The 72,089-nt window shown below is 35.6% G+C and overlaps 1 protein-coding gene across 1 annotated transcript; it reads right to left on the bottom strand.

Annotated features, from left to right (window-relative positions):
• Window positions 1–40,806: 40,806 nt before the first annotated feature.
• Window positions 40,807–54,707, bottom strand: LOC149579591 (KH domain-containing protein At5g56140-like). Its single transcript, XM_089786072.1, has 7 exons — window positions 54,459–54,707; window positions 51,876–51,961; window positions 43,498–43,640; window positions 42,043–42,162; window positions 41,817–41,933; window positions 41,572–41,715; window positions 40,807–41,438 (listed from the first exon to the last, which is right to left on the bottom strand). Exons 1-7 carry the CDS (start codon window positions 54,554–54,556, stop codon window positions 41,286–41,288), a joined length of 861 nt encoding a protein of 286 aa, XP_089642198.1. The 5' UTR covers window positions 54,557–54,707; the 3' UTR covers window positions 40,807–41,285.
• Window positions 54,708–72,089: the final 17,382 nt, after the last annotated feature.

Below are 72,089 nucleotides of genomic sequence, written 5' to 3'. Positions count from 1 at the left end.
TCCCCTCCCCCCCCCCCCCCCCCCAACATCACTCTAAATTCTCCATTAACATTTAATAACATTCATTCATTCATCCATTTTTGAAATATAACATTCAATCATTATAATCACATGATAACATTCATTAACACATAAAATTCATTAGCACACAACATTCATGAATAATTTATTAACACAAAATTCATTAACACACAACATTCAAGAGTAAGTCATTCATGAATAATTCACTAACACAATATTCATTAACACCCAACATTAATGAATAATATTCATTAACAATATTCAAGAGTAAGTCATTCATGAATAATCATTTATTTTTGGCTTTCTTGCTTTTTTTTTTCATAAAATTTGTAAGAGGAATATCAATGTCCTCATCATCCCCCTCCTCTACTGGTTCTAATGCATGTCTCCTCCTCATCCATTCAGGAACATCATGAGGCCGCTGCAATAACAAGTACTTCATGAGTTAAATCTGCACCATTTTATATTAGTGAATTATGAGTTTTTATTTAAGTAAAAGAACTATAAATCAAAAAATTAATTTAAAAGAACAAAACATAGATTTTCTTTACTTGAATGTGCGACATGATCTACCTGCTGATTAGACTGAACATCCTCCGACACTTGTTCAACATGACATGATTCTATATCCTCAGCACAAAAAGGTTACACCAGGTTCAATTAAAGATGTTAAATTGTATTAATAATTACATAATTAGTTTTAAATAATAAATGAGCACCTCCATTGATAGTACAATGCACATCAGGGGCTTCATGATGCTGCGTATGATCTATGTCATGATTAACAACCTGCATTGCAATGTCATGCACATTATTATCAAATAAATTGTTGCTCAAGTATTCAATTTGTAATATATATTTTGGCATATTTATCTGTGCACACGATGCAGGAGACTATTTGGTTGGGGCAATGGAAGCTTGTCGTAGGCATTCAACCATGGCTACATAGCCTTGCTTGAAGGCAATTTTTTTGTGTTCTTACGTGGCCTCAAGATTAAAATCAGCGCCTTGCATTTTTTTATTAATTAACAAAATTATTTACATTTTATAAATAATTTTTCTTTGCAATTTATTTACTGCTACTTACAACGCGTGCTTTGATTCTTTAATATCCCCTAGAGCCAAGTTTGTGTTGCCCAACCTTTTCCAAATTGGCCTTTGTTGCCTTTGATGTGTCCTACAACCTATGAAAAGTTTGAAATATGTTAGATGATATAGATATAAAGATTAGTACTAATTAGTGGATTATTATATATTGGTATGAAGGTTTTAGCATAAAGTAGCATGTTCCACCAAAAATATGAAAAAAGGGAAGAAATTATAGCATCATACCTTTAATTATAAAATAGCTTCTAAAACTAAACATTATCACATATATGTCTTTTAAATTGATCTTTAATTACCCATTATTCACAATAGATTTAGAAATTTAAAATAACAAATTCAAATATTTCCTCATGTCATCATGTTGAGCTTGCAGGGACCAGTGCACATAATTCAATAAGAGAGAGCACACGACTGTCAAAGTATGGTGGAAGACATTAGTTGAAAAAATAATTATTTTTCACTGACTATACGAGTTGGGATATATAATACAAGAAATGTATATTGTGAACAATTCAAGATTAAATTTATAGGGAAATCTAGGTATGTTAGTAGTTTTCAAGTTAAAGATATCAGCCACATTGATGAGCTAGTCTCAATTCTTTCAATTTTTCTGTCCTTCTTTCAGGATATGTATTTCTTGAATTATCATTATTTTCTTTTTTTTTTCAAAAATCAAGATTTATTGGTATGCAAATCAAGATTTTTGGCATGTAAATCCATATTTTTTGGTGTGTAAATCATATATTTTGGCATGCAAATCGAGATTTTTTGTGCATCTTAAGATTTTGCATGCAAATTGATGTACTTTGGTACATACATTAATGTAGTTTGGAAAAAACATCAAGGTAAATTTTGGTAGTGATTGGCACACTTCTCGAGGCACCCTGGCATGGATCTTGAGACAATGATTTTTGCATTTCTAGTTTTTTTTTTACCTACATGCAATTTTTTGGTCGTAACTTGCTCATGCAGACTCCATTTTTTGCAAACAAGGTATCATCAATAAGCTGGTTTCGAGCCCATCGTGATGGTGCAGTTTATTTTTACTTTTGATGTTGTTTGGATGTCATTTTTTGTAGTCAAACTCAGAGGTTCTATTTTTAGGCATATCTCAAGATATTCTATTTTTCAAATTCTACTCCAGGCATATCCCATTTAGTTTTTTTCTTTTTTGCATTCTGGTGGATTTCTTGGTTGTTTCAAGTCTGCAGATCATTTTTTTTGCTTCAAATAATTTGTCACGAGTTGTACTATCTCTTGTATCAGCCTTATGTCTCTTTTGACCATTGTTTACATCTTGTTGTAGTATTTTTGCAAACGCACTGAGATAAAGTGTCACTCTATTGCATTTCAAGATCTTGCATGTCTTTGTGTTTTATTATACTCGCACTACATTATAAAGTGCCTTGGGGGGTTTCATGTTGGCCAAATTTGCCATCTTCTTTTTTCAAGTCAGTGTTTCTTCCACGACATTAGCCTCATGATGTGTCAATGACACGTGCCATTATAGGTGTTTGTACTTATTTTGAACTCTCAATGTTCCTGATTCTTCTTTCTATAAGAGATATTGCGTTCAACTTCAGTATTCATGTCTTACCTCTCAGTATTATAAGGGGTATGTTGGTTCTATTTATTTCTTGGTTTGATGGAGTGAGAGCTATGTATTCATTATTTGATCCTATGTACTAGGCGATTGCAGTGGTTGGATACCTATGCATTTCGATGAAATAGATCATTTACCATATAGATATTCTTTCACTCCTATTTTCGGAGGCCATGAAGATACCTTCCATCTTCGATTGATCATCTCTTCAGACTTAAGTCTTCTTTACCTGGTCATGTTCTATATAATGGAGGTTCTTTAGATCAACATTTTGGCAGTGTTTGCAACTTCATGCTTCAGTGGTGTTCTTCACAGTCATCTCTTTTGTTCCTATCTTTTGGGATATTCCCTAGTTTGGAGGCTTCTTCAATCCTTCACTAGTTCTTTTTAGCATTATTTCCATCTCTTTTTGGAGTAGGGTTTTTCCCATGTGGTTTTCTCTATTTCTCTTCTTTTCAGAGATTTGATTATGCTTGGGTACCTCATTGGGCCTTGTTATTGGGTCCCAAATTTACCTTTCAGTAGTAGTTTCTAGGTTTTTAGCTACTTCATAAGTTTATCTTAAGGGGGGATGTTAGAGTAATAAATTTTTTTCTTATTAATTAAATCATATGTATTTAATTACTAAGCCATTTATTATCTCTAGTTTACTTAAGCTAAACTTTGGGCATATAATAATTAATTCTTTTATTAATTACTATAATGCAACCTAGGCTAGATTCCTATTAGGGTTTAGATTCCAGAGGGTTAGGAAGCATGATTTGAAGAAGTTCTTAAGGGTTATTAGAAATAAATTAGTATCTAAATATTAATTAGTATATTTAAATTTTATAATTTTTACAAACAAATATTTTTAGGTCCATCCCATTGAGAAATAACTTAAGGAGGATGGATATTACAGTGGTATCAAAGCATGATCCTATCATACTATAGGGTAAAAGAGGATATAGAAAAATAATTCATAGGAAATACAAATGTGGAAATTCAATAAAGATTAAAATATGTTTAGTCATATCCATGATAAAAACCTAAATATTTTCACAATCCATGATAATTAGATTCATGTTCTTGGGTAAGATTGTGTGAGAATTTTTGCATCAACGTTTCAGATCATACTCAATGATCCATCATTAGGATGAGAGTGCTAAGAATGTGATGGATCATTGAGTATGATCCAAAATGTTGATGCAAAAGTTCTCGCACAATCTTACCCAAGAGCATGAATCTAATTATGATGGATTGTGAAAATATGTTATCTTTAATCTACATCCTTCATGGGAGGGAATTATTTATGAAATGCAAGAAATTCGAGTGTTTAAGGATTAAACCTAAATATTTAGACTAAAATATGTACATCTTTCAAATCAATACAATAAATTATCTACCTTTTTGAGGACATGCAATTTGAGCAAGGGAAAACTGTAGAACAAGAATTAGTATGCAAAGAACATTAACAAATAAAGTAAACATTCACAAACCAAAAACTAAATTCACATATATGCTTAGACAAAGAAAGCAAACAAGAAGTGCAAACCTCACAAGAGAAAACACTCCATGCTTTCTGGATTCTGTAGATGTGTCCTTTTGCTGTGGATGTATGCTCAAGATGCTCAAAAGTTGCTTCAATGGGGATGGGTAATGGCAAATTGGTAGCTTTGTGAGCTCTCAATTTGGCATTATAAGGGTAAGATTGATGGCTTTGGTTCTCAAAATAGCATGGTAACTTTAGCTCAAAGATTGTTGATGAAATGGCTTGGGATGGGATTCAATTTATAAGCTAAGGGCTTGAGGGATGGAGGGCTTAGATGCAAGGATGGGGAGATGGTTAAGGAGGGCTAAGATGCACTCAAAGGGGAGCACATGGATTGTGCTTGTTTAGCACCAATGGGAAAGTGACACTTGTCACAAGGAGGATGAGTGTGAGAGGGTAGGGTAAAGGGTTGGTTAAGGGCATGATGAGTGGGGTTGAGTATGTAAGAGGGATGTAAGAGGAATGAGTGTGGAAGAGGGAAGAGTGTGGAAGATGGGTGTAAGAGTCATGAGTGGGCTTGTAAGAGTCTTTATGTTTTGTAAGAGCACTCATGACTTAGTGGTTGGGTTTTTTGAGGGGAGACTTTGGTTTGGATTAGGAAAGTCTTAAACTTGTTTAAGGAATGTGACAACATTAGGGGGTGGATTAGTCTTGGGTTTAAGATTAGATTAGGGATGTTAGAGATGTGCAAGTGGATGGCATTAATGAGGTGGGTGAGTTAGTGGCTAAGCTTGGTTAGTATGGGTGGATGGGGTGGATTAGGCTAAATGGAGGATTAGAGATAGGTTAGGGGTTTTTGAATTTGAGGATTTCATTTATCAAATAGATTTATTTAATAAATGGGGATTTTTGGAATTAGATAGGAGAAAAGGATTTAATTGATAAATAATAGATTATTTGATTTATCAATTAGGACTATAGATGATTAATTAAATTAATCAACTAGGGATGGCAAAGGATTAATTAAATAAAAATTTAATTAAGGATGCCTTTAGAGATGGCTAAATTAGATTACCAAAGCAGTGTAATCAAATTTAGGTGTCTACATTTTTCCCCTCTTTGACATAGTGTTGAAACAACACTATTTCAAAGAAGTTCGAATGAAGATGACACAAGGAAGATGTTTTAGCAACAAGGTTGCCCCAGTCTCGGATAAGAAGAGGAGAGACTAGACTTAGATGATGACCCCTCAAGAAGGCGGCGGGGAGAGAAATGAGGCTCGATGACTTCTTGAAAAGTACAAGAAATTGAGATGAGTTGAGATGCAGGTTGGCGAAGAGAAGGGGCTGAATTAGCTCAAACTCTCACTACGGGAGAATGATAAAGGGAAATCAGAGGCACAATAGTAAAGCAAGCTTAAGACTTTCCAGGATTGGGGGGGGGGGAGCGTTATAAAAGGAATCCATGGTAGGGAGATGGATGATAGAATGATAAAGCTGATGCAACAGGATTTCAAAGAGTCAGACTGGCAGAAGATGGGTTTCGGAGATCCCTAGGACTAGGATTGTGGATCTCGAAGGATGAGGCTTGGTGGATTGATTTGATTGGTGGATCCCTAAGACTAGGATTGTGGATCCCTAAAGCTAAGCATGAGGAGTGATTCAAAGAGATACTAATGCATAAGCTGGGGTAGGAGCGACAAATGTAGGATATGGATGGGGGATAATGGAGATGAAGGGAATCCATTGAAGCTTTTTGAGTGAGGGGATACTTCAAAGAGAAGTACCACCATGTAGTTGAGCACTAGATTTTCTATAGGACTGTTAGTTAATTGCCAAGGTTACCAAGAACATCAAGGCTTTTTTACCAACAGTCCAGAGGACTGACGAACTGACTCAAAACAAACACACAAGGATTGCCCCAGTATCACACATGAATCCCAGAGGAAGCAGCGTGGAAACGACACTAGGTAACCCACAAGCAAAAAAAGAAAACAAGCAAAAGACCTGATCAAGACCTTACGCTCTAATTGCCCCATTCGCAGCATACCATGATATGGAAGATCGTGGCAACCTTGAGGAGGGAACAAGGAGATTGCTTGGAAAAGATATTTCAAGACCCAAAAGGGAAGATCCCAAATCAAAAGAAAGTGAAAATCCAAAAGAGAACTGTTTGCCAACGAGACGGGTAGGACGAGGTACTAACGGACCAAGATCAGACATGAGGAAAGCTATATCCTGCAAGAATCTATTAGAGAGCACCTAAGCTGATGGATCTGGATGAGTGATGCGTCTGGCAAGCTGAACTAAGAAGGATAACACTTTGGTGACAAGAGATCTAGCTAAAGGATGCATTGGAATATCTAACCAAGGTGTACGATGTGTGCAAGATGTTTGACCAAGGATGAACTAACACGAAAGCCGGATAGATACAATGATACTAAGCTAAAGAGGATGTACAAGCTGACAGACCAAGATATGTTACAAATGTACAAGTTTGTTCATGTTTTGGTTTTTTGTGAGATGGAAATGTTTGTGAAGGATGGGATGTCTATAATAGTTGTTAGGTGGATAGATAGATGGTTTGTGAAAAGCTTAAGGAAAATGAGATTCTGTGTGTGCATGTGATAGGATACAGGCTAGGATACAAGATTATTTACAAGTTGGAATATGGTACAAGCTTTGGACAAGATTCGGATATATACAAGGTATGGTACAAGATTTACAAGGTATAATACAAGCTTTGGTACAAGATTTACAAGCTATACAGGAGGTATTTGACAAGCTCCGTCAGATTTTGGATATTTGATTGGAACACCAAGGGAACAAGTAGGTGTTTTATGGGATGGTGGGTGGATGGATGAAGGATAGGATAGTGATAGATAATGGATTAGTCTTTAGCACACAAGGTGCCTGAATTACCAGGTTTTCACCAAGGTACCTATCCAAGGCGCTTGAATTGCCAAGTTTTCACCATTGGACGCTTATTTCTCTTTACTATTTTTTTTTTGTATTTTTCAAAAGCTGGGTATACCAAGGATCTTCAAGCATAGAACTTCTTGAGATGAATGATGTTAGTGGGATCATTCAAGAGTTCTCCTTCTGGTGTAGATAATTGATAGGCTCCGGAGCCAAAGGAGGCAGTAACCACATAGGGACCAAGCCATGTAGGTTCAAACTTGCCTTTCTTTTTTCGATCTGCTTGTACTTTCATATTTTCTTTGAGGACCATATCATCTGGCTGAAAGTGTCGTGGGAGCACCTTCTTGTTGAAATTCCTTTTGAGACGAGTTTGATAGACTGTGAGATGGTCATAGGCTTGTTGTCTCTTCTCATCTAAGAGATCTAGCTGGGTGATTCGAGCTACTCTGTATTCTTCATCTGAGATTTGCCCTCGCAAAGATATGCGTAGTGAGGGAAGTTCAACTTCTATAGGTAATACCGCTTCGGCACCATAGACTAGGGAGTATGGAGTTGTGCCTGTGGATGTACGAAAGGAAGTTCGATAGGCCCATAGAGCCGAATTTATTTGAAGGTGCCAATCACGGTCGGAATCATTGACAACTTTCTTTAGGATTTTGAGGAGGGTTTTATTAGTTGCCTCTGCCTGGCCGTTACCTTGTGGGAAATATGGGCTAGAAAAGCGGTGATGAATGCGGAGGGAAGTGCATAATTCTTCTATGTTGAGATTTTCAAAGTTACCTCTGTGGTCAGTGAAGATGGTGGATGGGATGTCGAAGCGGCAAACAATGTGGTATAAGATGAACTTGGAGACTTGAACTCCTGTAGCTGAGACTAGGGGGACTGCTTCCACCCACTTAGTGAAATAGTTTGTAGTTGTTATTATCCATTTATGTCCATCAGATGAGAGAGGTGTGATAGTTCCAACTAGATCAAGGCCCCAACAAGCAAAAGGCTAAGGTGGTGCAATAGGCTGTAGATCCTGTGCTGGAGCGTGCACAAGATTTGCATGCTGCTAACATGGGAGACACTTTCTGACAAAGTCACAAGAGTCTTCTTCAATGGTAGGCCAATAGTAGCCTGCTCTAAGGATTTGTCGTGCTAGGACAATACCACTAGTGTGGGCACCGCAAAGTTCAGAATGTACTTCTTTTAATGCCATCACGGCCTCATTTTCATTTAAACATCGAGAGAGGGTATCATGATAACCCCGACGATATAGGGTATTGGCTATGATAACATAGCGGGATGATTTTCGAATAAGGTTCTGGCGTTGGGTGCGTGTGCGGTGAGGGGATATGATACCATCGTTAAGGTAAGCGTGAATTTCATGGTACCAAGGGGATTGGGGACCAACCAAGATACAAACACAGTTTGAATCCTCATTCGCATAAGCGGGTGTGAGGAGCTGCTCAACTAAAAATTCATACTGCGTAGCTTCTTGGGGAATTTCCAAGAGCGAGCCGATAGTGGCCATGGCATCTGCTGCCTTGTTCTGCATTCGAGGCACTTGTGTAAACTGAAGCTTTGTAAAATGTTGGGTCAGCTGATCAACTAGCTCTTTCTAGGGTAATAGCTTTTCATCTTTGGTTTGATATTCATTTAAGACTTGTTTGATGATGAGTTGGGAATCACCAAAGACTTGTAACTCAGTGATATTCCATTCTGCAGCTATCTTTAATCCTGCTACAAGAGCTTCATATTCTGCTATATTGTTGGTGCTAGGGAATTGTAGCTTGAAGGCTTTTGGAATGTAATCTCCTTGAGGTGTAACTAATAATATTCCTGCCCCCGATCCATGAGAGGTGTATGAGCCATCAAAATAAAGCTTCCATGGGGGCTGTTCTTCAATTAGGCAGATATGCTCATCTGAAAATTCTGTGAGCAAAGGATCTGCATCTACTAGAGGTGCATCAGCTAGGTGATCTGCTATAGCTTGCCCTTTGATTGCCTTTCTGTCCACATATTGGATGTCAAACTCACTTAGTAGCATAACCCATTTGGCCAAACGGCCTGTAAGTGCTGTTCTGGAGAGCATATACTTGAGAGGGTCAATCTTGGAGACTAGTTGGATGGTATGACTTAGCATGTAGTGGCGAAGCTTTTGAGTTGAGAAAACAACTGCCAAACAAGCTTTTTCCATAGGAGTGTAATTGAGTTCATAACCAACTAGGGTTCTACTGATATAGTAGATGGCTCTCTATCTGCTATAATCATCATGTTGTGCTAGAAGTGCCCCTAGAGCAGTAGGTGTTGCTGATATATACAAGATCAAGGGACGACCAGGAATTGGTGGAACCAAGATAGGGGGATTGGTGAGATACTTCTTGAGCTTATCGAAGCTGCGCTGACATAAAAGATACCACTTGAAGTTCTCATTTTTCTTTAGCAAGTGTGAAAACGGTGTACACTTATCTGCAAGTTGGGAGATGAAGCGCCGGACAGATTGAAGTTTTCCCTGAAGAGAGCAAAGTTGTCGTAGTGTCTGGGGAGGAGGCATCTCTAAGATAGCTTTGACCTTTTTGGGGTCGATCTCTATACCTCGTTTAGAAACTATGAAGCCTAGAAGCTTGCCAGATGTGACCCCAAAGACACACTTCTTGGGATTTAGCATGAGATGATATTGGGCCAACCTATCAAATACTTTTTCCAGGTCAGCAAGATGATCCATGAAGGTGTGAGATTTGAATAGGATATCGTCCACATAATTTTCCAAAATGCTATGGATAAGATCATGGAAAATGGCTGTCATAGCTCTTTGATAGGTAGCGCCAGCATTCTTTAGGCCAAAAGGCATCATGGTGTAGCAAAAGGTTCCCCAAGGGATAGTGAATGTTGTCTTATGCTGGTCCTCTTCTGCAATCTTGATCTGATTATACCCAGAAAATCCATCCATAAGGGACAGGATTTCATGTCCAGCTGTAAGATCTACAATCATATCTATGTTGGGCAAGGGAAAATCATCCTTTGGACAAGCTTTGTTAAGATCTCTAAAATCAATACAGATTCTGATGTCACCAAAAGGCTTAGTGACAGGGACCATGTTGGAGATCCATTCTGAGTAGTTGATAGGTCGGATAACCTTAGCAGCTAACATTCTTTCTAGTTCAGCTTTGACTAGTAATGCCACCTTAGGGTGCATTTTTCTAAGCTTTTGTCTGACGGGCTTGATCTTTGGATCGACTGCAAGATGATGAACTATAAGCTTTGGATCAAGTCCTGGCATGTCCTGATATGACCATGCAAATCGGCCAATGTTCTCTCATAAAACCTCAAAGAGGTCAGCTTGGTCTTGTAATAGGGATGCAGCAATGTGAACAATTCTAGGGATCTCTGAAGAACCAATGTTGACTTCTCTAGTATCCTCTATTAGAATAGAAGACACCTCTGGTCGATTATCTTGAGGAGGCAATACTAAATCCTCATGTTCTGCTTGTGGCTCTGGATTTTCTTGCTGAGGGGTTCTCTTCGCTGCCTTAGCTAGTCTCGGATTTACCTTAGTTCCAGTTTTGGGTGTATCGAAACTAGGTTGGGGATTTTCTCCAAAATACCCCTTGGGATCTAGCTTGTAGATGTAGACAGAATCTGGCTTTGTCTTCTTATGAGGAGTTTCAGCTCCCATGAATCTTAGAAGCGCTTCCTTTGATGCGAACTCATTAATATGTATGACACTTGGTTGGTCCCAATCTATGAGTTGTGGATGAGCAAGTGGTAGGTCAATGAGATGGATGGATAGTTCTCGGAGAACAGAGTCTCCTAGGAAGATTTGGTCTGGGATATCGTCGTAGGCTCTCTTTTCAACTTCCTCAGGAATGTCTTCGATTTTGACAAGGTCGTAGTGGATGTTTGAAAAAGCGTGACCGTTCTCGTTGGTGCCCCCAGTTGTGGGTATGCCAAAGCCAAGACCTGACTTTATTTCCCAATTATGTGCTTCGATGGGACATTGCATGCCCCTTTCTTCTGGTCCTAGTCCACCTCCTTGATAGTTCCATTTTTCAGTGATGAGCTAATGTTTTTGGGGATACTTCTGGCTGAAGTGATCAAGGCGTGCTTGATTCCTTGGAGGTACATCCTTATGTAACCAATTGTTGATATCTGGAGTGAGCTCCTCATGAAGAGGGGTTTTTGACGACACAAAGGTGGTTGGGCCAAACTGTTTGTATCGAGGAGGTGGAATCTCCTTAGCTTTGTGATATGTTGGTCGTCCATGGGTATGTGGATCAAGTGGGATTGCTCCGACAGCAAATGCATCTAATAGACTATATTCTCCACAGCCTTTGTTGTTGATCTTTACAGTAGATAGGGTGGAGGCGAGGATGGTTTCTGCGTCATTACAATTGTGGGATGAGCTGGCGATGGCTGTGTCGATGTCTATTCCAGGGCAATGGTTTGTATATGAGGCTTCAACTGCATTGCAGTAAGCAAAGGGTTTTGGATCGGCGTGGATGGTTACCTCAGTGCCCTGATGCGGAAATTTGATGCACTAATGGTAGGTGGATGGAACGGCCTTCATAGCATGAATCCATGGGCGACCGAGGAGGATGTTAAATGGTAGGTTTAGATCAACAACATGGAAAAATGTCTCTTGGATGACTGGCCCAACCTTGATTGGTAGCAAAATAGTCCCTTCTGTGGTCCTTTCCAAGTTTTCATAAGCTTTGATGGTGATAACCTCACTAATCATATCTGCCTCAGTATACCCAGCTTGTTTTATAAATTTTAGGGTGCAAATGTTCAAGGCTGATCCATTATCTATCATTACTCTTTTCACGGCAAAATTGGATACCATGATGGCTATACAAAGTGGAAGGGTGTGATCTGGCTCAACCGCGGGTATGTCGGTGGGTTTGAAAGATAGGGCACATGAGGATGAAAGGTGTCCAACAAGATTACGAAAATTAGTAGCATTGATATCAGAAGGGACATGGGATTCTATGAGAGCACTGTCAAGGATGTCTTTGTACACAGGACTAGTGCGGAGAAGGTCTAAAATGGATATTTGGGCTGGCATGTTCCCAAGGTGTTCCAAGATATTGTACCGGCTTTTTGATGGAGCTGATGGTGTTGATGAAACTGGTGGGCCTACGATGTTAAATCACGCTCTTCAAGTGGTGATCGCACACTCATTGTCTGGTCCTCGGATATTGATAACATTGACAGAAGGCTCTTTCTCAGATATACAACCTATAAGGCTACCATAGTCTATATAGGATGAAGTGTGGTCATTGTTCTTCCCATGCTGTTGGTTTGGCTGGCGTTTGTTGGTGTTGTTTTGGATAGGTACTTTTCCAGTATTTTGGTTGTTGTGTGGAGGAAAAGCATTTTGATAAATCTGTAAGCCTGCATTGGGAGAGGTTTGGGCACCAACAGTGATTTCCTTCCGATCAATGAGGTCCTGCACATAGTCTTTCAGTTTCATGCATCTGAGGGTGGTGTGACCGTTTACCCTATGGAACTTTCAATACTCATTGTCCTTGTACCATACAGCTTTGGATTGGCTTGGATCAATTTGCTGGGTAGGTGGAAATTTGATGAGGTTTTCCTTAGCCAATTTCTCAAAACATCCAATGGCTCACCAAGGGGTGTATAGTTTCTAGGTGCAGGTTGGAATCTGGGCTTTTGCCCTGCAGCTACATTGATGGCATTAGCTTGATTGTTAGACCCTTGAAAGCTGGGTCTTGTATTGTGGTTTTGATAGCTTTGGTTATTTCGTTGTTGGTAATTGATAGCTTGTTGGTTGTTTGTTTGATATGGTGGGTTAGACTGGTTTTGAGAAGGACCAACGATATTCACATGTCTGGTATCAGTAACCCCATCTGTTGCAACATGCTTGTTTTTGTTCCAATACCTAGACTTTTCATTAGAATGTGATTGATTTTGGTTGGCCTTTTTGTAAATCTTTACCACACCATCTTTGATGAGTCCTTGCTCAAGAATCATTCATTTCTCTTTGATATCCTTATAGGTCTGTAAACAGTTCATGGTCATGTGGTGAGCCAAGCTGGGATGTGCATTATCAATAAAAATTTTCACCACATGGCATTCTGGCAAGGTGCAGGATATGCGGGTGGTAAGGGTTTTCCATCTTTGCAGGTATTCGGCAAGGCTTTCTCCACCTTTTTGCTTGGTGTGGACAAGATCAACTATTGATAGCTCTGTTTCAACAAGATGGGCATATTGGGCTACAAATGCCTCAGATAATTCAACAAAGTTTTTAATTGTGCCATAGGGGATTCTATAAAACCATTCAAGAGCTGGTCCAGCCAAGCTTTTGGTAAAAAGGTGCAAGAGGAAGACATCATTGTATGCCACGTCCTGGCAATGCATGTAAAATTCTTTGATATGTGTGACAGGGTCTCCTTTTCCTCTGAATTTGTCAAATTTAGGTACCTCAAAGTGTTTGGGAAATGGTGTCGTGGTAATGGCTCTGTCAAATGGGTAAGGACACACATTCTCAAACTTGAATGTCTTTGGATCATTCCCTTCTTGGATGGCCTTCAGAGTTGTCTTCATTTGCTCCCACTCTGAATTGATAGGTGATGGTTGGGGTGCCCCCAATGTAGGAGTGCCTTGAGGTAGGTATGTGTTGGATGGGGCCACTAAATATAGATGGCTGTGAGGGATTTGCTGATAGGGATTGTACATTGTTTGGGCAGCTGCATGGTGGATGACGGGTTGTTGAGGGGGAGGTGGCGCATATTGTTGCATGTGCTGCGAGGCTTGTTGTTGATATGGGATTTGAGGTTGGGATTGAGGAACATAAGCTGGCTGTGGGATAAATGGATTGCTTTGTGGAGGTAAGGTATAAGATGGTTGTGATTCTTGGGGAAAGGATCGGAGGGCTTGTGGGGTTTGACCAATATATGTGGGTTGTGACCCCATTTGGGATGGTATCTGCAAATAATTGGTGGTTGGCTGGGGTGGTGGATTACCTCCTAGAAGTGGCATTGAAAAGTAGTTGGTAATTGGAGGTAATGGATTAGTTGGTGGTGGAGGTGGTGGGAATTGAAAGCTTGGGAATGGAACTGATGGGGTTTGATAGCTTTGTGGCTGGATTTGGAAGCTTGGTAGAGTGGTGGTGGGAGCTGGGGTCACTTGGGAGCTTGGTAGAAGATTGGCAGTAGCTTGTGGGTTTTGATAGCTTTGTGGAGTGAAGGTAGTAGCTTGTGGATTTGTGGCTGGTGGTATTGAGCTCCCAAGACTTAATGGAAATGATGGGATTGTACTTTGGGCTGTGGTGAACAAGCTGGGGGCGATGAAAGGTTGATTACTTGGCCCCATGGGTGGCATCCCTGTTGTATATTGCTGAGGTTGGCCAAAGATGCTAGCACTGATTTGGGAGATGGGTGGATTTGGAAGGCTGGGTTGGGGAGCAGCAGCAATAGTGAAGGGGGTGAACGGTGAGGTGTTTTGGGTAAAGGGGGTTTGGAGCGGAGAGGTATGAACCAAGGATGGAGTGGTGGTGGTTGGGTTGGCTTGCGGCATGGAGATTTCAACTTGGGTGGATGATGGTATGTTTGGGTCTGTTGGGTCATATGGATTGGCTGGAGGCTCTTCTTTTGGAATATATTGAGGATAATTTGGATTATAAGAGCCTATGGGTGGTGGAAGCTGCCCAAAAAATGGGTGAGATGGATCTGATAATGGAGGGGGTCTTCCAAAGTCAAAGGTTCCTACATTGTCCCTTCGAAAATTAGCCATGATTGTCTCTTTGTTTTTGTCTATAATGGCGTTTACCAATACTGCATTTCCTGGTTGGTTCATGAAAGCTTCAATGTCAGTAGGTGATGGCATAGCTTGCTCTGGGCTGAAGGATGGTTGAGTGCTCAAGGGGGGTGAGGCTGTTCGATCCAAATGATAGGGCTCCATTATTTCTTTCTTCTTGGCTAAGCGAGTGACGGATGGCATGAAAAATGCTCCTAGGGATGAGATGCAATAATGCTGATGGATGCAAAAGGGGGAAGGCTTTTCTATGCAAATGATTTTCTAGGTTGAGGCAAAGCTATATGACAAAACCTAAGGAGGATTGGGTTGGGGATTCTAACTTCAAAGATATGTTGTCAAAGCACAAAAGGTCTGCTTTCCTATGTGCAAGCTTGGTGGTGATTGTGTCAACTTAAGGATAGACTGATGATCCTTTAAGAAGAACACGAGATTGACCACTTGCGGATCCCAACCTTTAGCTCAAGGTGATGAGGGATAACAAGTGACAAAGCTAGGTTACCCTAGACAAAGCTCTGTCAAAGGGATAACCTTGGTGAGATTGGTGGATTTGGAAGATTTTAGGAATGGCAAACTTTTAGCAAGGTGACAACAATTTTGAAAGCTTAGATGTGCAGATTTTCGATTACTGGCTAGATGGTATGATTCTAAATGAGATGGATGAGCTAATAATGCTTAAGGGGATAACCTAAGATGGCTGGCTTTTCTACAAAGATGACTCTAAAGTGAAGCTTATCCAAGAAGATGTGGAGAAACAAGGGTGTCTAATCATAGAAATCATGCCTAGTTGGTAAGGCATAAGTAGGATTAACTCCTGGATGTTGGCTAAATTTGATGGTGCGCTCTAACCAGGCCTCTTGAAGTGCTTCATCGGTAGCTTTGTCCTCTGCTTTGTGGAGTTTGGCAATTCGTGAGCTTGGTGTTATTTCTTTTCTCTTGGCTGAAAGTTCTTGGTATGCTAGAGATGGCTTGAGTTTGACCTTGTGAAACTTCTGTTTGGGTTTGGGTTGTTCCGACATAAATTCCTGAATTTGCTTGGCTTTGGGAGATTCTGGTTGTTTTGCTTCAACTTGTTCAACTTCTAAAATAGGTAGTGACTACGCTAAGTGTGCCCTAAGCTAGGATTGACCAAGTTTGGCAAACATTCATTCAACAAGTAAAATAAAAACAAGCAATAGATAGGAACACCCAGATAGAAGTTTGTGGTTCTCAGAATGTGATACTTGCGCCGAGGAGTGTGTATGTTCTACAAATGTTTCGATCAGTCACTCCAAACACATTAACATCCTAGATGGTTTTCTGCAAGGCTGACAGTTGGTTTAGCTAGGGAGTCCTCGATATATGCAAGGTACGTGAGGCCCAAATCCGTAGATGAGACCAAAAGGATGTCACACAGCCGAGAGGAGCGGTAACCCACTTCTCCTCTTTCACTTCTCAAGGGTATAAAGTTCCTTGAGGCCTAGCCCGAATGACAAAATCTTGATCCCAAGAGAGGTGTCTTTCGATTCACCTCCCGATTCTTATACTCCACCGGAACGCTGGAGTTGAGGTCGTCCAAAGGGTGATGAAATCTCCAAGTAGGCCTCCTAAAAAGAAACAAGGTTTTGGATCCTAATCTTATGCACCCAAGATGGCCTCGAAAGACGACAAGGGGAGAGAAGACTTGGATGACCTTGGGCTAAAAAACATGCTTGTTCTTTTACCAACTGACTCTTATGTGTGCTAATCTAGACTTTGCAAGCACTCATGTTTAAGAGACAATGTTCAATTCCAACTTGAAGCGCCAACAAAAGTAAATCGATCGAAGAATGCAAACAATAAGAAGAGTTAGGGTCAACAAAAGCAAACTCGCGCGCCCGGAGGCCCTCCACGTCAAGTATCGATTAATTTTCTTTAAGGCATTCAAGATTGAGTGTGAGTTTGTTTTAAGCCCAAAACAAAAGTGTGTGAGATTCAATTTCAAGCGCGCGCCCGAAGGCTCTCCACGTCAGTTGTTGTTCAATTTTAGTGCCCAAACTTGAAGTGTGATCAATTTAATCTAGAGTTTTGGCCATTTAAGAATTTTGATAAAGTTAAAGCAAACGTCCAAAGACCAAGTGAGTGAGTTAGATTGTGAAACATTTAACACCTTTTTCAAGTAGACCCATCCCCATAAATGGCACTGAGATTGCAACCAATGGTTAATATTTGATGGGTGATTAGAAAAGAGGTGAGTCCAAGGAACTACTCAATTTGATTTTTGTAAATTTGTATTTTAACTTAACAAAGTTTTTTAAATGTCCAAAAATCAAACTTTACCTAGATTGCATGTGGAAAAGAGATTTGTTTTGTTCAATTTTAGAAGCTCCAAATGAAGTGTTTGATATTGCAATGGTTAATTGATCCTTGGCATTCAAGATTGGATTTTTTGTTTTAAGCATGCATTCCAAGGAAAGTTGATTTTAATCCATGGCATTCAAGAGTGTGTTTTGAGCAACATTCATTCAATGGAAAATGTGTTTAACCATTCAAGTTCATTTTTTAGCAACATGAAAACCTGCAAGAAACATGGTTAGTGCTTCCATATGTGCTCCAACCTGCAATGAGACAAAAAAAAAAGCAATTTAGTTAGTTAGCCAAAATCTTCAAAAATGAGAGCTTAACTATGGGAAAAAAAATTTTAACTTTTTTTGTTGTTTTTTCTACGCGTAAAAATGCTTAAAATGGTCTAAATTCTAAAGCAGGCAGAGACGACAGTCTATCAAGCGGAGACGCCACAATACAGAGACGCTGAAATACAGAAACGCTAGTATTCGAAGACGACAGAACAGATTTGCAGCACAGAACACAGGTGACAAGCAGAGACGCCGATTTGCGCAGATGCGGATTTTCGCAGACGCAGATTTTCGCAGATGTCGATTTTTGCAGACACGAATTTTCGTAGACGTCGATTTGCGCAAACGTCAATTTTCGCAGACGCGGATTTTCGCAGACAGAACAGGTTGCAGACGCCAAAACTGCGCCAAAAAAGTTGAAAAACGCAAAAAAAAAAAAAAAATTAGATGGTATTTCTTCTTCCTAAGTGTGTTCTTTAACCTGCAAAAATAAGAAAAACACCCTCACAACACACTCAAACAACAACAAACATTAGATGGTTAGAAAAAATGACATATAGATGAAAATAGATGATTAAATGACCCATAGTGGGGTCCCACCGGGCGTGCCAAAATGTAGAACAAGAATTAGTATGCAAAGAACATTAACAAATAAAGTAAACATTCACAAACCAAAAACTAAATTCACATATATGCTTAGACAAAGAAAGCAAACAAGAAGTGCAAACCTCACAAGAGAAAACACTCCATGCTTTCTGGATTCTGTAGATGTGTCCTTTTGTTGTGGATGTATGCTCAAGATGCTCAAAAGTTGCTTCAATGGGGATGGGTAATGGCAAATTGGTAGCTTTGCGAGCTCTCAATTTGGCATTATAAGAGTAAGATTGATGGCTTTGGTTCTCAAAATAGCATGGTAACTTTAGCTCAAAGATTGTTGATGAAATGGCTTGGGATGGGATTCAATTTATAAGCTAAGGGCTTGAGGGATGGAGGGCTTAGATGCAAGGATGGGGAGATGGTTAAGGAGGGCTAAGATGCACTCAAAGGGGAGCACATGGATTGTGCTTGTTTAGCACCAATGAGAAAGTGACACTTGTCACAAGGAGGATGAGTGTGAGAGGGTAGGGTAAAGGGTTGGTTAAGGGCATGATGAGTGGGGTTGAGTATGTAAGAGGGATGTAAGAGGAATGAGTGTGGAAGAGGGAAGAGTGTGGAAGATGGGTGTAAGAGTCATGAGTGGGCTTGTAAGAGTCTTTATGTTTTGTAAGAGCACTCATGACTTAGTGGTTGGGTTTTTTGAGGGGAGACTTTGGTTTGGATTAGGAAAGTCTTAAACTTGTTTAAGGAATGTGACAACATTAGGGGGTGGATTAGGCTTGGGTTTAGGATTAGATTAGGGATGTTAGAGATGTGCAAGTGGATGGCATTAATGAGGGTGGGTGAGTTAGTGGCTAAGCTTGGTTAGTATGGGTGGATGGGGTGGATTAGGCTAAATGGAGGATTAGAGATAGGTTAGGGGTTTTTGAATTTGAGGATTTCATTTATCAAATAGATTTATTTAATAAATGGGGATTTTTGGAATTAGATAGGAGAAAAGGATTTAATTGATAAATAATAGATTATTTGATTTATCAATTAGGACTATAGATGATTAATTAAATTAATCAACTAGGGATGGCAAAGGATTAATTAAATAAAAATTTAATTAATGATGCCTTTAGAGATGGCTAAATTAGATTACCAAAACAGTGTAATCAAATTTAGGTGTCTACACAAACTGTCATGTCCCCATTTTAAGATAGAATTTTAATAATAATTGAATAAATAATGATAATAAAACCATATTGAAATCAGTATTAAAATTAATATGAAAATATGAAAAATGAGAAATAATAATTAAATATACATAATCTATTATCAATAAAATAAGATTTAATACAATTAAATAATAAAAAATTATAATGAATGAATAAATATATTAAATTAAATACAAGAGAGTATATTGTAGAAAGTATGTTACCTTTCGAAATAGGATTTAATAATAAATGATAATAAAATCTAAAAAAATAATATAGTATAAAATAATATAAATTAAGTAAATCTAATGAAAAGTTAAGAAATATGTAATAAAGAGATATTACTCCTTCAAATTAAGATATAAAAGGGAGTAGAACTCATTTTAAAGAGGAGGGAAGAAGAGGAGAAGATGGGAGTTAAAGGAGGATTAATGGAAGAGGAAAGGAATGAGAATAAAACAAGGAAGTTAACTTTTCAAATGGTTGCAATGATGAAAGGATACAACTCTTCGAAAGGGTTGTAATCATGAATGGTTGTGACTCTTTGAAAAGATTGTAATCATGAAGTGTTGCGTGTAGTGCCTAAACGTAATTTTCTTTTATGTTATATTGTCAAATTCTTTTAGACCAATTTGTATGGATAGATATCAAGTCCAAATCCCAAACCTAAGCTTGATTGCCCTAAGATAAAGGGAAAATATCTGATTTATTTACCTTTCTTGATTCATCAAAGTGACATGAATTTGAGATTTTAACCTTCAAGTTTGATTTCTCGCTTTGTCTTTTAGTCATGTTTTCCTATTTGAGTTTCTGGGTATGTTCTAATTTTCAAGTATAATTAAATTAGCCTAAGAGATTATTAAATGATTTAATTAAATAAAAAGTTTATAAAAAAAAATCAATTTTACTATCAAGTTTATATTTAATTGATTTTTTAATTAAATAGAAGATTCAAATTTAAAGATTTAATTAAAAGACTAAATTTGACGTAATTATATTTATTTAATTTAAAAATAATAAATTTAGAAGTTGCGTTTAAATAATGGATTTTAAATATTATTATTAGTTAAATCAATAAATATATTTTCTAAAAACATCTCACTTATTAAAAAATGAAGTGGGGATAATCTAAATAAGGTTTATTCTAATCAAAGGAAAAAAGAGTGCACAAGGGAATTAAATAAATTAAAATAATAAAATTTTATTTTAATGAGAAGCCTTTGCATGTTCCTAAACCAGAAACCCTAGTTAGGGTTAGACAATTTATTAAGAGATTCGAGCTCATTTCTACACACACGGGTTCAAAGGAGCAATTTTTGAGATTGAGAGACGAAAAATTTCTGAAAGATCTAGGAGACATGAATTTTGCAATCATTGAGTTGTTGTCAAATTGTAGCATTAGATTAAGGTAGGAATCTTGTAGAATTCGTTGTAAGAAATCGTTTTGTCTTCTTTGTGTTTGTCATATCAATTTTGTTTTTGGAAAGTGTATTTTAAATTGAAACACGTGTTCAAGAAATAATTATTCTTCGTTATTGAATTATCTGAGAGAAATGAAATTGAAAACCCTTATTAGAAAACTTGAAAATAAATTGATGGGTAGGGTTTTGAATCAAGAAAGATTATTGTTTGAGTAAATTCAAATGATTGAAAGTATTTTTCTATCAAATCTTTAAAAAAATTAGAAAATTGGAGGGCAGTGGGCCATGAACCCCCCCACCCCCTCCATGATCTGCACTGCACAAGGCAACAAGGTTGTCATAGCAGCAAAGCTTCCACGGACAACCTAGGTGTTGTAGCAGCTACAACTGTCATGGATAGCCTCGACTATTGCACATAGCCTAGCTGTTGCGGCAAAGCCCCATTTTTCAAACAAATTTCATTTTGAGATTTTTTTAATTTCTTTTTCTTGAACAAAAAAATTATATATTGTAATTTATTATTTTTGTTATTATTAGATATATGATTTAGTATGTTTTAAAACATTAATTTAATTTTAATTAAATTATAATTGTATTGTATTGTATTGAATTTAATTATTATTAAACTAAATTTAATATTTATTAAATGTAATTACTATTCAACTTCTTAATTTAGATCTTTAAGAATTTTATTAAATAAAAAATTATGTAAAGTTTTAAATAAACTAGTTTGTTTTCCACGTGGATTATCATTGGACCCCAACAAATACATAGTTATTGGAGAACATAGATGAATTAAGTTATAAACATGAAACTTATATTTTGATCAATCTAAACTTGAAGACCTTTATCCAATTGTGAAATGATTATGAAATGAAAACTTGAATTTGACGCAAATCAATCTTTATGAGATATTATTGAAGACTAAAATGATTGTATGAGTACTATTATTGTAAATGTCCGTTGAGATGTGTTTATCTTGCATTGGATTTGGGGGAATTAGTATTCCAACCAATTAGGAATGTTTACCAAGGGCTTGGGAAGTGGTTGTATGTATGACGCCTTTATGTGATGTTGATTATGTCACAATTATTTTGTTCCCAACCAATGTGCTATATTCACATGTTTCTATGATGAGATCAAGTTCTTCTTTGCAAGCTCATGTGTTGTGATTTTCTTGATGTAACCTATGATTTTTTGATTGGTTATCTATTGGTGCTTTCCAATTTCTTGTATAGGATTGATGTGATTATTGTGATTTTATAAGATATACTTTTATGAGCTTAGGGTAGGTTATCTATATGTATGCTAGGAAGTGGCTTGCAATGGAGATCAGATCCCTAAAGAGGCTTCCTAGGTCGCCCATTGTAATTTTTATTAATAAGTGATATTAATTTCATTAATGGGGTTCAAATGAATTAACAAGAGTTAGTGTATTACCTTGCCCATGCCTCGAGTGCTAGTACAAGCTAGGATGAAAGTAGAGAGGATGCTTGGTTGTGACCTTTCCTAGTTAGTAAAGGATACTGATGTCACATAGAGTCATTAGGGGGTCAGGGTCCTAAGAAACTGTCAAAATAACCTTAGAGTTGACTTGTGCGATGACACTTGCCCACATGCATGTTAGGTTCCTGTGTGTCTTTGTTGCCTCTGGGATTAAATGTTACTTATGTACTTGGTACCATTGAGATAGATAGCTATCAGGATTCCTTGACCTAGATTCTTTTTTTTGGTTGGTAATAGATTTTTATATTATTAAAATAACATTTTTACAATATTACATCTAAGCTTTTAAATTATAGCCTTCCTTTACACATACATGTTTCATCTCAAAAAACCACCTTTCTATACATTTTTAAACTTTTATCTTCCTCCTAAGTCCTAAACCTTAATAAAAACACATATACATCTTGGCATTTCTTAACTGGCCATCGATAAAAAGCATAAAAAATGAACAGAGTATCTTCCACCTATTCTACTTTGCTCTTTCCCCATTTTCCATTTTCCACTCCATCGCTTGGCCTTGGCTCCAAATCAACCTCTTTTCAACTTCACGCCTATCTGATCCTTCCTCCTTGGTCCTCCAAAAACTACCAAAAAACTACTTTTTCTTTATCATTGTATTGATCTACAGCATTGCTTTCATTTCCACTATCCATCCTCAAAATTTCCTTAAGCAATATCATTCTTTGATGCCCATCTTATCCAAACAAAAATGACCCATTTTACATTCCTCATCCTTCTTCACTCCTTTTCCCAATTGGGAATTTTACCCTGACCACCCTCCTAATCCTTCTTCCTCTCACACTTCTCTGCTTCCTTGGGTGGGCAATGAAAAAGCCCATAACCTTCCATCTGCTCCGCTCCAAAATGACTCCTATTTCTGCCACCAGCTTAGCCCAAGCCAACTTTATCTTGGTCTTATAACCATTGTCCAACCCTGTTGGCCATTATAGAAAATCCACCCTTCCAATTTGCATGCCCTCTTCATAATTATCATAACATGCACTATAATCAAAGCCTTTTCCCAGCCATGCCCATTCTAATAGGGATTTCATTTCCACAACTAAATCATCCAAAAATAAATTTTTCATAACCCATTCCATTTCTTCCACCAAGCATGCTATCTCCAGCCCTCATGTCATTATTATCGTTTCTATATCCATGTTTATCTTCCAATGATGGGAGGAGTTTTGAAAGAGCTCCCCAAATGTCTCCTTAACAACTTTTATCACACCTAGCGTTGGCCATTTGAGCAGCATTTCCAACCTCTTATCTTGCACCGGTCTGAACAAAGCCTTATGATGTCTACTTCTTTTAAAGGTAAATGTCGCTTCCATTTTTCCTTTCAATTTAGTCACTATCACTTCTATAAATTCACTATTCTATTTTTTAGAAGTCTTTCCACCTTTACTATTTAATGACTTCAGATAGCTTCCACACTAAAGGCAACATCACATCAACCTTCTGTAAAGATCATGCTAACCCTGCTATCACATCTTGTCATGATGAAACCATTTATTGTTGATTTTCCATATCTGCCCATCAGCTTTTTTGATAGTCCTTTATGATGTCAATCATCTTTCCATCATCTCTAAAAAACACTCAACTCATCTTAAAAGGAACACCAACTAATAAATGCATAAAAACTCTTCTTCAATTCCTTCCCAATGGCTACAATTTTCAAAAACTGGCCTTCCATCCTCCCATAAGCCCACTGCTCATTTTGAAAGAACATCCACATCTTTGTTTGCTTCTCTAAACATGTGATGAATTTGAAATTCATCAAATTCATTTAACTCTTCAATAATAGACACTAACAGATTTCCTAAGTGCCATGTAGAGATTGAATTATTGCTCACAGCCTACACAACCACCATTGAATCACCTTCTAAAATAAAAATTTTCTCTCCACATCTTTTTGCACATTTTAATGCTAGCAATGCTTCTTGTAACTTTTCTTCATTATTTGTTCCATCTTGTAACCTTAACACTCCATAGGCTACAGTCTCCCCTAAATAGTCCTTGATAATGCATCCTGCTCCTAATTTCCCAAGGTTTCCTTTAGATGTACCATCAAAATTTACTTTTAACCAACCTTCTTAAGGAGCTTCCCACTTTGCATCTTCCCTTTTATTGGTTTTAGAATTTGATTTTCCCTTTGCTCCTACCTTTCCTATTTTAATCCCTAGCCACATTTTCTAAATAGCCCTATCATAATTCATAAACACACCTTTTGATATATTTTTCCTAAAGACTATAGCATTCGCCACTTCTTCAAAGGAATGATCAATCATTTTTAAAAGTTGGTCAATTGTCTCTGATATTTCCTAAAAATTCCTCCTATTTCTTTCCTTCCAAACCTCCCATTTAACAATTGAGGGACTCACTTTCCATGTGCATTCAAATAAGTTTCGTGTTCCTACTCTTGGCCATGAAATAAAGAAGGCCTTAAGAGAGGGGCTCCAAGGTCCTGACCAACCCAATTTTACTTGAAGTCATCTCCAACATTGTGCTACTATATCACAATTTAACAATAAATGAGCAACACTCTCCTCTTCCTTTCCACACATAACCATTTTATAAGGCCCTGGAAACCTAATTTTCTTCTTCTATCCCTATTAGGATTCTGCCCTATATTGCTAGTCATGCAAAAGTTTTGGCCTTTGGGAGAATTTCTTTACTCCAAAACAAATCCCCCGCATCAAAATATTCTTCCTCCTTATTGTCTAAGATTTCATATCCAAGATTAACTAAAAACTTACCCAAAGCTGTTGCACACCAACTAATCCTATCATCATTATTAATTATGCAAACCTTTCTTATATTAAAAATCTCTCTTAGGGATTGTTGTTGTTCTTTAGATAGGCCTTCCACTCTCCAATCTTTCCACATCCATTTTTTCCCAAATACTCCTTCAACTTCCACCATATAATTTCTCACATTCCTACCCCACAAATCACACAATATATGTTTCATTTCTCTATCCCTTGTTTCCTCATCTAAAGATTTGTTTTCATTCTATGAGTCCTCCAAAAACTCTTCCCTATTACCATTACCTATGACCCATGAAATATGGTCTATAATGACATGTCTGCATGAAAGAATAAAGTTCCATATTGTTGAACCTCTAATCAGATTTTGAATAGTTAAAATCCTTATACTCTCATTAGAATCCAAATATTTGGCTTTAAGAATCCTAATCCATATTTTCTCTGCATCATTTTTCATCTACCACACCAATTTAGCCCCTAAAGCTATGTTCATTGTGTTCTAGTCTCTAATTCCTGCACCTCCAAACTTCTTAGGTTTACAATTTTTTCCCATCTAAGTAATGGCCATTTTTTCTCCTCTCTCGCCCCACTCCAAAAGAATTTCCTCATCTTCCTTTCCACTAAGTTAATCACCTTCTTCGATATTTTTAAACACATCATTGAGAAAATAGGCACCACTAAAACCACTGATTTTAGCATCAAAATCCTTCCTACAGAAGTCGACCACTTACCTTTCCATCCTTCTATATTCCTCAGATGTTTTTATGCCAATCGCTTCCATACTTCGCTTTTATTTTGCCCTTGGAATAAAGGAATGCCCAAATACTTACTTGGAAGATATTCCTACTTTATATTCAAAATTCTTACAATAGTTCTTCTTCTATAAAGAGGTGTGTTACAAAAGAAAATTTTAGACTTTGCCCAATTTATCTTTTGTCCTGACACTTTTCCATAGATTTCCAAAGTTTTTTTCATCAATCTAGCTTCCTACTCTGAAGCTTCACCTGTTAGAAAAGTGCCATCTATGAATTGAAAATGTGAAATTGGGTCCACTCCCCTTGCCACCTTTACCCCTTTCCATAGACCTTTATCCCTTTTATCTTTGATTAGCCTCCCTAACACTTCAGCCAAGATTATAAATAGTAAAGGAGATAAAGGGTCCCCTTGCCTGATCCCTTTTTCTAACTCAAAAAAACCTTGGGGACTACCATTAACCAACACTAAAAACCTTACAGAGGATAAACAACCCTTTACCAAGCTAATCCATTCCTCATTAAAACCAAATTTTTTTAGAACTTTGAACAAAAAAACTCTATTTACCTCATCATAAGCCCATTTAATATCCAACTTTACCATCATTTTGCTGAGCTTGTTTGTTTTGATTGAGTGGATCATTTCATGGGCAATAATCATCCCTTCAAAAATAGATCTTCCTAGAGTGAATCAACTTTGTTCCTCTAATATTACATCTTTCAGCACCCCTTTAAGCCTATTGGCAACTACCTTTAAGATGATTTTATACACAGTATTACATAAAGAAATTGGTTAAAAATCATCAAAAGATTTACATTCATCCCTTTTTGTAACTAATGCAATAAAAGGATTATTCAAATCTTTTTGTAACCATCCACTCATACAAACCTTCATTAGTCTTAAAAGAAGTTCTCTATTCATCCCCTTCTCTAATTATGATATGATGATAGTCACTTTTCAAATCAATCTTGGTAAAATACTTTGCTCCACTCAAACTATACATTATGTCATCCATCCTAGGCAAAGAGAACCTATATTTCACTATTATCTTGTTTATGGCTCTAGAATCAATGCACATTATTTGTTCCCCATTCTTCTTAGGTGCTAACACAATGAGTATTGCACAATGACTCAAACTTTCTCTAATCAAACTCTTCTCAAGCAATTCTTGCACTTGCCTATTCAATTCAGTCTTCTCATCAAGTATCAATATGTGGTGCTTTATTAGGCAAACTAGCTCCAAGTATAAAATTCATACTATAACTTAAACTTCTCACAGGTGGTAAACCATCAAGTACATTATCATAATTTTTGTCTTGAAATTTCTCTAGCAAGGATTCAACCTTAGGTGCATGCTCCAAATCATCTTGTTTCTCAATCTTTCTAGGAATCAAAGCAAAACAAACATTTTGTTCTTTCATATCTCTAGTAAATTGATTACCTTCAACCAAACATACTCTAACTATGGTACAGTGATTCTCCTTAGGTTTTTCTACCAAGGGAAATAATATTTATTTCTTTCCATCTACCCAACTAGTATATTAATTCAATATACCATCATGTAAAGCTTGTCTATCATACTGCCAAGGTCTACCCAAAAGAATATGACAATAATCTATAGGCATAATATCACAAAAGACTTCATTATGATAATTCCTAGTTTTGAATTTAACAAGTGTTAGATTGTGGTGACTAATCAGGGAAGTGTTGTACATACTCCATAATTCCCTGACCGGGGATTTGGGGGCGCCAATCCCCAATACAGATGAGGCCATTAGTCCATGGTTTTCAGGGGTTTGGGGGCAGAGCCCTCAAGAAATTTTTTCGAGGATACTATATCAATATTTTATGGCCAACATGTAACTAATTTTAACCCTAAAGTAGCAAAAATACTTGTATTTAAAGGCTTAGTATTAGGGATTGTTTTATTGTGGGTGATGCAAAAATTGCTTCTTGCAACGATATTGAGTTGTAAGGGATTACGGATTGTAATCAGGTTGTAATCACTAAATCGTAATAATATTGGACTTGTTGTTTGGTGGACATAGCCCAAGGATTGGGTGAACCATATTAAATCTTGGTGTCTTGTGTTCTCTTTTGTGTGATCTATTGTTTATATTTGCATGTATTTTTTATTTATGTCCATGGTTTTATCCTAACAACAAGGCATTGTTCACTCGCAAGTAGCTTATGCTCCTTTTGGATCCAAGCAACATGATAGGGCTTAGAATGTCTCAATCTTTGTAACTTTAATTTGTTAACTAGCTCCTCAAATGCCAAATTTTTAGAACTTCCACTATCAATGATTACCTTGCAGCATTTTCCAACTACCTTACATCTGGTTATGAACAAACTTCTCAAAAAATATTCTCCATCAATCTCCTCATTCCACAAGATTCTTCTTAGCATCAATCTCACCATTTTTCAGGTTTATTGGGTGTTTCAACAACTTCTTCACAAGCCAACAAGGTTCTTCTAGTACCTCGAATCTTCTTTACAGAGTTAGTACATTTAAAGGCTTTATGTCCTCCACATTTATAACAAGTACATTTAAACCAAGATCTCTCTTCTCTTTTTTCACCATTATTATTCCTAGTGTGTATCCAGATAGTTACCTCTAGTGTAGTTACCTCTTCTGCCGCCAGGTTCTTCCTTCCATTCTGATTTTCCTTTATCTTGCATTGCATTGTCAGATCTGCTACCTTCTCCATATGTTCTGTCTCTGCTTCTCTAAAATCTATCACCTCTTCATCTTTGTCTCTGATTGTGTTTCTTCATCCTTCAAAGCGTACTAATATGCTTATTCCACACTATCCATCTTAAAATAAGTTGATCTCATCCTAAATTGAGGTCCTCAAACCATTCAAATATCTTTCCACCTTTTCAACTTCATCATCTAAATGTCCAGATCTAATACCCAATTTATAGAATTCCTTAGCATTTTCCTTCACACTCATGTCCTTCTACCTCAAATTTTGCATCTTTCTCAATAAGTTAACTTGATAATCAGAAAGGAAGAACTTCTTCTTCATTTTCCTAATCATCTTTTCCCATGTCTTGATCTTTTCTTTTTCTCTCTTTTGTCTCTCAATATGCAAATGATCCCACCAAAGTGAAGCATGACCCTTCAACTTAGTGACTTCTATCTTAAGCTTCTTATTATTAGGAGTACCTTCATACTAAAAGTATTTGTCCATCTCAGCAATCCAATCCAACACATCATTAGTCTCAAGTCTTCCATCATAGCAAGCAACTTGAACAACAGGTCTAGCATTCACCCTAGACAAAACTCTTAGGAGTCTTTCTTCATCTTGTTCAATCTCTAGTTCAGGATTAGGATTAGGCGTTGCCTCTTCATCATCAATAACATCTTCAAGATGTACACTCTTCTTTGTGTTGTCTCCATAGCTTCAAATCTCATTGTAATTTGCCTCAACATATCCATAATAGCATTGTTCACATTTCATTTTCTACAAACCATCTTGACAATAGTGTTTGCAAGATCGTAACCTTCTACAAGTTATTGGTTAGATTTTAGATATGTCATCCTACAACCAAACTTAACAGGTTTCTCCATCATCCAAGCCACAAGAAAGAGCTCACTTTGATACCACCTGACGCAAGGAGCATGAAAAATCCTACAACATGTGGGATAAACGCAACCTACAACCTTCTACCCCCGCTTAGAGTTACACACGGAAGCTACACAATTTATGAATGAAACCACAAAGTACACAAGGTGAGATGCAACATATTTTAGGTATAATTATTTCACTTCACATATAGAATAATCACAACATGCCCAATTGTGAGGCTAATTAGGTTGTGGCCTTAAACAAATATACAAATCAGAGTCTTAGCTCGCATTTCTAACCTTCCAAATCTTCTTTCTATTTCTTCCTATCTATCTTGCTTGTTTCTCTACATCTAACCAAGTTCCTTTTATAGAAAGCTAAGCTACAAGTCATCTAGTCAAGCATTAATTGCAATTTAGGACCATACTTGGAAGGACATGTTGAGAAAAATGGTGTTGCACACATTGCATAATATTGTTATATTGTATTATTTTATTTTATTATGTAATGTTGTACCTAGATGGATGTGCAACATGTAAAGATTTCCATGGGATATACTTGATGAATTATATTGTAACATTGTGATTATACTTCATGTAATTATTTAATATTAGGGAAAAGAATTAAATTACCAATATTAAATGTGGGGTCAGTGGGTTAGTTAGCACATGGTTTATGTAAGACCACTTGGTGGTTTTGTGGGACTTGCTACTATATAAGCAGCCACAAGGGTAGTTGTTGGTGTAAGAAGGTGACAAGGAGAAGACAAAAGGAAAGAGTCGAGCGGGGCAAGGCTTGATAGGTTAGCCAGGGGAGTATTTGTGAAGGTTAGAAGCATAGCATGGGATGTGTGGATTCATGTTTGTTTACATAGTTTGCTTGGTGTTGGCTATGGCTTTGAAGGCTTCCATAGTTGTATTGCAATGGTGTTTTTGTTGAATAATACATGGTGATGGATGCTTTTGGAGGCTGGGTTTTCCCCTCAATGAGGGTTTTCCAAGGTATATCTTGTGTCAAAATTTTGTGGGTATGTTGTCTATTCTCTTGCATGTGGATTTTAGTTTCATGTTTATTTTAGATCTATTATGGGTTATGTGGAAATGGTTACATTCTTTCTTGCAAGTTTTCTTACAAGTGGTATCAAAGCTATGGTTTGGTTATTGTAACCCTAGATTGAATCTATGGGAATGCATGAGAGGATAAAAGAAAGGGCAAGATATATAAGTGATTTATTGCAATCTGAGGGTTTTGGGTTTGTTGTTATGATGGGATGTTGGCAAATTTTGCACATGTGAAATTGTTGGTCAAAAAGATTTTTTGGATGTTTCATTTAAATGAGGGTTTTTAGGGGGAGCTTGTAGAAATGATCTCTTGGGTAAAAACAGACCTCACCATTAGATCCAATTTGATGTTTCCATAAATTTTGATATATAATATGCCCTAGTTTGGCCATGTTCAAAGGAAATGAAAGAGTTTTTTAGTTTCAACGTGTGATGGCCGTCAAATGTAATCCCATCAGAATATTCGTCACCAAAAAAAATCGCAAGGAAAATGGTAAAAAGATTGTCTTAGTAAAATGGCCATAACTTTCTCTCAAGATATCATATTTTAGATTTCTTGCAGGCATTGGAAAGCTAATTCAAAGCACTACAACTTGATGTAGGTTTGGTTTTGTGATTTTGACATTTTTTTAGATTTTAAGAGCCCAAAAGTCAGATATTTTTTATTTTGAACACAGATTAGAGCATAACTTGGGCATACAGAGTCAGATTTTGGACTTCAAGTAGTCAAGGAAAAGGTCTTGGAGAGCTCTACACATTGGTTCAAGTTTGGTGCAAGTTTGGCATGATTTATTTGGTGATATATTGATCTAAACAATTTATGATATATATATATATATATATATATATATATATATATATATATATATATATATATATATATATATATATATATATATATATATATATATATATATATATATATAGACTATGGTAACATTGTGAGTTTATGTCATTGAAGATTTAAGATTTGATGTCATTGTATACTTAGTTCATATTTCATATTGGTCTCATGCTGATATGGTTATCAGTATTTGGTTTGATATGTATGATGACTTGTTGGGTCTACAAGTTATGCAATGTTGTAAGCGGTCTACACTTACAAGTTGCATTTATAGCTTGGTTATGAGTTGTCTTTGCCCATTGATCTTTCATTATTGATGCATATTTAGATTGGTGGCTTAGATTTGGGTTGTCTATGTCCTAAGTCACATGATTTGCTGATTTTTTCTTCATGTAGAAGGGATGAGATTTTGTTACCAAGTACGGTCATGGTGAAGGATTGTGGTTAACTATTTTATGCTAACAGGTTGGATACATTGAGAGTTAAATGCTCTGTTCATGGATGTGATCATGGTGTCATGAATTTTGGCATGACATGATTGGATATAGAGGTACATCCTTGATGTTCATTGGTTTGGATTCTTGATTTGGTTATAGTGGTATATCTTCTTGGTTGAGGATCATGGTTATTTGGTTTTCTTTTGAGGAGCTCATGATGTGCACTTTGAGTTCTTTGATGGTTTGATGCCTTGGTTGATTTTCATGGTTAGAGGATAGTTTTTCATCATGATTTCAAGGATAGCTTGGATACACAGTTTAGTGGGAGCTTGTGACAGTGATGGGGTGACAGTGCAGGATTAGTTTCTAGTTTGGTTTTTATCATCTTGTGTTTAGAGATCTTGGTTTCACTTGGTACTAACACTTTCATTGTGTGGGTGTAGACCTGGAGGATCTTCGTGTAGGAGATGGATTTTATGATGTCATAGGTGATGGTACCACGGTTGAGTGGGAGTTGTTGGAATTGATATACTTATTGAGTGTTTGCAGATGTTAAAGATTTGTCTTAGATCTTGTTCCTACAGAAGCATCTTTAACATTTGCATGGTGCACTTGGTTATCTTCATGGTGTGTGGAGATGGTTGCATCTTGAGGACTTATGGGGTTCTTGGTAAAGGTGTGGTTTATGCTTTCATTTGGCATGTTATCCTTGGTGTGAGGATGGTTTTAGTATTATGTCATAGTATACTCTTGATACGCGTTTAGAGTTGTGACATGTTATAGTATGTTCATATGGAGCATGTTATCTCTTTAGTTGAGATGGTTAGATCATGTTGACATGTTTATGTTCCTGAGGCCATGGTTGGAACTTTGACATTGATCTTGGTTTAGTTTCTTGATATTGAGTACATTGATCATAAGTTGGATACTTCATGATATTACTATGTTGCATTTGAATTTGGCATGGACTGATTGGTTACAGGTGCTCATGGATACTTAGAGACGATGGTGATGCTGATTTCTCTTAGATTAGAAAAGTATTTGTTAAGACGGTTGATGGTTTTAGTAGGAAGTCTGAGGGGCAGTCACTTGATATGGACTTGAGAGAAGATTGTTCTTAGATGAGTCTTGGTTGGAGACTTGGATGTCTTGATGAGCATTCTCATTTCCCACTCTTGGTCTACTCGGCAGTTTGCTACTTGAGAGGTATAGCCCATTGTTTATCTCAAGTGTATTATATTTATGCTTGTCTTTCATGGATATGGTACATGAGTTAGTTCTGCAGGATTCATTTGAGAGATGGTTTAGCATTGGTTATCTCCATGTGCATATGTTATTATGTTGGTTGAGTTTGGGAGATGATTTTATATTGGGCATATTCCTTGGTTTATGAATGGTTATTCCTTATATTAGGAATGGTTTATGAGTTTGATCTTCTTATGAGAGGCTTACATCCATGATTAGTTATATGGTATGGTTTGGGTGTTGTTGAAGCTTCTTGTTGGGGTTTTATGGAGATCATACTTGCACAATTTACATCTAGAGGTGTGTGTAGAAGGACATGATATAGTTTATGATTTGCATGGTTTCTCTTTGGTCTTAGTTATCTTCCTAGATGTTTGATTTTACTTACATTGGATTTGAGATTGGTTAGATATTGTGATCACTGGTTTGTGCTCATGTATGTCATGTGAGAGATGACATGGTTATTCATTTATCTCTTTCCTCGATTGGCTATGGAGAACTTGGGAGATTGTTGGAGACTTGTTATGAGAGTTGTTCTTGCTAGTTATTAGTTTATGTATTGTGGATGTCCTTGAGACTACATGGACTCACTTCTTTGAGATGTTGTGAGTGGATTGGTTATAGATTTGACATTATCTTTTGCAGTGGGAGCTTCTTGGTATATATGTGGTAGGTATTTCTCTTAAGGCTTTTGATTGTAGGTTATAGATTGGATATGTTGATGATGTGAGATTCACTTGGTATACCTTTGGAGGTATGGATAGTTGGATGGGTTTGGCACTTACTGTGGGTGCTATTTTAGCTATGGATATTTTGACAACTACGGATACATGTGATTACCTTTGGATAAGGTTTTTGTGCTTGGCATTTCAGTTGGTACAGGATTTTATGATCTTCTAATGCGACAAGTTGGGTGGCTTTCTCTTTGGATGGCTTCTATGTATGTCCAGTGGCAGTGGTATAATAGGAGGTGAAATCATTCATGTTTGAGATGTTGGATACTTTGATTTTGTTGTGGGTACCATGATGGAGCACTTGGTGTACTTTGATCTATGATGGTGGATGTGCTAGGAGGGATTGTTCCCTTGTTCATTTGTGTGGCTATGGATTGACCCTATGCAATGTATACAACAAGTGGGAGATTGTTGAGAAAATGGGTGTTGCACACATTGCATAATATTGTTATATTGTATAATTTATTTTACTATGTAATGTTGTACCTAGATGGACATGCAACATGTAAATATTCTCATGAGATATACTTGATGAATTGTATTGTAACATTGTGATTATATTTCATGTAATTATTTAATATTGTGGAAAAGAATTAAATGCCCAATATTAAATGTGGGGTCAGTGGGTGTGGTAGCACATGGTTTTAGCACATGATTTATGTAATACCACTTGGTGGTTTTGTGGGACTTGCTACTATATAAGCAGCCACAAGGGTAGTTCTTGGTGTAAGAAGGTGACAAGGAGAAGACAAAAGGAAAGAGTCGAGCGGGACAAGGCTTGATAGGTTAGCCAGGGGAACATTTGTGAAGGTTAGAAGCATGGCATGGAATGTGTAGATTCATGCTTGTTTACATAGTTTGCTTGGTGGTGGCTATGGCTTTGAAGGTTTCCATGGTTGTATTGCAATAGTGTTTTTGTTGAATAATACATGGTGATGGATGATTTTGGAGGCTGGGATTTTCCCTCAATGAGGGTTTCCTATGGTATATCTTGTGTCACAGTTTTGTGGGTATGTTGTCTATTCTCTTGCATGTAGATTTTAAGTTCGTGTTTATTTTAGATCTATTATGGGTTATGTGGAAACGGTTACATTCTTTCTTGCAAGTTTCCTTATAGAATAAACAAAAACCCACACAAATGGTCATATAAAACCATGTGCTCTTGACGAAAGGTCCACATGTGTGTTAGGAGTTGGCTCCTAATTGCGCAAGATGCCACATAAGTAATCAAAAAATGTCAATCAGACCAACATGTTATGCAAGGTGAAAATGGTAAGAAAGTGGGACCATAAAGATTGGTAGAGAACTCTAGAAATATCCAGCATACAAATCCGTGCACTCATGACAAGGATCAAGGTTAGGTCCTCAATACAATAGAAACTGCACATAACATGAGAACAAAAGCAACAACAGCTACTTCATGAAGAACAAACTGGTACAAAAAATTGGAAACATTTTTTGTTGATGCAAGATTTCTCAAAGACCTAATATGCCCCTATGTCATCTAGCCACAATATGCCCAATTCTAAAGCACCTTCTACATCTAAAGAGAATCTCTTCAAAATCCAAAGGTTGAATCTAGTAGCCCTAGAGAGTCGTCATTTTAATCTCTACAGTCAACCCCGTAGAAACATCAATATCAACCAAGATATGAGCATAGGTAAAGTGAAAAATATCAAAAGACTCTACATTCACCATCTGAAAATCTCTTGGTGCCTCACCAACTTCACCAAAAGATGAAGTGAAAGATAGGGAAGTCCAACCTAGATTGGCATCTTATAGAAGGATTTAGATGAAGGATTGAAATCCTCATGCCAAGGTTTAATCATCAATGGGAAATGATTCTCCTAAATAAAAAATGCTCACAAAGAATAATCCTTGTATCTTCCACATTCTCAAATTTGGCAATAAAGAAACCCTAAGCCAATAAGAAAATATAAACTGGGTTACAATGCTTAGAGATCTAATCATGAAAACCTAGGAGACTGGGCCAAAATTCATTTATTATTATAAGGATTAAATAAAATATAATTTCACAATTATTTTTATCAATTACATTATAATCACTTACTAAATATTTTATCAATCATTATTTTCATCTTAGTTATTAAATACCTAGGATATTTATTATAAGATTTTATAGTTTTCAAAGGAAAAGGTCAAAACAAATAAAAATATTATTATTATAAGATTTTGTAGATTCCAAAGGAATAGGTCAAAACAAATAAAAATGTTGCTAACTTCCCCGAAAGGTCACCTTGAAGTTAGAAAAACTTTCTAGTGACATTCATGATTTTGTTCCTACATCTCCCAATACTCCTAAAAGGAAGGAGCAAAACCTTCCAAACTTGGAGCCTTATAAGCACCAAAAGAGAAGCTACCAATTATATTATTTATCACCTCATTTATCATTATTTCAACATCATCTTTAGTTTAAATTGGGGTCCCTTTCAAAAGCTAATTATATTAATGCCGCACATTATGGCTCCAATATTTTCATCCATAATCATAAAATCATCCATAACCATGAGTCCAAATATAGCATTCATTTTGTCTCTGTCCAAAGATATATTGATAAAACTTTGTATTAAAATCCACCTTAGTCAATCACTAGATAATTTATTTATGTTTTTCAAAGGACTTCCTCTCAAGAAAATTTTATGTCATTGATTTCTCAAGGATGTTTCATACTTATAAATAACATCATCACTCTACTTAGAAGTCATTCTTTGTGGATTACCTTGAGTTTTGAAGAAATAATTACTTTTTATTTGTATATATTACCAAAAGAATGTATACATATAAATATGCATACATATAATTGTGTATAAAAGTATATTTATGTATGTATGTGTTTTACCCTTTGAACCTATCCTCCACACAATCTTATGCATGAAATTAAGCATGGCAATGTTTTTTGTGGGTAGTTTTGCTAGTCTTCAATAATCTCACCAAAAGTGAGATGGGAAGAAGACATAATTTTATACCATAAAGAATATGGAACTCTTTTTTGTTAGTGATTAATCAAACCTCATAATGTTCCTCCATCCAAAAAATCAAGGAATCTATAAAAAGAATATCTATTGTGGTGAGTGACATATCATCCCTATGCAATCATTGCTAACCTACCCTTGCAAGAGTGCATATTTTCAGGCAAGGTAAACTTCAAGCAACCCCCCTTGAGAAAAGATATCAAAATATTAGCAAATCTTACATTATTTTGAAAAAAAATACTATATAATTGACAAATTTTACATTATTAAATTTTTTTTTAGAATTAAATTTTATAAAAATGTAGAGATTTTAAATATTTTTAAGAGCTAAGTTATTAGCAAGTTGACTAATATTAGCCAGTAAAAAATACCATGTTGTAATTATCACTAGATTCACAAGAATAGTTACCTTGGTTTCCAACATGGGGGATGGGGGTGCAATTCCACCAAAAGTTTGTATTTTGAAATTCCTAGAATCGATGACAAAAATAACTATGTTGATCTTGAAACCAAACAACCAACTAAAAATAAAAGAATAAAAATAATTATTCACCCTCATAACAACAAGAATAAAGAAATATACACCACACAATATCAACTATAAGAGGACCCACTAGTGGGGCATTCTAGCTTCGCGGTTTTTGATCCTACATGGCAATTTTACATCACTCTTTTTTTAATACCCACTTAGCAATCTACCTGCTTAAAGTGTATATACATCATTCATGTTGTTTAGATGTCCTAAAAATTCAAATAAAACCTATCTTATCGATACATTGATATAAAATCATGTGACATTTGTAAATATTAATATGTAATTGCACATGTGATATTTATTAATATGCAATATGTAATCACTTGATTCTTAGATTTATAGATCTAAAGAATAAATTTTAGACATTTGTAAATATTAATATGTAACCTCAAATGTGATATTTATTGATATGCAATCACACAATATTTGTTTAGTCCATTATACGTATCACTTGATTCTTAGCTTTTTATATCTAAAAAATAAATTTTATTTTTTACTATCAATACTGCAATCAATTCTGAATACTTAACATTAAAATATAAAAGTGATTAAATACTATTTTAATATTAAACATCTAATCAATATCTAATCAATAAATGCTTTGACATATTAGAGCATGCTCGACTACAAGATTGAGGCATCATATTTGAGAAAATCTTCTACAAATGAAGATTGTTCTGTTGTACCATGCACTTCTAATATAAAAGACCGTTGATTCCATTCATTTATTATTGGCGACATTGGTTCATAGATTATCTGTGCACGAAAGAGCTACACATAACATTCTTGTTCGCAGTGTGACATCATCTGGTTTTTCCTAATATGTAAAATTCAATATAAGTTTCTGTTTTTTCTTGAAATTTTCCACGTAGGCTTCAACTTTTGTTACTACTGAATCTGAACAAGTAAACAGAATGTATGCCTTTTTATGAAGGTCAATTGTTTACAAGATTTTACACACATTATAAACTAATAGCAAATAAATACCAAAATAGTTCAGAGCTTGACGTTACAACTGGAAATGGTAGCAAAATCTTTTCCAGGAGCCCTTTAACAATAAAAGAATTATTTAAAATTTCATTTGGTCTCCATTTTTTTTTGAAGAATTTGTCTCCATTTCTTTTGAAGAATTTGTCTTGAATTTTGTTAGGTAATTATTAATTGTATTGCTCTTGTTGCTCTTGTTGATTAGCTGAACTCTGAGTTTTATCTTTTTGGTCTCCATTTCTTTTGAAGAATTTGTCTTGATTTTTATTGAGAAATGAAATTGTGATTCTGTATCGCTGTTCGTTGTTTTTCTAAGCTTATGCTACATCTTTTTGTTGTAAAAATGAATATTTTTCTAAGCTTTATGCTACATCTAAATTGCAATTCTGTATTGCTATTCGTTGTTTTTCTAAGCTTTAAGCTACATCCTTTTATCATAAAAAATGATTGTTTTTCTAAGCTTTATGCTACATCTTTCTGTTGTAAAAATGGTTGTTTTTCTAAGCTTTATGCTACATCTAAATTGCAATTCTCTATCGCTGTTCATTGTTTTTCTAAGCTTTATGCTACATCTTTTTGTTGTAAAAATGATTGTTTTTCTAAGCTTTATGTAAAAATGATTGTTTTTATAAACTTTATGCTACATCTTTTTGTCGTAAATATGATTGTTTTCCTAAGCTTTATGCTACATCTTTTTGTTGTAAAAATGGTTGTTTTTCTAAGCTTTATTCTACATCTAAATTGCAATTCTGTATTGCTGTTCATTGTTTTTCTAAGCTTTATGCTACATCTTTTTGTTGTAAAAATGATCATCTTTCTAAGCTTTATGCTACATATTTTTGTAGTAAAAATGACCGACCAGAGCCCCTTAAATATCCATGATTACCAAATTAAAAAAACTATTAATATTAACAATGTAAACATAGAATGAAAAAAAACTAAGTTTTCTATCCCTCCTCTAGATAAGAATTTGTGGTCCTACAAGGGAGTTTCTAAATCTTAAACTCCCTTGTTGAGAATTGATGTCCGTTGTGGTGAGAATTTGTTGGCAGTCCCCTATCTTTATTTGGTGACTCACACTGTTGTATTTAGGCCTCATATTGTCATATTTTTAGATTTGATGTACAAGGTTTTAAAACCTGTTTTCACTTAATCAAAACAATGTAAACATAGAATGATCAAACCTACCCACAAGAAGTAATCATTTAACAAATTTGACAAGAAGTAGTCATTTAACAAATTTGACAGTCCTATTTTACAAAATTTACTTCGGAACTGTCAGAAACCCTGCATCACCCACGCTATAAAACTGTGCATGCTTGCCGCAAATGATCACCCACGCTATAAAACTGTGCATGCTTGCAGCAAATGATCCTCTCAAATGCATGTTTTATTTTTAGGAGTCGGTTCCTTCTACAAAACATTATACATTGAATGGATTACATTTTCATAGCAAACATGTACATGGACAAATAGGAGAAGACCCCTACATAATATTTTTAACATTTTTATTTTTGTTCTTTCTTTAGCTCCAACAAACCTGTATTTACGCATTGAACATCCGAATATACATCTTATATCCGCCTTCACTGCGATCCAGAGAGACCATAAACAGCCGTAGTACATAATGAAAGATAATATTCTAGCAACTAAAAATTAACACATATTGCTTATAGTTTTTAACATCCTACGTGTTCCTTGTAAGTCATATGGAGATCCAATTCCAACACATCTTAAACCATACAGCACCATTCACTTCAGCTCTCCAGGCTTTCTTCCATGCAAATCCATAAAATCGGAATCTTCAACCACAACAACGACTAACTATTGGAGTGTTGCGTTCCAAGAACATGATCACTTGCAACTTATTTACTAAGTTCAAGGGCTAACAATTGGCGTATCTAATGCCAAGAACATGATCATTTGAAACTTCTTAACAAAGTTCAATAAAATGCACGTCAACGTATTTACTTCAAATCCGCAGGCTTTCTTCCTACATAGTATTGATAAATTCTGTAAATGTCATCCAGGGCATCTACTCCACAGGCTAAGTGTTGGTGCTCGTAGGAACTAGTAAGTTAGTGAAATTAACGAGTGTTAAAAGAAAATCATGGAACTAACACAAAGATTTGAACCAAGCCAGCTAGTCTAAAGGCAAACCAAACCCTTCTTTCTAGTAGCATCCTCGAAATTGTCTATTTCTAAATGTACGTTTGCTTCGAGTGACATTCGTCGAAGCCAGATCAATTGAAATCCAATTCAAAAACAAGCCGGCAAATAATGCCCATCGGTACTGTGACCTTTTGCTATATAATATCAAAATGAAGCCTGTTGAAAAAGACCACAACAAATTAAGAAGATTGGTCTAGCCATTTATCAATAGAGGTTTAGTAATTACTTGCAGTCGATTGCATGCTAACAAATGCATTACCGCTTGCTTCAATACATGACAAAAACTACAATACAAGATGCTTGAGAAATAGCGTAAAACGACAAAATAAGGATTTATAAAACCTGCTTGGTCCAAACTTCATTTAAATTGGATTTCTTTGACACAAAAAATTGACTTTTATCACTACTCTAATAAAAGTGAGAAATCAAAATGTAGTTTTACCAAATATAGAGTCAATTAAGCATAGAACGTTGATATTGCAGGAGAATGTAACGCATCTGTAATTAGAAAGCATAGCATTAATTATAGAATTAGAAGTCCAACCAACTGAATCGTGTAAAATTGTTTTCCCAACGTTTTGTACATCCAAAGATTTCAATTTTCAGCTGTTGAACAGCCATCACAAAAAATTGTTCACTCTTGCCTCTATGATGTAATAATACAAGAGTAATAAATATTACACATTTGCTTTATATGGGGAAAAAGCAAAACCCACACCTCAAAAAGCACTTTCCTAATACCCCCTCAACCTAGCAGGCGCTACCAGCAGAATACATGTTTGTATCAACGTACACATTAACACTATCAGGATACTCACTACACTAAACTACTCTACACTACCGAGCCACTTGCACTAGTGTGCCAATTTCATGAGAACTAACACCAAAATAATGGAGTTCTTCTGACAACTCAAAGTTATGAAAAAATAAGCACGGCAAAAGCCACCGAATTTGATCACAGCATAATCCCATGAGTTTGACTACCCCCTTGTTTTAGCCCTTTTCATTGCCATATTGTTACTGTTAAAAGGAGACACGGAACCAGCCATTGAGGAGCCATCCTCTCTCAATGTCCCATTCAGAATGGCCAACTCCCTTAATTGCTGCTTCTTAAAATAATCTTGCGACTCATCCTGCACAAGATAAAAAGATTACAAGTCACGCTGATAAATAACAAATCCACCATAGAAAATTATATAAAAACAGGTCTCCTACGTAAAGATTGGAAGCACAATGCATAGACTTCTATGTCAAGAAAATACATACTACAGGTTTCAGCAACTCCTCAAGTATCTCCCGTGCTTGAATCAAGCGAGAATCTATAATATGTGCAGGCAATTCTGCCTCTACAAGAATATGCAGAGGCTCATTGAGATGTTCATAACCTGGCTTGTCCCTCATCATCTCTTCCTGAAATAATCATATCACATATGCAAATGCATTTAGAAGCACAATCAATGAGTATTCATGTACTACAAAAAAATTATGATAATTTGGGATATTGATGTTACTCTTGTGGGGTCTTTGATTGAGCCACGTCCTCTGATTAATACCCTACAATCAGTATTCTGTTCAACTCTCTTCAACGAGTTACCCCTAGGCCCAAGTAGGCGTCCCACAAAGTTAAACTGCAATAAAGCATTTAGCCAATCAGACAGATCGAAAAATTATCACATGAAAATTTGCAAATAAATTTTACCGCCAATTTAAATTATCTGAAGTATGCAGGCATTTTACATTAGGATATTTGTCTGCTGGAACATCAACTCTCATGGTTTTCTTCACAACTAGTCCAGCAGAGCCTCCACCTGTTGCTCCGTGCCATGCATGAGGAGAAGGTTGTAACATGCTCATCCTCTGCATGAAAGGAAAACTTAATCAGTACAGAAGCTATATAAATTCCATTCCAACCACAGAACTAAACTTTTGCATACCAATCTCTACTTCATGCCAATGATATGACCATACATCAACAGTAAAAACTGTGACGAAACAAACACACTATCACCTAATCATAAAATTCCAGACTGACCTAACACAATACAGTAGATTATATCAATTTAGATTTTATGGGAACCATAAAATATATCAGAAGAGATCTTAACAATAACATTGTTTAAGTGGACAGACCACATGCAAAAGACACTAAAAGCTAGAATGTAGAAAAGGCTGCGCGAGAATTTAACTGAGATGTGCAGGCATTTATGCCACGTCTCTGATCCACACATCTACATACAAACAAAATCATTGCTAGCCAAAACAAAATATCAATCCTTGAAAGGATATTATTATTTACAAAATGTTACTGAGCAAATACAAAATACTAGCAGGACAGGAAATACTTTCCAGTGTCTAAGCAATACCAAGAGACTAGCAACTGTCAGTTCCCAGTATGTAAAAGTCTGTCATGTAGCAAATCCATTAGACATGAGAACTGCACAGTCAAGTCCATGCAATTCTAGTTGCTTTTAGCAACAAATTTACCAGTTTGGAAGTTAACACATTGCCAAATACACTAGATTATAATTAGAACACCGTGAAAACACTAACCAAGAGTATCACAGGATAACATTGTCTCACTTTTAAAAGATAGACAAATTAGTCTAAAACTTTTATATTTATATTTTCAGGTCTGTTGAAGACGACAGCTAACAACAAAGGAATTAGAAATGTCAGCTCCCAGTATGCAAAAGTCTGTCATGTAGAACAACAATTACTATTAGACATGAAAAACTGCAGGCAAGTCCATGCAATGCTAGTTGCATTAAGCAACAGATTTAAAAGCTTGGAACTCGTAACAGAAAATGCTAGGTTGCATCTTAAGCGCCATGAGGAAATTAAATGCAAGCACCACAGCATCACCTTACCTAACTATTTTGCCCACAAACTAAAATATTTTTAATTTCAAGTATGCTGAAATGAGAAGACATATATCAACTTTGGACCATAGAATTAAAGCTCAAGTATTCTATTAAGGCAGTAAATGGGAGTTCAAAACAGAAAACCTTAAAATACATTTTTTTAGAAATATTAAAAACAAAATCTATTTGTTAGACTGCTTTTGCAATTCAATAGCCATACTCTTATCAGTCATTTCAAATTTATGAGATAGACACAATTAAGTCAGCATTAGCGTTCCAGAGCAAGCAAGTCACAAATTAAAAAAATTATGTTAATGGTTAGTATCCGTACTTCTGATTGGTAAGCAGCCCATCCACTCATGTCCACTCCTCCGTTTGTATGTAGTCCTCCATGAGTCAAAGGGCTACCATGCTCAGGCCCATTGTGATCTAAAAATGATGAATTCCCCAACAACGTAGTTACACGCGCTATTTCTGTTTCACAATCCATCTTCAAAAATAAGAATGTGTACCTGTTAAATCAGATGCTGGAGCATTCACTAAGAAATTTGTCAGTCTAAAATGGATAACAGATTGGATATCCGTGCCAAGAGGACATGATCTATGATGTATATAAATCAAGGCAATGTTATGGTCCAAGCACCGTAGTGCTTTACAAGTTTACACAATGGGAGTCTCCAAGTAGATTAGAATCCTCCCAATTACCAAGGTATTTAATATGTACAATCAGCTGCAGAAATTAAAAACTAAGGTTTAAACATTATAAGAACACAATAACAATTGACCCTGAAATACAAATGGAATATACTGAATTAACGTGTAATTATTGTTCTTGAATATTATGGACAACCAAATAAAACCATTATCAGTCAAATGGTTAAAAATTAGTGATATACAGACCAAAGATGAATAGAATCACAATCCAGAGGGTACAAAGCATCCCCTGCATTGTAAGTTCAGATCACACAGACCAATGAACATGTGCTAGACATAGCAAAAAAATAAAACATTTCAACTAAAGCCTCCATATATGCTTTTGTCCACCCTCTAACGGACATGGGTTACCAATTACAATTTTTCAGAAGATACACAAAATAGTTGCATGTCTTTGAAACAATACTCCAGGTCTCAAATTCATTTGTTCTTGTATCAGATGACCTCTAAATGCATTAATAACCACAGCCACTCATTATGTCACTCCCTCTTGCAAGTTAGTATGTGTTGTATCTACAACTGTCCAACAGGGAGTATCATACTCCATAATCACTAGTGCACGGCAAGTTTTAGTTAGAATTTGCCTCTTAAGGCTTTTCTTATCACAGATTTTTACTCAATCTTCTGGGGGAATCTCCAATAATAATTATCTGATCCTATGAAAGACTAAATATTATACTGATAAGTTGATAACCAGTGTGATACAAACAACACGTATCTACATGTCATCAGATCTCTCATTGTCTTGACTCCATTTATTCAAAGTCATTCAATTCCTAATTCACATTATGAGCTTAAACAATCATTCAATTCCTAATCCATAATTCCAAGGTAATAAAGAGTCCCTTGACAACCAAGATAGTAGCTAACCTATACATGGACATGAAGTAAAACACTGTGAAAATATCTTATGATCTTTTCAAAGTAACAAAACAGAACATATGCTGATTTGATAAGTATTTGTGTAGTCTGTCCGAGATAAGAATTGGAGACACATTTAACATTTATCAATCAAGCTTAAGATGAAAACTTCTAAATCTATAATATGATGTTATTTTAATGACCAGTGGAGGAACAAAAAAGCTGATTCAAGCAAAGAAGTACTGCTTTGCTTTACAAAATCTAGTTATCTCCTCATAACCTCAATGACATAAAGTGGCTAAGCTTTTCTGTATAACAACTCTTCGAGCACAATGCTTAGAACATTATTAAAGTTGTCAGATTCCACTAAAATAATTATTAAAAAAACTATATATTTGATTTTTTAATTTATTTTAATAATGATCAAAAGCATATTGTACGCTGCAGCAACATAATTAGGACATTCCATTTGGGTACATCAAAACTGTTCACATTGGTCTAAAAGAAATATCCAACATTTATCTGAAAATCTTTGAAACGTCATACAAAGTCATGGTCTAACTATTGACAACAGTGCCCATGGCCTAATTGAATTCAGCAATCTCTCTGAACGCTGATTGAAAACTGGAGCTATTATAAATGGCATTGTTGAGCAGTAATCAGTATATATAAATAGTATATGAAGTGAATATAAAGTATTTATTATATATGTAAACACAGCCATACAGTCTCAACATTAAATTAGGTACAGCCTGAAGGAGCCTGATGTTGAAAGCCTGCATACCTTATAGAGAAGGTACAGATTTAAATGGGGAAGTGACTCTGGTATGTACTTCCTATGTGAACAATATATACAGTTGGAAACCTTGTTCTTCCCTCAAGGAAGCCAGTTAGATACAAATTTTAGCAGACTTCTTGGTGGTGACCTAAAAACTGATTCTGATTGTATTGTTGTTGAGGTAGTCTACAAGTGTAAGAAATCTCATGTGCTTTCATCAGACGACTTCATTTAAGATGCTGCAAAGGGTGTAAAACAATTTTGAAATTGTAGTCCCATGGTGATAAATTTAGATAAATAGGCCATCCGAACATAACAGGATGTTGACAGATATGTAAGAACCAATCATTCTCATTAATAATTTCAAAGCATTAGCAAGAACAAATACAAGAATAGCTACCAGGGATACCCGATTATACTGAGAATTTTTTCCCGAAAGATGGTTTTATTTAAGCTATGTTTTTAAATTTTATGTTGCTACAAAAGGTGAAAAACAATTACTACACGGTAGTCCCAATGGTGATACAAACCCAATTATACTGAACAATTTTTTTCTCAAAGATCACTTCATTTTAGCTATGTTTTTACATTGCTGCAAAAGGTGGAAAAAAAATTCTACATGGTAGTCCCATGGTAAAACAATTAGATAAATAGGGCATCCAAACATAACAGGATGTTCAAGATATGCAAGAAGTAGAACCGATCATTCTCGTTCATTTTCTCAAAGCATTAGCAACACCAAAATACAAGTATAGCTACGAGTGTTACCCGCGGACACATTTCCAGCATAATTTGACCTTTCCCGGAAAGGGGGGCATCCCCAAATCTCTAAAGCCCTACTCCTAGTTGTGCCATAAAATCGATTTAAATAATGTTTGGGCTATTATAAATTGTTTGACTTCCACTCTCATGTAACTCTCAATCAAAATTATTTAACACAAACATTGTGTGTTAAGGTTCTATAATGTCCTGGGCTCCCCCAGTGCTCACACCTTGAATGGGAAAAAACAATATTGTAATTTTAAAAGTTAATGAAACATTGGCATAAGCCTTTTACCGATCGAAAAACACAGGTTCTATAATGTATATAAGCATGCTTTAACCCTGTTTCCATATGAACATTTACAATTTTCCCATATATTTTAAACTTCCCTATTTCTAAGTTAATCATCCCCGCTGCTATCCCTACTGTCCCATGCGCCATGACAAAAAATTCATCCAGGAAACTTGTTTCCTGTTCCCCTATTCTGGAAAACCAAGGGTAACATAGATAGCTACCTATAGCATTTCTTTTTGGTTTAGTGAAACTTATAAAAGTTTGAAGTTGATGCATACCAAATTTAATCAACTTTTGACCCCATTTTTATTTTGAAAACATCAAAAGGTTCTGTGTATCTAAAGACTAGATGTTATCTTGTCTGATGCTTTAAAGGTAGTGGAAACTATTCATTCATTCTATTTTCTCCTAGGCACAAATAGAAATAGGAGAATGATGTGGAGAAGTGCTAGGAAATTCCCAACTTGAAAATAAGTATTTTGCAGCTGCTATATGTCTACTTTCTCTATGGAACTTCTTTATGCCAAAAAGCCACGTAATAAAGAACATAGAATCAAGTTGATTTTGTATTTTGAGTAGCTTCAAGAGCAGCAAAAATATGATTTGCATTAATAACACTGAGGAAGAAATTAAATAACATTGTCTTCTTCCCCCGAAGAGACCACAAAGAGACTCCTGATGTACACTTGTTTCAGTCATAGAAGCATTACATTAAAAACTCAATTGCATCCACCACATTTCCACAAGTTCTTTTAAAATAGTATGATTTTTTCAATAATTATTTAACTTTTACAGGCTAATTTTATGCTTAAAAATAAACAATGAGCACAGATAACTTAGGGTTGATATAGGGTTCAAAAATTTAAGATTCTTTCCAGTTTTTCTCATGCTTCAAATAGAGTTTGATTTTAAACTATATTGAACATTTTTCTTTCTATTTATAACAAAATGCTGTTTTAATTTGAATATACAGGATTACCCCTGAGATAATAGACTATACTCCATGATTTTTTGTGCAATCGCTTCTAATTTCTACAAAACCACTCCCTCTTCTCAGCCTTGCCAAATCAGATTTATTTCATCTCTACACACCATATGTTATCTCTACAAGATATATTTGATGTCAAACAGAAATCAGTCTCTTTTTCTAGCTAAGGTCACATCATTTTTAAGTTCTCAATTTTTTGCCAATATGTTCCATTTCAAACCAAGGTAATTGAATTCCAGTTGCACCTGTCACATGCCTAGTCAATGCCATTTAAATAGAAATCTAACAAGATTCTCTTGCTTGATTCCCAGAAAAAGAAATAGCAGGATTTATTTATTCTACCCTTTCTGAATCCTTTATGTTTTACATTGCCCACATCATTAGTGGAGAGCCAATCTTACTATTATAGATTCCCAAATAGGACACATGTAGAGTCATCATATTGACCAATTCAGGATAGGTTGGATTAGATAGCTGCAAAGGTAGAGCTAGTCCTTGAATAAACCAAATTCTTCAAATTTCCATTAAGCGTGCTGAGATATATCATATGGTCCTGTAATGGCAATTTGGGTACACAGTGCTACTTGTAAACTATGTCAAATACTGCAACACAGTATCAATTACCTAATGTTATCAGACAAATAGATTAAATTATTGCCTTTTAAGAATAAACTTAAGGCTCTTTCATGGCCTGAGAAGTTTAGCATTCTTCAATTGACATGTCCTCAAAGTTACAATACATCTTTACATTGCCAATAAAGGCAAATCACAACCCTAATGCCTTTAATTGTTAACTAGGGCTGGATTTGAAGGAGTTTGAGGAAGAAGAATATGTAGTGAATCTAGTGATTGAATTATACTCTTCACACACTTAAATCCAAGAGTGCAGCTATCTTTTGTGCTCTTTCTTAACTACCTTTTTTTCCTCAAATAGGAAGTAAACTACAAAGAAACATGAACATTACAACCTTTTCTATTCTCGGAATTCTCTGTTTGAAGCTATGAACGTGAAACAGTAAACATTAAACATGGCTGCAACCACCATGCAATGATGAACAGAATTTGAGCACTATGTTACTAAATCACCTAGTAGATACAGTGCTTCTGAGTAGGCAGAATTTAAGAATTTGGAGCTCCTTCGCAATTTCATGATGCAACCAATCAAAGAAACAATAAAAAATTCAACCAAGCGGCAGAAGCACAAGGGGATCAGCTAAAAAAAAGATTAACAAAAGATACTAGGTGCTGAAATACAGCCATCCATTAATGAAATTTTGTATTCTATAATTTTGGCAGGTCCATGATTTATGAGTAACTGCATTATTTTTTTGAATTTTCTTCAAATGCTTAATTTATTTTTCACTAAGCCATCCATTAATGAAATTTGTATTCTATAACTTTGGTAGGTTCGTGACTTATGAGTAACTGCATTGTTTTTTTGAATTTTCTTCAAATACTTAATTTATTTTTGAGTATATAGACCACCCAAGTAGAAAGGGAATTTTTTGCGTGGGGATTACATTCTATAGTTTTGTTAAGTCTTTGTTTTATCAATAACCAACAACTACTAGCTGCATTGTTTTCCCTTCAAATATTTGGTTTCTTTTGAGTATTCAGACTGCCAGTGTGGCAAAAGCATTTTTTGCATGGGGATCACTATCAACTACTATGGTCTTTTATCTTCTGGTTTATATTTCCATAGGTTGTTGGATGTGACAACAATTACTGGGGAAAACCACCTGTGTTTGTCAATATATTGCATTATCTTTTATTTCAAGATTTTTTTATTATTAGGGACACAAGACTTCCCAAATGAATTTGTTCTCTTATTTTCTCCTCTATTTTATTCTCTCACAATGGAGTTAATTTGTATTTTTTTAATAGTTGATTCCTTCACCTTAGTCAACATGGTTCATAAGGATTCAAAAGCTGAATCAAATCTAGGGAGTCATCACACTCATTATAATGGACTTAAATGAAGAAGATTTTTATATAGTAATAAAATTATTAACAATGTTTTAGTTGCATTATCATCAGTGCGGTCTTGGCATAGGTACAACATATGGTGTTCCAGTCTTATTCCATTTCTAGGCTGTAAATATATGTTTATAATTTTTATATTTTCTTTAAAGGACATAACCAGCCAGAAAAAATCTGTCAAAATTGTATACCATAACCACAAAAATGTTACAGCATATTAGACCCCAGTGCAAAACAAATTAAGTAAAGGACCATAATCATTACACAAATTGACTTGACAGGAAATCTTGTAAAATCAAATCTGTCTCTTCAGAAACAAGTGATATCAAGCTAGTTTATCTAAGTGTGGGTTTCCTGGTTAAGGTATTCTAAAGTCCTGACAGCAGGTATGTAACATTATGCCTTCCCAATGTGTGTCCCCCCCTTGCATCTCCACATTATTTTCTCCTATACATGTTTCGCAAAAAGAACTTATGACAGCACATTCATGGCATCAGAACTTCCTAAACAGTATAGTTTTGACTTTTAACTGTTTTTTATTCCTTGTTTACCTTCTTTTTGTTCCCACAACAACTTGCTTCTGCTCTCTTAGTTGATCTAGATATATTTGCCCCATTTAGTCCGTTTTTTATAACTTCTTTATGTCAAGAAGTTCTGGGCATTCATCTTTTTCATCATTTGCCCCTTTCTTTCTTCTTTTTAAATTGTTTAGCTTCTGTATGCCAATAAGTTTTGCACCTCCATGTTTTCCATAACACAATCATCCTACATATACGGCAATCCAAGAACCCAGAGGATCTGCCAAATATTTCGACTAGTCTGGCTGATGCTATCACAATGAAAAATGGCCAACTTTGAAAAGCATATTACGATATTTGCCACATGAAACTTTATTGCAAGAACATGAGCAATGAGCAATCCCTAGCACAAAACTCCTAGTAACTCCCCTGATTTGCTTGGCATACCAATCAATGTACTGGTGCCAGCACACCTGCATATTCTAGTATAATTGCTTTTAAATGGCAGTAAAATACTTCTGAAGAGATATTTAGAATTCCTTTGTAAATTTGTAAGTTAGGCAATTTATGGAACCCCACACATTTCCTTGGTCATCTCTTGATTAAGTATGAGAACAAGAAAGCAAATGTACATCCTGCAATATTGATTACAGCAGAAGTTCTCATATTAAGAAGGGATTTCCATTTAGCTTTTATCCCATTGACACAGCCGTGACAATCAACAGTTGAAACTTGAAACCATACAATAATGCTCAGAATGGCTCCCACAACAGTGAGATGAATCTAAGAGCAAACAGCTTCAATGATGCCAAGCATAATTTATGTTTGTGCTAAGTCAATGGAATCAGAAATTAAATGAGACATGGCATCCCCATTATATATTGCACACGTCTTATAGACACCTCCGCCAACATACATCATTGGAAAAAATGTGGGAGCTTTGCAAGGCGTGCTCTAGATTTGTGCAAGATGTGCAAAATGTGTAGTAAAGCTTTTCAGAAGAAAAATTAGTAACACCAAAAATATCTAAGCCCAGTACATGTTAACCAATATAAAGTTGCCCTAATTGGTAATTAAAAATCATGTCTTCATGCCAAAGTCTTCACTCCATGCTTCATTGTGAAATATCAAATTTCTTAGTGCCAAATGATTGTAGTTAACTGTCATTTCAAAAGATTGGACTGCAAATTTGAAGCTTTACAGCCAAATGAACAATGCAATAGACAAAAGCTCTGTCAAACAACAATGTACAAACTCTCCCTCACGTGCAGAATCAAGTATGAAAGATTTTTCTGTTTACTGACAAAGATTACCTATGTTAAAAAGACGGTAGTCATAGAGAGCTATAGAATGAACTATTGAACTGTGTTTTGATGTGGATAGTGGTATCTTAATTTTGTATCATACTGTTCAAAAATTGGAGATATAATATTCAATACACATAAAAAACAAAGCATGAATCTTCAATAAAATCTGGGCTGTAAACATAACCATTATAACAAAAATATAAGTCAATACTCACTCTCAATTCACCTTTCCTATACTATCAGATCCTGACCTGAGCTAATGTGAGTTTAATTCTTTTCATCATGCAAATATGAAATTTCCAGAACACTCTAAAATACAACAGTTGTCAGTATGTACTATCTTAATACAATGAAGCACTGCACCCCAATGTCCAAAATAAAGGTATATATGATCAGTAACATTTAAATGTGCCAAAAACAAATAGTTTAGCTCGTAGTAGTTGCAAATTGTCTCATGTTTGCATGCCTTTCACAATACAGATTGTCAAACACATGTAGCAACTTACCCTGACCCAAAAGACGATAGCACATTGGCAAGACTTGCACAAATGGACCAAGTTTTTGCCGCTCAGCTAGCAGCTCAGTGAGATACCTGCTTGAAGAATCGAACACCAAGTAAGTTATTATTAAGTTCAACCAGTTATTTATCCTTCGAAGCAAGCTTTAATTGGTAAATTGTAATTGTAGGTACGCAAGGTAATTCCCAAACAAACTGAAAGCTATAAGTCATGTATTTTAACACTTGCAAATCAACTAAATTTGAGATTAAAAGTCTTTGAATATGAATGAAAATCGAAAATGGTAAATTGATCATTAGAAGCACAAAAAATATCTCACGTCACATCAGCAGAAAGAAAAATTAAAACAAATTGGAAAAATTAGACTATGCAAATTCAACTACAGATTGTGAATCGTAGACAACTACTCGTTTCAGTATGCTGCTTACTGAGATGGTTTTTTGACAGAGTACTTCTATAAAATATGCTGCCTCTTTAACCCTTGTGCACACAAAGATAATTTTTTATACTGCTCAGTAGTTGCCCCTTAAAAAGAAAGCATCTTTTACTTAAGAAATAGAAGATGGATTAAATCTTTAAATTTAGTGGCTCAAACTACCTTATGCAGGTCAGATATTTTTCACACAAAATCCTCTTGAAATATGCTGCAAAACGTGTACAGTTCATTTTGATAGTGAAAGCTTCTTGAGGGGAAATATCAAAGCAAACATAGTGTTTCAAGAAGAACAGACTGTCACTTGTTTCAATGAGCTCTCTCAAGCAAAAATCTTGATTTGTAGATTGTAAAAACAAATCTTACAGGAAGAGGTTAGTGCATCTTAGCGCAAATTTTCAAGTAAATTCTTCGAAGTTTCCCAAGTAGACTACGGATTTGTTTGATCTAAAGACCCTTGATTCCGCATATGATTCTGTTCTGGATGGAGAACTTATTTATCGTCTTTTAAATCTTGAAACTGCAAGGAAGCATGGAAGTAGGATGATTTTTTTTAATTCATTGGTCCAATATAGATTTGCAACAGGATGCAATGTAATACAGGCAAAAAATCATAATAGCTGATCACAGTGAAATCACATTTCTTAAAACAGCTTAGTGCAAAATATCCAATATTATATTTATACACAGCTGCTCGCCTCTAAAAAACCAATGAGGCTTATACATGCAGTTTGTTATTGCTATGGTACCAATTAGCAAACAAAATGGTCAACCCCAAGAATTCTCTTTTTGACTACATTTTTTCATCGTAATGATGCATATGTTTGGATTCCTCAAGTGTTCTACATCCTCTTGACCAATTATCCTTAAAACATCATCCTTAAACATCACACACTAAAGGAGAAAATTAAGCTTGGAAAAAATAAGTCAACTTTGACTGCTCAACACTTTTAGTATTGGAATGAAGCTTAGTGTGTGATGTTTAAGCCAACCGCCTCTGACCGGATCAATAAGAATAATATTCAAGCAACCTCAATTAGATTTCCGAATAGCCAAGTGTCTTATTAGTGTTCGCCATCTTCAATTTTGAAAATTAAGATTAGGAACATAAATTCTGTTTGTTCCGCTAAGCCCTATAGACAAAGCAATAGATCTGATTGTTAGTATGCAAAAGCTCAATTTAACAGAAGTCTGATATATCGTTAAAAGTTCAGTGCATAAAAAAACTCCAACATAAATAGATAAAATACCAGTTTTTGAATAAAGGAAGAGAAATACATTAGATTTACAGCGACATGATAAAAAATAAAATTCAGACTAGCTTGTGAATCAAGTAACCCCGCAGATTCGTCTCAAGTAATAAATCGGAAAGGTTAAAATGACGAGAGAGTTAAATGAAAGAAAAACAGAACCTCAACCTAATGCATATTGTATAAAAGATCTAATATCCTCAAAAAAGAAATGTACAGTTCCCCCAATTCCACTGACCGAAAATTCTGCAAGGTTCAGTTCTTGTTGTTGCCATTGAGCAATAGATTGCGCAATGCTAATCTATCAAAGGATGCAATATTCGAATCCAATAAATTACCCCCGAACTTGATTACCAGCCAAGTGAAGCGAAACGAAGAAAGTCCAAAAAATAAGGAAACAAAGAACAAATGCAAATTATAGTTGACCCGTAATACCTCACACAAATCCCACTTATCAAGAACATTACATTTCTTTCTTTCAACAATTAAAGTCAAACCATTCTTGAGGTCGAGACTTACAAAATCCAAAAAGAAATGGCCGGCAACAAAAGCAGAAACTCTCTCAAGAGAACACTAGCCAATATTTTACCATATAAGAAAACAAGAAAAGGCCCTCTTAAACACAATGCAATTTAAAATCCAGTAACTTTCGCGCCCTAAAAAATAGGGTTTATTGAAATAAACTAAAACAGTATAACAACATCAAATATCTATAGGGTTTCCAAAGATTTTCACGAAACCCTACTGATGGATCCAATGCAATCCAAATCAAATGCTATTAAAGCTCCCGAAACTCAAACATCTACGGATTTCAATTTAACTAGCAGCAGAACACATTTCAAATTTGCTTCGCATTTTTTCAAAAAAATTAAAAAGCTGCGAACTCACTTTTCATGATCGGCGAGGGCAACAGAGGAAGAGCGCATGCCAGCAAGCTGCGGAGAATGTGTAGCTGAAGGCGAAAAGTTCATGTATCTGGCCGACATTTCTTTCTTCAATAGATTTCGCACAATAACTGCTAAATCTGGCAGAAGAATACTTCTGCTAAATTTGGGTATGTGATATTATTGCAACTTAGAAAGGATTCGAGCTCCAGAAAGCTATATGATAAGCTTTCTGGTTTCCTCTTTTATTTTTATTTTATCGGGAGACCCTAGTCTCTCTATATACAAAGGGTTTTGCAGGCTTAAACTCGAAAAATAATATATGAGGGATTTCCCAGGAGTTATACCGGCTCGGAAGGTCGTTCTCGTGTGGTTACAGGCAGTCGGCGGTTGATTATTCAGGCGGAAGGCTTACGGGTGGCGACCGGCCGGTTAATCACCTGGCAAGGTTGGATGACCGGGAATAGGCCGTCGTATGTGGAAGACATGCCGGTAGTGGGGGTGGTGGATTTTTTGGATTTATTTATATTTGAAGTTTGGTGGGGTGTTTATGTAAAGGAGGCGAGCTGGCGATAACCAAAGTGCAATGAATGTTTGACGCTATAAAATTTAAAAAATAAACAATATGGGGAGGAAGGGGTTGAGGGGCTGAATTTGCACCTTCTATTCTTGAATGAGGTTAAACATTGTACATTGTACATTGCGGTTTTGAACACTGGGATGACATTTTGAGAAAAAGTTAATGGCAACTATAGACTTCAAGTGCATGTTGTTGAATTTCAATGTCAAGGAGATAAAGATGTTGGAGTGTTTTTTATTATTATTATAATTATTCTTTAAATTTTGGTTTAAAGATTGTTTAAAAAATATTAGGAATGATCTCAGTCATACCCTTTGAATCCATATGGACATTGGGAACTCAATAGCCTATACTCACATACAACCAATCACCATTACAAAATTATATGTATTTATATGCATTCGCACCTTGGTTAGGGCATGGATAAAACAAGTTGAAGTCAAAGAGAATAATCATTATGTCTTGGATGAAGAAGTAGTTCACACTATGGAGCAAGATCTATACAAGTCTTGGTCAAAAGATGAGACCCAAAGCAACAAGATGAGGGCTTGTTTGGTTATGGGTTTGATGATTACCCCAGAAGAATTTGGCAATGCATCTAGTGATATTGTCTAACCAAGCAAATAATTTATCTACCCCTACTCATATTGACATGAAATGATGATGATGCTTATGATGTGGACTCATCACCAATCATGTATATTATAGCCAGAGATATCAAGGAGCAAACTATAGAAGATAAGGTACTAAGTTTTGATGTATAAGTATGTTCGTCCAATCACAAGTTAACATACTAAGAGGAGGGGTGAATCAATATACTCTAGTAGTTTCAACTTTTCTACTTTTATCACACTTCACACCAGTCTATAGGTTTGTGCTAGCTACAACTTAATCGGTTATGCTTAAGTAAAAACAATGAAGACAAACATAAGAACAAATAACACAGTATTTATCTCATAGAAACCCGACTGGGATAAAAACAATAGTGTATGAGTCAATCCTCATAAAGCTTGCACTCCCCTGAAATATGCCTAATCAAGAGCTTATCTCTATTAAAAAATTACAATGACACTATTAAGTGTCACCTAGTTAAGGCATTTGTATAAGACCTATGAAAGTCTTGCCCTATTAGGAGCAACCTGGTTAAATGACTTCAAAAATAAGTTAATGTGTGACCATGTTAGGGGATTTAGTACAAAGAACCTGTTAGGGTCCACCCTCGATGGGATTTTCTATTATAGAGATTTATAAACAATTGAGAAATGATATAATGAAATAGCTACTACACTTAACTTGAATATAGACCCTTTTATTGCCCCTTTGAACTGTTTTCAATTGTGCTTTACCTTCTCTCACCTCTGCAACTTCAAACACGATCACTTACATGCTTGGCACTGCTTGCTCTTGTACACAATAATACTTAACTTGTTCGGGCTCACTAGCTTCTCCTCAACACACTATCTCCTTAGTTGTGACTTCTCTTTGTCACTCTTTCTCACTTCGAGATTACACTTATCTCGATGCTCTTGTCTCTCTAGCTAATTAATGAACAATCTGACCTTTTCTCTTTAGTTTTTGTTTCATTTGTAGTCTCTTCTCATTTAGTTTTGAAACCCTGATCTCTTAATTCAATTTTTGAATTATCAAGCCTACTCCTAGCTTCACTTCGCGTTGTTGTCATGTGTTACTCTTATCAAATGTAGTGTGTTCGTACAAGAGTTACAGATGTCTTGTGTCCTCAATGACTTGCATTGCTGGAAAGAATTGAAATTTGAATTATTTTAATTGTTCCTCGATATGACAACTCTGTCACCATTAAGTGCAACAATGAGTGCACTTCTACTTACTTCGTGACATGGCAACCATAGGTATCCTACTTCGTGCTTCCCTTATTGACTTGACCAATCCATCTTGTATGATCACCAGTCATTCTAACTTCCTTTCCTACTTGACACCCTTCTACACATTCTTCTTCACTTAGCATAACTCCATCTAAGTCTTTGATGTCACCTCTGTTGGGTTTGTCCTTCGCCTTTCTCTAATCATCATTGTGAACTAGAGTTGCACACATAAGATTGATATGCCTCGTCAATCATGACATCTTACCGGTCTTGGTTCCTTCTTATGCCTTGATATCAATGAGATCATAGGAACAACTAAATGCACTAATCATTATGTCGATTAGTCTTTGAGTACAGTTATGCCATCAATCTCCCCCTTTAGCATTGATGGGAACATTTCAACATTTTCAACACTTTGGTGTCTTTTTCTTCTTCTCTTAACATCTGCACCTGAGATGATGCATCCACATTCTTTCTCTAAGTCTTTCTTTATGGGTCCACTTTGACTTTACTCCTTTTTTTGTTATTGTTCTACTTCTATATGATCTTGTCTCTTTCCACTTCTTTCGCTTTTTTTGCTCCTTTCTCCCCCTTTTGTATGGCTCCCCTTTGACCACTCATCTTATATCTTTTATTTTTCTCATCTTTTGACAACGATGCCAACAACGTGCATCTTAACTCCATGACTGCTCCTCCTCTAGAATAGTCCCCTTTGCTCATCAATCCACTATTTGATTTATCCACTTGTTGATCATGGATTAATGCCTTCCTTGATCGAGCTTATAGGGGTAATACCCATAACTTATCTCTCAAATACTCAAAGGTGTCCTTTTGAAGAGGCTTTGCGAATGTATCACCCAATTCTTCCTTGTTACATATTCCAACCTTACCTCCATTTCTTGCACTTACTCTCTTAAAAAATGATACTTGATTGATATATGCTCTATCTTCGAGTACATTATCAGGTTTTTGGATATGTTGATTGCACTGGTATTATCACAATTGATAACCATCGATTCCTTCATCTTCTCTTGAAATCCTACAAGTAATCATTTGATCCAAACAACTTTAGTACAATTTTTCGTAACAACAATGTGCTTTGCTTTTGTTGTTGACTATGATGTGTAGTTTTGCTTCTTACTAGCTCATGCAACCAGTCTTCCTCCAAGAAAGAATGCACCACTAGACATGTTCTTTCTATTATCTATGTTCCCCACCCAATCAACATTAGTAAAGACATTGATCTCAAAGACTATCTTGTGATGATACCATAAACCATATTATTTAGTACCCTTTAGATATTTAAAGATTCTTTTCATAGCTACCATGTGTAACTCCTTTGGGTTGGTAGAAAATCTAAGCACTATTTCAACCGCATGTATGACGTCTAATCTGTTGTGCACAACATACTACAGTTTACCAATAATTAATCGATAAAGTGTTTCATTTACTTCGAGGCTTTCATCTTCTTTTGACAACTTATAATTGATCATCATTAGGGTGTCCACTAGTTTTTCTTCCTCCATACCAAACATCTTCAAAATCTCCTTCATATATTTTATTTGTCCTATGAAGATTCCTCCTTCCAATTGGGATACTTAATGTCCAATGAAGAATTTGAGTACATCGATCATGGACATTTTGAACTCTCCCTTCATGGCTTCAACAAATTCAACACTCATCTTATCATCTCCTCCAAAGGCGATGTCATCCACAAATATCTCCAAAATCAACAAACTTCCTTTTGTTTCTTGCCTCACATATGAGTTACAGTTGTCACTTCTTTTTACAAACCAATTTTTTTGTCAAATATGAGTGTAGTCTCTCATACCATGCTTTGGGTGCCTGTTTCAACCCATATAGGGATTTCTTTAGCCTAGACACTTGATTTTTGCCTTCTTCATTCTCAAACCCTTGAAGTTGTTCAAAGTACACTCCCCCCTCTAGAACTCCACCGAGAAACGTAGATCCCATATCCATCTGATACACTTTGAAGTTCTTGTATGTTGCAAATGCTAGAAGTATCTTGACTCCTCCAAGTTTGGTCATTAGTGCAAAGGTTTCTCCATAGTATATTTCTTCATCTTATGCATATCCTTAGCAAACAAGCCTAGCCTTATTTCTGATGACTTCTCCATCATCATTCATCTTGTTTTTGAGTACCCAATGACATTCTTGTCTTTTGGTCTAGTCACCAAGGTCCATGTATCATTCTTTATTTTTGATCAATCTCTTCCTCCATGGGCTTTCTCCAATCTTCATCCTTGAGAGCTTCCCTTGTAGATTTGGGCTTCATGTATGAGAGCAAACATGTTGTCTCTCTCATCTTTCTCATGGTCATTGCTCCAACATTTTTATCTCCAATGATTTGATCGACTGAGTGTTGTCTTCTTACATACTTTTCTATCATTGGCTCCCCTTCAAGTGCTTCTATTTTTTTCCTCGGGCTAAGAAACTTCTGCCTAAGTTGGTACAACTTTTACCTCCACTAGTACTCTCTCCATTACATTATTTATTACAATATATTCAGACTATTTGTATTCTTCCAGTTCTTTCTTGTTTTCTTCTTCATTCTTCTCAGAGAACTCATCTACCCTCACATTGGTAGATTTCACAATCTTTTTTGTTCACAGTTTCAGACACCAATATGTTGTTAGATATAATTGATTAATTGTGTATTATCTTTGATGTTACATAAATGTCATATCAATTGACAAACAATGCTTATCAAGCTCACTTGGTCAATGAAGATAGTTTTCCTTGTCTACTGAGCGTTCACGAGTTTACTCTGAACAAATGACAGTGTCTACCAAGATCACTCAGGCATTGAAGGAATTGAGGAAGAAAAGAGTGTTAACCGAGATCACTTGATTAACGAAGGGAAAGATGGATAGAGTTAGTATTCACCGAGTTCACTTGGTTGCCTAAGGATTTCTGCAAGTTCGTAGTGTTAACCAAGCCTTTGTTGGTTAACACAGATAATCATTTCAAAGTTAGTTTCTATCGAGTAGGGTTGGCTTACAAAGGATTTCTCTTGTTTTGGCATATGAAGCTTAATTACTTTATGTATTGATTCTAGCCAACTATGATGATGAATATTAGTTATTGTAATTTCAATTTGGGCCAACTTGACAATTTGGAAGGTATAAATAAAACGTCAAGTTGAGATTTCTAGTGTGTGTGCAAGTGTGTTGATTGAATTGAGAAGAAAGGAGAGGGAGCAAACTTAAAGGAAGGCAGGTATCCTTGAGGAGTAGAAAAGTAATATTCGATCAAGAAGGATCAAGTTTGAGCATAAAAGAGATTTGGATTCAACAATTCAGTTGCATCACAATTAGGTCATTTCATTGTTACTCTCTAACCATTGTAGTAGTGATCTATAATCTCTTAATAGAGTTGGTTTAACAGCTAGTTGTAAATCCTCTAACAAGGTAGCAATTCCATTGAATTATTTTAAGACCTCTTACAAGGTCACTCCTACCAAGGTGATTAAATCCTCTAATAAGGTTACACCTAACAATTTATTTTGTAACTTTTAATAGGGTTGGTTCCTAACGGGGCTCACTTCAGAAGAGTGAAAAATAGTAACTAGTTACATTGGTGGTTTTTTTCCAAATTGGGTTACCACATTAAATCCTGGTGTTTCATGTGTTCATGTTATTTCTCTTATGCTTGCAAGTTAATTACTGTTAATGTTTTAAGATCTACTAAAGGTAATTCACACTCTATATTTACCAAGTGACAACATTTTTCGTGTGTTTACCGAGTAACATCAGTAATCATCTTTCTCAGTCTAAATTTTATTGTTAACATCTAAGGGATATGGGATTTATTTTAGTGGCAACTGATTCACCCCCCCTCTTAGTTACTCCTATATTTCCAACATGTGCTTTGTTTTTGGTAGAGTATCCTAGAAAGATACCCTCATCACTTTTAGGTTCAAAATTTCCTTAGTATTCATCTATTTTGATGCAACATTTGCTTCCAAATACCTTGAAGTAACTCATAGATTGTGAGTGACTAAACCACAATTCATAGGGAGTCTTCTTTGTTCCCTTTCTCGCTTGCACCCTACTCAAAGTATATATAGTTGTGCTCATAACTTCTCTTCAATAGATCTATATAAAAATGTTTTGAATCACGAGTGTTCTAGCACAATCTATAATTGTTATGTTCCTTCTTTCAACAACACTGGTTCTATTATGATGCCCTGGGAGCTAACATCTATCTTTTGATTTCATGCTCTTAATAGTAACTCTCAAATTCCTATGAGGTGAACTTATATCCCCAGTCTGATCTCAAGTACTTCAATGCTCTATCGGTCTCTCTTTCCACCTTTACGTTGTAGGCTTTGAACATGTCAAAGGCTTAAATGACTTTTCCTCAAATAGATAGTCTACACCATTCTACAAAAATCATTAATAAATAACATAAAGTATTTATCACTAGATACACTCTTCATCCTCATGGGACCACACAAGCCAGTATGGACTATATTTAGAAGTTGTTCATAAGTAAATGGCTTGCTAGAGAAATTAGAGCTTGCCAACTTTCCTAGTTAACAATCATTACCCATAACATTGTCTGGTTTGGTAGTAGTAGGTAGACACATTACACAATGATTCCTTACTACCTTAACAATGCTTTCAAAGTTTGCAAGATATAACCTTCTACAACACAACCAACTATTTCCATTCGTAGCTACCAAGCATTTATTTCTGCAAATATTGAGGTAGAAAAGGTTACCTTTGCTTTGTTCTCCTCTAGCTAAAATTTAATCTATGTTTTCAAGTATTTTGCAAGACCCTTTGTTAAATTCAAGCCTATACACTTTATGAATTACCACAGCTATAATCAATAGGTTATATTTCAGATCTTCCTCTAAATATACATCTTTAGAATTAGTGGAATCATTCAAGGCCACACTACCCTTACTTATTATTGTACATGGAGATTTATTTCCAAACTTCACCATTCCTCTATTGTAGGCTTCCACCTTATGGAACTTGCTCCTGTCACCAGACATGTGGTGCGAGCAACCGCTATCAACTATCTAGTTCTTATGGATACTGGTATGGTTATCAAGGCTCTTTCCACCCTTTCTTCTATAATAGCCATGAAGGATATTTCATCCTCGTCCTCATCATCATCATTGCTCGACTCTTCATTAGTCACACCTTCTTTGACAATGTAGCATCTCTTATACTCTTTATCTTTGGAGTTTTTCCATCTTTTGTCATTGTCCTTCACATTCTCTAGACATCTAGTAGTATAGTGTCCTACTACTTTGCAATTAAAGCATTTGAATGGAAGCTTACCTTTGCACTTTCCTTTCCCTCTAACTCTTCTCTTTACAAATAGATCCTCCAACTATTCTTATTTGGTTTCTTCAATATATAGACTCTCTAGTTCTCTTATGTACCTGTATGTGCTTGCCTCCTTCTTTCCTCTTTGAGTTGAACTCGGTACAATAGAGGCCTTGAATGTAGTTTTAACCTTGGGTTGATTGTTGTCATACTTGCTTAGCTCAAATGCGGTGAGCTTACCTACTAAGGAATCAAGAGATACCTCAATTTTGTCTATTGTTCTCAGCTCCTGAATGGCTAACACCCTTATGGCATATTTGGGTAGCAAAGTTCTCAATATCTTGCTTATACATTCATCTTCTTATAGTGTGCCTCCAGACGCTCTGATGGCTAGCATTACATCTTTCACCTATTTGTCATAGTTCTTGATGCCATCTCTTTCCCACATCCTTGTGTAATTGAACTTTCCTCTTAGGCTTTTAGCTTTAGCCTTGTAGACATGATTATCACCACCATAGACTATTTTTAGATTTTCCCACACCTCAAATGTTATTTCTACATCTTCTATATCCTTTTATTTAGAGTAAGACAAGGTTTTGGCTAAAGCATCCATTGTGGTTATGTGAGCTTCTTTCTCCTTCGTCTAGTCCAAACTACATTGACCAATAGGTTCCACATATTTGACCTCTACATGGGTCAGTAAGCATCACCGAGATTTCTTAGATGCAGTTGCATCTTTCTACACCATGAACTATACTTCTCCTAAGAAAACTTTGGTGTTGCTCTTTTAAATATTTCAATCTTTTCCTCTAGCTATTAAACTCCTTACTTCAAAGGATCTAAGCTTGCGTAAAAATTGTTGGTCCACCATAGGTTAGTATAATGAGAGATTGAGGGGAATCAATATACTCTATTAATTTCAACTTTTCTACCTTTATCACACTTCACACTAGTTTTGTGTTAGCTACAACCTAATTAGCTAGGATTAAGTAAAAGTAATGAAGATGAACATAACAACACACAACACAACATTTATATCATGGAAACCCAAATAAGGTAAAACCCACAGTGTGTGAGTCCATCCTCACAAAGCTTACACCCTCTTAAAGTGTGTATGGTCAAGAGCTAATCTCTATTAAAATACTACAATGACACTATTAGCTACCTCTTGGTTAAGGGATTTGAATAGGACCTGTGAAAGTCTTTCCATGTTAGGAGCAACCTAGTTAAAGGACTTCAGAACACAAATTAATGTATCACCTTGTTAGGAGTAGATTGGTTAAAGGACTTCTAAACACAAGTTAATGTATGACTAGGCTATCAGGGGATTTAGTACAAAGATCATGTTAGGGTCCACCCTCGATGGGATTTATTGATGTAGAGATAAGTAAACAATAGATGAATGATCTGATGAAATAGCTACTACACATAGCTTGAATATAAATCCCTTTACCGCTCCTTTGACTTATGTTCAATTGTGCTCTGCCTTTCCTCAGTTTGACAACTTTAGACATGATCACTTACGTGTTTAACACCACTCGCTCTTGCACATGGTCACACTTGTATTGTTCAATCTCACTGGCTTCTCCTCAACACAATATCTCCTTAGTTGTGACCTCTTTGTCGCTCCTCACTTTGAGATTACACTTAGCTCGACTATTTTGGCTCTCTAGCTAATCAATCAACAACCCAACCTTTTCTCCTTAGAATATATTTCCTTTTATAATCTCTTCTCATTCAACTTTGAAAATCTAATCTGTGAATTCAAAATTTTAATTCTCAAGCCTAATCCTACCTTGACTTCCTATTGTTGTCATGTGTTTCTCTTATCAAATGTTGTGTGCTCATACAAAAGTCACAAATGTCTTTTTGTCCTCAATGACTTGCATTGATATAAGTAATCCAAGATTTAATTCTTTCACATGTTCCTTGATACGATGACTCTATCACCAATAAGTGCAATGATGAGTTCACTTCTACTTACTTCATGACATATTAGTCATAGATATCCTACTTTATGCTTCCCTTGCTAAGTCGGCCAATCCATCTTATATGATCACCAGTCATCTTAACTTCCTTTTCCTACTTGACATCCTTTTTCACATTTTTACTTCAATTAGCATAACTCCATCTAAGTGGATATCCTTTATTGTCACCTCTATTGAGCTTTCCCTTCACCTTTCTTTTATCACCCTTGTGAACTAGAGTCACACACACACACACACACACACACACACACACACACACACACACACACACACACACACACACACACACACACACACACACACACACACACACACACACACACACACACACACACACACACACACACACACACACACACACACACACACACACACATGTGCGCGCGCGCGCACACACACACGCACACGCACACGCACGCACACAAGATCGATGTGCTCTGCATGATATCATACTACTCTTGATTTCTTCTTATGCCTTGACATCAATGATAACATAGTCATAACCGAATGGACCAATCATTCTACTGACCTATCTTCAAGTATTAATACAATCATGCAACAAAGTATTGAAGTCTTGAACAACAAATGAGATTAGATATAATGAGGATTTATCGTTGGTTCAAGTCAATAGATAGAGGAAGATGAATTAGACATGATAGAACCAAGAAATATTAACCAATATATGACAAAAGTATTGTGGATTCTAAAGGCCAAAAATGAGTGCAAAACCAATATTAAAAAGAAGGAGGGTGCCTTGTTTAATGACTAAAACCCAATTAAATCTTACATTGTAAGATTTAGGGGGTGTGATTCCTCCCTTGGAAGACAGTAAAGATCCTAATATTCTAGTTTAAACACCCATAACAAGAGATGCATGGTCAAGCACCATTTGAAAAATTAATTGATCCATATAGTTTGCATTCCATAATCCAAAATCATGTCTAAAGAAGTATACAACTTTATTAAAAATTAAAAAGGATGTATAAACCTTTTTCAATGACATTGTTGGTATCTCTCGTGGCATTAACATTATGTGGAGGCTTAACAAGATCTTTGTAGCTCCAAGGAATCTCAACCAAAATTGAATGGCTTTTGAAGTTAGTTGTCTCTCCCTGATTTTTTTATTATCTAGATACAAAGCACATAAGACAAAAAAATAATGGGTGAAAAGCTTATACATAAGGATTTTAGCCATGGTATTTGATAGTTCTTAAAACATGTACATAATAGAAAGAGAGATTAATGCAATGCTAGTTCCTAGTAAGAAGGAGATGGCTTTGGATGGATAGGTCAAACACAATTTTACATCTATTTGTACAATCAAATGGGTTGGTTGATATTAATTTATCAAATGGGTTGATTGAAGCTAAGAATACTAAGCTTGATGAAAAACTAACCTTGTTGGAGAAATAATCCAATACACTAAATCAAACCTTAGGATGGTTGTTTGTTCTTCCCGGGCAACAATTAAAATTAGTGTGAATAGTATCATGCTACATTGGAAAAATATGGGAAGCCATAATGACCTCCAATCAACTATAGTTTACATTTTTTTTTTTGTTGTACTATTAAAATATTTATGGGGACTTATTACATATGCTTACAACCATGTCTTTTGGGTAGTTTTGTTGTAGTTTTAATGTCTTGCTAACATTTTTTGCCAGTAACTTGCTGACCTGTAATATAGTCGGGCCCATTTTGAAACTCACATTTTTACCTTTCCATCAAAACAAAATTGTTATGGAATTTTCACCTTTAGTTCCAATTGTTTTTTATTAGGTAGAGTAAATAACAAAATTCCCTTATCTTGCAAGATTCATGTTATTGATGCAAAACAAGTCCCCATAAGAAGATCATAGATAATGTCTATTAAATAAACATGAAATAAGAATAGAGAAGCACTAATAACACATAAATAATATTGCAACACAACACATCAAATCAGTGCCAACTGCCAACACTATGAACACGTAACCTAACTAGATGGAGAATAATTCAAACCTTTATTATTAAAAGGTGCTTCCCATTATTTTTAAATTTTATGCTTAAAATCCTCTAAGAATCAATAATTTTTCTAAAACCACAACCAAAAATTCTCTTCTTCTTTTTTGGTCCTATACAACTCCACTTCAAACATCTTTGTGTTTGAGACAATGTAATCCAAGCATTATTTTCACAAATTTGGGATATAGGTAACTAAAAGGTATCCCACTCTTAGAATTCCTCTTTAGTGAGGCCATTTTATTTGATACAATATTTATCATTTTGTGGTCGAAATAACATATAAAGGAGACTTCTTTGATATTAACTAGATTAAGGTGTTGTGACAAGATGTTATGTCATGCATTTGTGACTATTTCATCCTTGATGGGAAATCCAAAAGAGTGCATAATTTTCATTTGATTTTTTAAAATCACTTTAGATACAAGGATGGGGTTTCTTTTATGTTCTACTTGAAGTATTCCTTGTTAAAAAACCTCAATGCTCATAAGAAAAATATTTCTAGGCATGTTCTTCATGATGGATTGGCCCTTCTTATTGAGGAATATTGTAGGGATAATGTTTTTAAGCTCTTCCTGTCATCTAGTAAAAGAAATAAGATTTATAGGAAGGAGATTTTGGATTAATCTAGTGTTAAAAAGGTAAAAATGCACAATATTAAAATTAAGGAAATTAAGGACATGGATATTGAATCTAATAGCGACTAGGCTAGCGAGAAGAAAAGTGCAAAGAAAAAGAAAAATAGGAAGGTTAAATGAGAAAGGAAAAGTAAGAGCAAACCCAAGGTTAGAGAAGATAGTTTGATAGAGGAAAAGGGAATCATAAAAGCAAAGAATGAGAACGGAGAAGAAGGAGAAATAGAGAGTGGAAATTTTAGCTTAAACAATAATGGGTACTCGGACAATCAGGATGATTATGTGGTTAAGTTTGGCGGGACAAGGAGTAATGGGCATTCTTTGAACCTTAAAATTAAGAATCTAAATAGTTCTTTGATTATAAAGGACCAAGATATTGAGATGAAAGATATTACACCCACAAATGAAGCTATGGAGGAAGAGTGGGGGCGGATGGAAACCAAGAAGGATGATAATACAATGCTTACTAGCCATGAGCCAAATACTATTGACTTGACCTAGATGATGGATAAGTAGGAAAGGTTTGTTGAGGACATAGAATCTAAGCCATAAGAGGATACACCGAAAGAGACCCACATTGATTTTGGTCACCATGAGCTAAAGAGTGTCAATGAGGAGACTAGGGTGCAAAATTTTAGTGGAAAGCTTTTGTTTCTCGACAATGCTAAAATGACGGTAGATGTGACTCTACAAGATGATACATGGCTCTATAATGAAATCATTTCATTAAAGAAAAATGTTAAAGAATTGCAGAAGAATTTGGATATTGAAAGAAATAAAATAATGGATCTTGATGGGAAAATTGGGAATATTTAAGAAATTGATGACTTATGAAGCTGGCCTTAGGAAACTGGTCAAGGATAGTGGACAATAGATGGACATGATTACTAACATTCTATATGCAGCAACAGTTAGTTTGGGCAGGAGTAGAAATTATCTTTTCTATGCATACCAAAATGACTAGTTGACCTAGCAGAAGGACAAGGCATAGTACTAAAAGGGACATTGAAGTTGCCCTTATTTCCATTACTGAGGATCTCCCTTAAGGGATTGTTGATACCACCAAATATTTGACTAAGGCTATGGATGAGCTCCAGTGACAAGGTTCTCCTATTTTTCTTTTGCTTATCATGATTGTTGGTCTGAGTTTCTAGTTCTAGTTATGTACCTCTGTGTTGGTTGTCTTTTACTATGTTTTTACTTTCCAACTGGTTTTTTGTTAGAATGCTACTTGGAGGTTTCATGTCCTTGTAAAACTTGGTTTTTTGATGATGGTATTGTAGGTTTCCAATCATTGTAAAACCAGGTGGACTTTTATCATTGATTTTTTATTTTTTGTTTGGAGTTTTAGGTCCCCTCAAAACTTGTTTTTACCTTGATCTCCCCCCCCACCCCCCCAAAAAAAAAACATATATCATAGGCATAATTCATTATTATTATTTTACCATGTATGTGTTGCTCAAAGTATTGTTATTTAAAATTGTGTTACTATTATTGACTTCATTACAAGGCAGGGTTGTTGTTGCACCAAAAGATTGACCTGTTAATGCTCAATATAACTGCTAGACTTATAGAACACAATAGGCATTTAAGCCATGTCACAAATCTCAATGGGGAATGTTGGTGATTAGTCCAACAATCCCCCCCTCAGTGTTACTTGAGGAGATTCAAACCTATGACCAAGCTCTGATACCATTTTTTACAAGCTAGGGTTGTTGTTGCACCAAAAGATCAACTTGTTAATGTCTGACATAACCACTAGACTTATAGAACACAAGAGGCAGTTAAGCCATATCATGAATCTCAAAAGTGAACATTGGCAGTTAGTCCAACAGACTTTACTCACATCATTGGTTTGATTTTAATCCACTTAGTTATGTCATTCGTATCCTCTTTGTCATATTTCTAGAGAGGTGTTTCACAATTATAACACACTTCTTTATTTAATCCTCAACTTCATCTCCTTGATAATGGAAAAGGAATTATTCTTAATATTTGCCTCACTTTGAATAAAGGGTTGTCTGCTATTCCACAAGTTATCATTAAACATTAAATTTCCCCTATAAATGTCTAAAGGTACATAAGCATCATCCTTAGTGTTGCTCAAATCATGAGCTTGACCTTAATGAAAGGAGGTTACAAAATTAAATTCTTGGTCAATAGACAACAACATGATTTGACATTCTAGCCACTATGGAATTTCAACATTTCCCTTCTTACGACCCTTTCTTTTAGGACTATTGGCAACCATTTTGATTTTATTTTTACCTTTTTCTTTGTTTGTAAAGTTTTTTAAACATTTAATTGTTGTTACATGATTCACTTTTACTTTAAAGTTATAATCAATGTAGAATGAATCAAAGGGTAGCACAATTTTATGACTCAAAATTTCACGAGTAGTTTAATGAATTAATTTATTTATAAAATTTTACTTGTACCATTTTTGGGTCATAGTTTCTTTTAAATAATGAAGCATGTGGTATTGTCCTTTACATTTATTTAGGTAAAAGAGGCTTAAAATGGATAAATTAAGGTGTGAATCATATAATTATCTTTTCATAGTGGTGAATTATTACACCCCTTACTTTTTCTATGCATTAAATGCTAGTTCATATAGTAGTCCTAAGTAGTTGCTCTAAGTGCATAATTTTGATTGGTTTGGCACCCATTATAACCTAAATTTGTAAGACGCCTTGAAAAAGAAGAAAAGAAGTACAATCCCTCATTATAAATCTATCATCTCTTCTTAAATTATTATTTAGCATCTATGTATCAAATTTATACAACATAGATTTAACCTTATTATTCAAAATATATATTTATTTTCAAGTCTTAGCTAATCACTTGTTAATTACTCATTTTTTATTCATTTTTCTATATAGGAATTAAAGTTGTGTCCAAGTCAAAATGTAAAAGGTCATCACCCTTACTTGAATTAAAAATGACCCATAATCCACCCATCATTAGGACAACACTACTGCCTCTATATATCTTAAAAGGATCTCTATTTAATTGTTATTAGAAAATTCATTATGATTAATACACCAATACATGTAAAAACATATTTATTGCACTAAGACATTCTAATATGTGCAATCCATTACATTTTTATGTAAGGTGGGAAATATGATGTAGATATGAGAAGAAGGTAATCATTGTGATGAAATGTCAAATTGGGAAAACTTTCACCCTATTTGCCTTACATTGCATTAGAAATGTGAACAACCCACTAGGCTTAAGAGAACTCAAGCATTGAATGGGTGCAAGGCTTCTCCTTTAGTATATGGAACATGGAGTGAGGAGATGCAAGATGTAGAAGTAGATTAAAGAGCAAGTAGGGTTTTGTGATGTGAGAGGAAATGACAAGGTGAAGTATCGAATTCCAAAATGGGTCTAAGAAGCCAACAAAATTACTTGTCTACAAAATCTCATCCTGAATTGTTTGTTAGGAGTGACCTAGGTTGCAAGAGGAAACTAGGCTCACTCCTACTTGTGGGAGTCACCCTCAACATGTTGGCAAGTGGTGAGGATGTTGAATACAATTGTTCAAATTGTGTGTTGCCTTTGATGTCACACAAATGTCATATCAGTCATCAGATAGTGTCTACCGAGCTTAGAAGGTTAGCAAGGCAAAGGACAATGTTTATCGAGCTGAGAAGGTCAGCAAGGCAAAGGACAGTGTCTATCGAGCTCAGAAGGTCAACAAGGCAAAAGATAGTGTTTATTGAGCTCAGATGGTCAGCGAGGCAAAAGGACAAAATCTACCAAGCTCACTCGATCATCAAAGGAAATTTGGCAGAAACAGTTCTTACCGAGCTCACTCACTCGGTCATCAAAGGGAATGTGGCAGAAGCAGTTCTTACCGAGCTCTCATGAAAGAATTCAGTTCTTATTGAGTAAACTCAGTAGCCAAAGGATTTTATGGATATTGCAATGTTAATCGAGTCAAGAAGGTTAACTTAGGAAATTTTTGGAAGCAGTATTTACTGAGCAGGGCTGGCCAGTAAAGGATTTCATTGTTTTATTAAATAACATTTATTTGTTTAGAGTAATATCTGTAGTCGATTGATGTATGGTTTATTGATAAATGTAACATGTAAATGAGCCGACTTGACAATCTGAATGGTATAAGTAGGAGGTCAAGTTGTGAATTCTAAGTGTGTGGAATTAATGTGATATGAAGACTAATTATTGTGGAAGCGAATTTGAAGGATGATCAGAGATCATTGACGAGCAACATAGACATATTTGATCAAGGAGGATCTAATGATGCTGAACAAAGACCTGTAGCCAACAAATTCAGTTGCATCTTGTTTAGGTCAATTCATTGTTGCTTTCTAACCATTGTAGCAGTGATTTCAAATCTCTTAACAGAGTTGGTTTAACAACCATTTTGTAAATCCTCTAACAAGGTGACAGTTCAGTTGAATTGTTCTAAAGACCTCTAGCAAGGCCACTCCTAACAGGGTGATTAAATCCTCTAATAGGGTCACACCTAATAGTGTGTATTGTAAACTTTAACAAGGTTGGCTCCTAACAGGGCTTACTTCAGAAGAGTGAAAAATTGGTGACTAGTTACTTGGTGGTTTTCCCATATTGGGTTTCCACGTTAAATTTGGTGTCTCTTGTGTTCATTTTGTTTTCAATTGCATGCATGTTTGCTTAAAGATAAGTAACGGTTTAATTTACCGAGTTACAACATTTTTGTTATGTTTATCGAGTATCAGCAGTAACTAGATCTTTAAGACATCTAAGGGATATGTGGATTAATTTTTGTAAGTAACTGATTCACCCCCCCCTCAGTTACTCTACCTTTAATTCCAAAAGAGGAAGCCAATGATATGAGGCAAACTATTACGATATGAAGTAAACTAACTAGGAAAAACTCAAAATAAAAAATCCCCTTTAGACTTTAGTTCTTTTTCAACAAAGAGACAATAAGTTGAATGTATCTCCCAATGGTAAATTATATGGGACTAAGAAGATCATCAAACAGATAAATAATGTGTGATGAATAATATCTTATTAGATGTGCTTTAATAATAAGAAAAGTTTAGAAAAAATAAGACTCTTCATTAAAGCTCATGCAAACAAAATAATAGTCGTCTTTCACTCCAACTTCCATTTATCATGATGAAAGTATTTGTTTGCCACCTTTGAAAAGTATCCTCCTACATTTTAATGTAACCACACTCTTAATTAGATACTCTAAGATCTTGATCAGATACATTGATGTCATAATCATCAAGCAAACAATCTATATTAGTTGTGAACCCTAATTACA

Source organism: Cupressus sempervirens, chromosome 1, assembly GCF_028749045.1.
Source record: "Cupressus sempervirens isolate cs-2001-9-10 chromosome 1, ASM2874904v1, whole genome shotgun sequence".
In the NCBI taxonomy this organism is placed as follows: Eukaryota; Viridiplantae; Streptophyta; class Pinopsida; order Cupressales; family Cupressaceae; genus Cupressus; species Cupressus sempervirens.
Note: the sequence above shows the minus strand (reverse complement) of the source record. Positions and strands in the feature narration are given on the sequence as shown.

What these genes read in the sequence shown, in the direction of transcription:
- LOC149579591 (XM_089786072.1), bottom strand. Translation starts at nt 54,556, where the DNA reads ATGTCGGCCAGATACATGAACTTTTCGCCTTCAGCTACACATTCTCCG. An exon ending in CTATCGTCTTTTGGGTCAGG is followed by an intron (nt 43,641 to 51,875) that starts GTAAGTTGCTAC and finishes ATTGTGAAACAG; the next exon opens with AAATAGCGCGTGTAACTACG. An exon ending in CAGCAGACAAATATCCTAAT is followed by an intron (nt 41,934 to 42,042) that starts GTAAAATGCCTG and finishes GCTTTATTGCAG; the next exon opens with TTTAACTTTGTGGGACGCCT.